Source organism: Salvelinus alpinus, chromosome 2, assembly GCF_045679555.1.
Source record: "Salvelinus alpinus chromosome 2, SLU_Salpinus.1, whole genome shotgun sequence".
NCBI classification, from domain to species: domain Eukaryota; kingdom Metazoa; phylum Chordata; class Actinopteri; order Salmoniformes; family Salmonidae; genus Salvelinus; species Salvelinus alpinus.
Genome location: NC_092087.1, coordinates 14708594 through 14780682, shown reverse-complemented (window position 1 = coordinate 14780682; position 72089 = coordinate 14708594). Strand labels below are relative to the sequence as shown.

Genomic DNA, 72089 nt, shown 5'->3' with positions numbered 1-72089 from the left:
GTATCTGACGATTGAAAGATCCATTGTGTCTTCTTCTAGAGGGTTGTTTGTAAAAGATCTTGTTGCTGTTTGGTCTATGGAAGGTTTCTCTTTGGAGCCTGCAGTGTGTTGACAGATGAGGTCACAAAAGACTAGACTGTGCTAATTATGATGACTACTGTTATCCAGACAAATGTATCCGCTTTGTAAATATTTATCATCATTTTTCCCTTATGTAAGCAGTGGTTGAAAACATAGGATATTATCTTGTTGGAAACCGTATTCCTTATATTGATATCACAATATATAATGTTGATGGAATTTATGTACAGTAATAAAAGCCAATGCATTAAGTATGATCCCATAGTCAAATGACGGAAATGCTCAACCATTCTTCGAAAACACTTAGTGATATGCCCGCCAAGGATTCACTGCTACAATACGGCATTGTAAGACAGAGTGACACACACTATGTCACTGGGGTTTGCCTGGACTCCCACTACCTCTTCCCTGAGTGGCTGAGTCTTTGCCAGGGTACTTCTCCAAGTGCTGGTGTGTGTTGAAGGAGTGATATTGAACCAATGGACAACACATCTTACAGTATATGCACAGTGAAGTGCTCAGGGATTTTTCTCTGTCATTGAGTTGGAATGCTCTTTTGCATTAAACGCCCCTCTCTCTGAACATTGACTCAATGGAGTTCCCTGTTCGCACTGACATGAGTAAGGACATTTCCCTGTGGCACCCCAACAAATGTCATCAAGTGCACAGCTTGGTATTTTATGTAACACTGATGTTCACTGGCTATGAGCTATGACCACGTGGACAGTAAAAAGGGGGCTCCACGACCACAGCCAAAGATCCCTGTAATATTGCCTGATGCCACTTTGTCCACATAAACAAGTTTTAAGGGCAGATGAACACTCAATCGAGCTGGTTGTGTCCTTGAGTGATCCAACTGTAACAGCTACTCAGAAGCCACATCCACTTTGCCCCAGCCTGACAAGACAGGATCAGTGTATTACAAACCAACATACCGTACCCATATCCATTTCAAACATCTGTCATCTACCAAATAAACTAAGCAGACATGGTATGTAGACGGATACGGTGTCAACCACACAATTCATAACCATTTGAAGGACCGCATAATACGCCTAATGATCGGGTTCAGTCAACACTGAACACATGGATGTAGTGAGTCTCACTAAGGTGTAACGACCACAACGTATACTACAACATTTATTACCGTTTACTACTGAAACACCATACAGTATACTAATACATTCATTACTGAAATACCATACAGTACACTAATGCATTAATTACTGTATACTACTGAAATACCATACAGTTTACTAAAGCATTTATTGCTGCATACTATTGAAATACCATACAGTATACTAATACATTCACTACTGTATACTGCTGAAATACCATACAGTATAGGCCTACTAATACATTCATTGCTGTATACTACTGAAATACCATACAGTATACAAATAAATGTATTGCTGTATGCTACAGAAATTCCATACAGTATACTAATACATGTATTGCTGTACACTAATGAAATACCATACAGTATACTAAAACATTTATTGCTGTATACTACTGAAATACTATACGGTAGACTAATACACTCACTACTGTATTCTACTGAAATAGCATAGAGTTAAGGCCTACTAATGCATTCAATACTGTATGCTACTGAAAAACCATACATATATTAATACATTAATTACTGTATACTACTGAAATAACATACTGTATACTAATATATCCATTACTGTATACTACTGAAATACCATACCATATACTAATACATTAAATACTGTATACTACTAAACTACCATAGAGTATACTTATACATGTTTTGCTGTATATTACTGAAAGACCGTGGAGTATAGGCCTGCTAATACATCCATTACTGTATACTACTGAAATACCATACCATATACTAATACATTCATTACTGTATACTACTGAAATACCATTCAGAATACTAATTCATGCGTTACTGTATACTATTGAAATACCAAATGTGTATACAAATAAATTCATTATCGTATATTCCTAAAGTACCATACGGTATACGAATACATTAATAACTGTATACTACTGAAATACTATACAGTATAATATTACACTCACTTCTGTATACTACTTAAGTACAATACACTATAGACCTACAAATACATTCATTACTGTGTACTACTGAAATACCATACCTGTATACAAATAAGTTAATTACTGTATACTACTGAAGTAACATATCATATACTAACACATTCATTACTGTATACTACTGAACTACTACACAGTATACTAATACATTCACTTCTGTGTACTTCTGAAATACCGTACAGTATATTAATACATTCACTGCTCTATACTACTGAAATACCACACAGTATAGGCCTAATACATTAATTACTGTATACTACTTAAAATACCATACAGTATACTAATACATTCATTAGTGTATACTACTGAAATACCATACAGTATACTAATACATTCACTTCTGTGTACTACTGAAATACCGTACAGTATATTAATACATTCACTGCTCTATACTACTGAAATACCACACAGTATAGGCCTAATACATTAATTACTGTATACTACTTAAAATACCATACAATATACTAATACATTCATTAGTGTATGCTACTGAAATACTACACAGTATACAGAAATACTACACAGTACACAGAAATACTACACAGTATACTATTACATTCACTACTGTGTACAGCTGAATTACCATACAGTATATTAATACACTCATTTACATTTTAGTCATTTTTTAGCAGACACCCTTATCAATTAGTGCATTCATCTTAAGACAACTACATATCACAGTCATAGGAAGTACATTTTTCCTCAATGAAGTAGCTATCAGCAAAGTCCGAGCTGGTAAGGTGGAAAAATGTCAAGTGCGAGTTAATTCACAAAGGCCTTTTTTCTAGGGGAGGTAGGGCGTGAGGAGGGAGTGCGGGGGGTACTGTGGGAATATGTAACATACTCTTTGAAGAGTTAGGGTTTCAGATGTTTTCAGAAGATGGGCAAGGACTCTGCTGTCCTAGCTTCAGGGGGAAGCTGGTTGCACCATTGGGGTGTCAGGGCAGGGGAGAGCTTGAATTGGGCTGATTAAGAACTGTCCGAACGGCGGGTTGGGGTGTAGGGTTTGAGCATAGTCTGAAGGTAGGGAGGGGCAGATCCTCTTGCTGCTCCGTAAGCAAGCACCATGGTCTTATAGTGGAAGCGAGCTTCAACTGGAAGCCAGTGGAGTGTGCAGACGAGCGGGGAAGTTTGAAGAGCAGGTGGCCTGCAACAATCTGGATGAATTGCATAAATTATTCTGGATACGTCTTTACTGTATACTACTGACGTACCATACATTATACTAATACATTCATTACTGTATACAAATCAAATCAAATGTATTTATATAGCCCTTCTTACATTAGCTGATATCTCAAAGTGCTATACAGAAACTCAGCCTAAAACCCCAAACAGCAAGCAATGCAGGTGTAGAAGCACGGTGGCTAGGAAAAACTCCCTAGAAAGGCCAAAACCTAGGAAGAAACCTAGAGAGGAACCAGGCTATGAGGGGTGGCCAGTCCTCTTCTGGCTGTGCCGGGTGGAGATTATAACAGAACATGGCCAAGATGTTCAAATGTTCATAAATGACCAGCAGGGTCAAATAATAATAATCACACTGGTTGTCGAGGGTGCAACAGGTCAGCACCTCAGGAGTAAATGTCAGTTGGCTTTTCATAGCCGATCATTAAGAGTATCTCTACTGCTCCTGCTGTCTCTAGAGCGTTGAAAACAGCAGGTCTGGGACAGGTAGCACGTCCGGTGAACAAGTCAGGGTTCCATAGCCGCAGGCAGAACAGTTGAAACTGGAGCAGCAGCACGGCCAGGTGTACTGGGGACAGCAAGGAGTCATCATGCCAAGTAGTCTTGAGGCATGGTCCTAGGGCTCATGTCCCCCGAGAGAGAGAAAGAAAGAGAGAAAGAGAGAATTCGAGAGAGCATACTTAAATTCACACAGGACACCGGATAAGACAGGAGAAGTACTCCAGATATAACAGACTGACCCTAGCCCCCCGACACATAAATACTGGAGGCTGAGACAGGAGAGGTCAGGAGACACTGTGGCCCCATCCGATGATACCCCCGGACAGGGCCAAACAAGCAGGATATAACCCCACCCACTTTGCCAAAGCACAGCCCCTACACCACTAGAGGGATATTTTCAACCACCAACTTACCATCCTAAGTCAAGGCCGAGTATAGCCCACAAAGATCTCCGCCACGGCACAACCCAAGGGGGGGCGCCAACCCAGACAGGAAGATCACGTCAGTGACTCAACCCACTCATGTGACGCACCCCTCCTAGGGACGGCATGGAAGAGCACAAGTAAGCCAGTGACTCAGCCCCTGTAATAGGGTTAGAGGCAGAGAATCCTAGTGGAGAGAGGGGAACCGGCCAGGCAGAGACAGGAAGGGCGGTTCGTTGCTCCAAAGCCTTTCGGTTCACCTTCACACTCCTGGGCCAGACTACACTCAATCATATGACCTACTGAAGAGATAAGTCTTCAGTAAAGACTTAAAGGTTGAGACCGAGTCTGCGTCTCTCACATGGGTAGGCAGACCATTCCATAAAAATGGAGCTCTATAGGAGAAATCCCTGCCTCCAGCTGTTTGTTTAGAAATTCGAGGGACAATTAGGAGGCCTGCGTCTTGTGACCGTAGCGTACGTGTAGGTACGTACGGCAGGACCAAATCGGAAATATACTACTGAAATACTATACATTATACGAATACATTCACTACTGTATACTACTGAAATACTATACATTATACTAATAGATTCATTACTGTATACTACTGAAATACTATTTATTATAGTAATACATGCAATACTGTATACTACTGAAATACCATAAAGTATACTAATACATTAATTTCTGTATACTACTGAAATAGCATACAGTAGACTAATACATTCACTACTGTATATTACTGAAATACACACCCCTCAAAGCTCACTTATGCCTAAACTAGCTTACCTCAGCTGTATTATCCTATCACAACCAAGCTGGAAACCATTCTAAACTAGCTTAACTCAGCTGTATTATCCTATCACAACCAAGCTGAAAACCATTCTAAACGTGCTTACTACAGCTGTATTATCCTATCACAACCAAGCTGAAAACCCTTCTAAACTAGCTTAACTTAGCTGTATTATCCTATCACAACCAAGCTGAAAACCATTCTAAACGTGCTTACTACAGCTGTATTATCCTATCACAACCAAGCTGGAAACCATTCTAAACTAGCTTAACTCAGCTGTATTATCCTATCACAACCAAGCTGAAAACCATTCTAAACGTGCTTACTACAGCTGTATTATCCTATCACAACCAAGCTGGAAACCATTCTAAACTAGCTTAACTCAGCTGTATTATCCTATCACAACCAAGCTGAAAACCATTCTTTACACGGAGGAGAGAGTTTGGGTGTAAGAGAAAGGGAAAGAGGCAGTCTAAAGGACACAGCCCAAGTCTTCTCTCTTCAAAGGGCTAAACTCCCTATCCTGCACCCATCAATCGATAAATTGGGCCTTGAAATGAGATCTGTGTGAAAGGCGAGACTGGCCACCCTGTCTAGGGGCCTGAGAGGGCTGGCCCCTGGGGTGGGTACCTATTGTACCCCCGGCATGGGGCATTGAGGCTCACGCAGCCCCCCCATCCCCCCTACCAAGAGGATCAGGTGACCCTCCAGCACCTTTGAAATCGGGTACGTGATCAAACACCCCGCCATCACAAACTCCACCACAGCCCCCTCCAGTGAAATCCAGGCCAGTTTACTGACATTGATGGTTTGGTTGCTTGGATTACTGGCTTTAGGAAAAGCATACTAAGTTTGAGTCCATTTGAAGAATTAAAAAAAGTTTTACTTGTAAAAAAAGTATTCAGGTAGCTGTGTTTTCCTGAAGTGGTTTAACTCCCATTACATAAAGAACAAAGTGTCATGGGGCGGTGGGAAAGAGATAAGTGTTTTCTCCTAACCATATGGATGGTATAGGTTCCTGATGTTATCTCTAGAGTACCGTCCTTTCTCTCTTTCTTTCTCTCTCTCTTGCTATCTGTCTTCTTACACCCCCACTAGTTTTCCGCTCCTCTTCTTGTTCATTGTTCTGTCGTATCTGTTGGGAGATTGGAAGGGAAAATTCTTCATTCCTCTGTAATTAGTCCTTTTCTTCCAATACTGCCAGGGGTCAGCAAGCTCCAAGCACAGGGACATAACTTTGTTTAGATATCTGAGCCAAAATATGGTCTCTCTCTCTCTCTCTCTCTCTCTCTCGCTCTCTCTCTCTCTCCCTCTCTCCCTCTCTCTCTCTCTCTCTCTCTCTCTCGCTCTCTCTCTCTCTCTCTCTCTCTCTCTCTCTCTCTCTCTCTCTCTCTCTCTCTCTCTCTCTCTCTCTCTCTCTCTCTCTCTCTCTCTCTCTCTCTCTCTCTCTCTCTCTCTCTCTCTCTCATCCAATCAACATGCTTCATTGAGCACTTCAGATTCACAGACAAGCCATTGCTTTTCCATTACCCGTTTACATTCCAACACTGTTTTCATCTTTATGCTCTGAGTGACAAATTGCGCAATTTATAAATCCAACAGTACTGAACATCTCAGTGTCTCAGGACTGCCCTGGGATACATACTGTATATGGTATCTAACTTCTAAGGAATGGCCACAGCTCAACCTGATCTTTGAAAGAGAACTCTGTTAAAACCAAAATTGCTTACTTTGCTTTCACTAATCCTGTTCATGTCAATGCCTTGCCAGGGCCCGTTCCTACGACCGTCATTGTATTTTGTGTTTCTAGGTTTCTAGGTGTTTTCAAATGAACACATTCCACAGATTATCATTATTTTGAAAGGTTTTGTGCTAGTTTGTGTAATTGTAGGTTATGGTGACACAATCTAAGATAATAAAATGGATGATAATTATGTATGGAATTGTCTTTCTGTAGCTTATTTACACGTATCAACATGATTAGAGAGGTTTCCTGCAGAGGAATTTGGAATTATAATATAATTTCAAGCTGTGTAAATCAGAAATAACTAAATAAAAACAAACAAGTGCAGTAGGTCTTTTCTCTACAGTAACTATGTATGAACAAACTAACACCATGGTCCTTATACAACATCTCCAACTGTGTGACATATAATTGTGCTTTATATATAACTCAACTTTAGTTTCATCTGTCCACAGAATATTTTGCCAGTAGCGTTGTGGAACATCTAGGTGCTCTTTTGCAAATTTCTGACGTGCAGAAATGTTTTTTTTTTGGACAGCAGTGGCTTCTTCCGTGGTGTCCTCCCGTGAACAACATTCTTGTTTAGTGTTTGACGTATCGTAGACTCGTCAACAGAGATGCTATCGTGCTCCAGAGATTTCTGTAAATCTTTAGCTGACGCTCTAGGATTCTTCTTAACCTCATTGAGCATTCTGCGCTGTGCTCTTGCAGTCATCTTTGCAGGATGGCCACTCCTAGGAAGAGTAGCAACAGTGCTGAACTTTCTCCATTTACAGACAATTTGTCTAACCGTGGACTGATGAACATCAAGGCTTTTAGAGATACTTTTGTAACCCTTTCCAACTTTATGCAAGTCAGCAATTCTTAATCGTAGGTCTTCTGAGATCTCTTTTGTTCGAGGCATGGTCCACATCAGGCAATGCTTCTTGTGAATAGTAAACTCAAATTTTCTGAGTGTTTTTCATAGGGCAGGAAAGCTCTAACCAACATCTCCAATTTCGTCTCATTGTTTGGACTCCAGGTTAGCTGACTCCTGACTCCAATTAGCTTTAGGAGAAGTCATTAGCCTAGATGTTCACATACTTTTCCCAACCAACACTGTGAATGTTTCAATGATGTATTCAATATAGACAAGAAAAATACACTAATTTGTGTGTTATTAGTTTACTTCTTTGGGATTGGTGTCCCTTCCACGGGACGGTTGAGCTAACGTAGGCTAATGCGAATAGCATAAGGTTGTAAGTAACAAGAAAATTTCCCAGGACATAGACATATCTGATATTGGCAGAAAGCTTAAATTCTTGTTAATCTAACTGCACTGTCCAATTTACAGTAGCTATTACAGTGAAAGATTGCCATCCTATTGTTTGAGGAGAGTGCACACTTTTGAACAAATTAGGCACATTTGGGCAGTCTGATACAACATTTTGAACATAAATGCAATGGTTCATTGGATCAGTCTAAGACTTTGCCCATACACTGATGCCATCTAGTGGCCAAAATCGAAATTGCTCCTGGGCTGGAATAATACATTATGGCCTTTCTCTTGCATTTCGAAGATGATGGTACAAAAAAATACAAAAGAACGGTTGGTTTTTTCTTTGTATTATCTTTAACCAGATCTATTGTGTTATATTCTCCTACATTCCTTTCACATTTCCACAAACTTCAAAGTGTTTCCTTTCAAATGGTACCAATAATATGCATATCCTTGCTTCAGGGCCTGAGCTACAGGCAGTTAGATTTGGATATGTCATTTTAGATGAACATTTAAAAAAGGGGCTAATCCTTAATTAAGCACAGTTTGTGTGTCTATTGTTAGATGAAGATCTGATCAAATTTTATGACCAATTTATGCAGAAATCCAGGTAATTCCAAAGTGTTCACATACTTTGTCTTGCCACTCTACATATAACTGTGTGACATACATTTCACTCTGAATGGGTAAAAGTAGACCCTCATAGATCACCCCTAACCTCACCTTTAGTTTAAAACTCTTACATGTGTCCTGTCGCCCAAGGCTAACTCCTCCGGCTGCTCAGTTCTAAGGTTACAGTGTTGACGTCCGTAATCTACGCACTAGTTGTTAGGGCAGCCTGAAAAAACTGTCAAATAAGCAATGATAACAAATCCAATATTAGTATGCTCTTAGCTGTCATATTCAATAAATCTCCATTTAAATATCTATTTCAGTCAAGCAGTGCTGCAATTGAATGTTTTTCGAATTGCCACAAGATGGTTTATTGTCAGGTTGTTCTTGGATTTGGATGACCCTGGATGGATGAGTTTGGTAACATATTGGCCCTGGATGGGTGAATACTTCCCTTTGCTGCCTCCTTGTGGTGTACACTGGAATAGACTTTGGAATAAGCCAAGCCAAGTCAAGTACAGGGAGGTTGCCATCATGTTTAGAATCTTCTCTAAACAGACTTTCCGTCAGATTTGGTCATGGGTTATCAAGTCATGATTTACATCAAACATGTCTGCCAAGAGCCACCCCTCTTCTAAAGTACCATGCATGTAAACTTTGATATCTACCATAACAAATTGAATGGAAAAGATCGGTATGTCATTGATTTGGAATTGATCATTTGTAGCCTAATAGTGAGTTTAAACTTGCCACATGGAGGCAGTAATTTCCCTCTGGCACAGCACATCATAAATACTGAACCGTAATGATTTCAGTTGAAGGGAAAATGACCACCGCTACTTCCTGGCAGTGTATTCCGTTTAGGTTATTATGTATTTGCTTACATACAGTAGAGTATACTATCAAGTCATGTTGCATCGCATCACAAGGATTAGGGTAGCAAAGCTACTGGTAATTTACTAAAGTTACCGGAATCTTCGGCAATCTATGGCAATTTATGGTAACATCAGTAACTTATACTTATATTGTCATAGTATACATTTTTTATATCTGTGTCCAAATGTTCCATGAGTTTCTAGTGATAGACAATATGGTTCATGAGAAAATAGCCTAATTAATGAAAAAACAGCCTCTAATTAACAATGGCATTATTTTCAATTAACTATGCAAATCTTATCCAATTATTTACTTTTTTTTTTACAACTGCCACCGATTTGGCACCAAAACATTTACAACAAAGACATTGACATAGTAAAATAGATTAAAGTGTGATTTTTTTAAATAAAATAGATTTATGGTATTCACTAAGTTGATGGTTTATATTTAGGATAATGTTTACAGATTTGTAATTCTATTTTAAATCATGTAATTAGAGGATTCTATATATTTTATTATTTTTTATATTTCACATGTGATTAGGCCAAACAGATGGACAGAGACAATTACAGGCACCTGTGATAATCTGAAGTACACCAAAAGGCCACTAGATGTCATTTGATTACAAAAAATATTACTTGAAAGTTACCAACATGTTAGCTTGCTTGTAAAATTCACAACTTTCCAGTAATATACCCTCTGCGCCAAAAGAGGATCGAGGGAATGTTAACGAAATATCTCGGACAAAAAGTGCTCATTGTTTTTTATTTATAGAAAAATAAGAACATTATTTCATGAAAAATATCAACAATGTATTCTCATTTAATGTATTTCTTATAAGGGGATTTGGATAATAACGTCCTGTTTTTGCTAAATATTCTCTAAGGGCAGTGAAAGGGCAGGTTGCCTTTCTGAAGGCTTGTTAAAGGGATACTTTGGGATTTTGGCAATGAGGCCCCTTATCTACTTCCCCAGAGTCAGACGAACTCGTGGATACCATTTTTATGTGTCTGTGTCCAGTATGAGGGAAGTTAGAGGTAGTTTTGTGAGCCAATGCTCGCCAAAACATTGACAAACAACTGACACAATGAAACAAATAGTTTGCACGAATTGGCGGGAGTCAGTGGTAATAGTGGAGAGAGACTTTCTTATAGCATGTCTTCACCACACACCCCTCCCCTTAATCTAGTCTCTACATTTTAAATGATGCTCGAGACACTGTCAGGAAGTAGCAGTGGTCATTTTCCCTTCAACTGAAATCGTTACGGTTCAGTATTTCTAACCACCCCCTTTAAGCGCACACACTACCCAAACTCAAGGACATGTGACAGCAAGGCAGAATGGCACATTCCAAATCAGCACTGATACATATTGACATGATACACATTGACCAACATGGTATGTCCATTTGGTGAATGTAGATTGGCGGAGAAAATAAAGGAACATCATAGCACTTGCTCCGAGGCAGATGAACACTTGCCCAGGCCCTAAACACTGTCCACTAACCTTTTGATGACACAGGGGCACAAACTTCCCCGCATGGGCCTTTGTTGAAGCAGGTAAGGGGACATTTTCTCCCGAACAGTGGACACTGTGGTTGTCTCCAGACCCCTAGTAGTGACACAACTTCCATGCCCCACTGAGGAACATTTTGCGGTGCAGCCCGGGGAACGGGTCAGAGCACACCCTCTCCTCTCCTGGCTCCATGGAGAGCTAGGTCATAATCAGTATCAGTCAATGTCGGGATGAAAACCTCACACACCGCATCATAGGGTGCCCCCCATAGGAACAGCAGAGGAGCAAGAAGGAGACAGTTTGGCCTCCAACACAGCATCCGCACCAGGGCCCGACTGGTAAACTTGAGTTTGAACACAAGTTTGAATCTAAACCAATCAGTGTTGATAACTACCGCTAGCCCCCTCGTGGAGCCGGGTATAGCTAGCGCTAGTTATCAACTTATTTCAAAATGCACGCAGAGACATAAAATTCAGTGGTGTCGGTGACGTTTAATTTAACATGTTTTTTTTTGTGAGCATGGCCTTGTTTTTATTACAGCATATTGAATGACAGCCATTCATATTCCATTCACCCAGTGTAACGTTGATAGGTTTAGGCTACTACATGATACTCACATTTTCCATATACCCATCATGAGGTTGCTACAACCTAGCCTATGAATGAAAGTTTTAACAATGTAGGTGCAAAGGTTGAGATAAATTTTAGTAATCAAGGTGACAGACATTGACACATTTAATACTGCCTTGCACAATCTTGCCTGCATCTAGCTGATCTAGGGTGTAATCATTAGTCTAACAGCAAATGATAGTTTCTATTGGACAAATTCAGGTATGTTTATCCCCGTTTTGTTCCGTTTGCTTCTGTTTAAGAAACGTTTTTCAACAGAATCGTCGGAATGAGTACACCCCAGATCACACGTAAACACAATTCACTTTCATAGCATCCATATACAAACAGCCTTTTGATCGTTGGATTATTCCTTCTCGCATCTGAACGCTCTCCTCCGCTCAACTTTTCCCTTCGCTTGTGGACTTCAGTGCACAACACATCAGCTGTCTGTGACCAGGCGAATAAACCCTATCCAAGCTAAACCTTCATATCATAACCGCTAAATGCTACACACAGCCTACATCATTGTCACCATATTAGCTAACGTCAAGTCAACATAGCTACTAGAACTAACGCTTTAGTTAAACCATTACAATCATGCAGTACAGTGTACAGTTAGCAAGCATTTTAGCAGTTACACCAGCAGGCCCGGGGGCAATAAATGTATTCAACCAAAAGCTTGCCTTGACTTGGAAGAGTTCCAGTTTTAGATAGCCATAGCCAGCTAGCTAACATAGCATCCATCTCTGTTTGAGCTGGGTGTTTGAGTAGGCTAAACTAGCTAGCTGCATTCGCTAGCTAAGTAAGTGAAAGTAAAAAAAAAAAAATTATAGCTATCTCTCTCTATCCTGCTTCTTATTCATTTTGAAGAAATGAATTTGTTCAAAACTGTTCAACTGTTGTCTTTGTCTCTCTTTGAGTCAACTACTCACCACATTTTTGCACTGCAGCGCCAGCTAGCTGTAGCTTATGCATTCCGTACTAGATAAATTCTCTGATCTTTTGAATGGGTGGACAACATGTCAGTTCTTGCTGCAAGAGCTCTGATAGGTTGGAGGACGTCCTCCGGAAGTTGTCATTATTACTGTGTAAGTCTATGGAAGGGGGTAAGAACCCTGATTCTCCTAGGTTTTGTATTGAAGTCAGTGTACCCAGAGGAGGACAGAAACTAGCTGTCCTCTGGCTACACCATGGTGCTACCCTACAGAGTGCTGTTTAGTTTAGTTTATTTGCACAAATAGAAACACAGTTTGTAACAGTAAAATAACAATATGTGCAGGAGGGGAAAAACTAACTATGTGCAGGAGGGGAAAAAAGCCCAAAAAGTCATAAATGGTCATACATCACACAGATTTGACAAACAAACAAAGGATCAAATAAAAACTAGACTCAAAAGGGATAGAGGAATAGAACATCTAATCAGAAAGTCAAGCTACTGGTGTAGAACTGTGATGGACAGTACGTGCCTCTCAAAAACTAAAATCAACAATGACGGGAATAGCTTCGCAAAACCAGGCGGGAATGATTTCCAGATCATAGGGCCTCTATAGGTCATTGAGAATTGAGAATAGGTTGTTCTGAGTATGGGTGACGAAGCTGTTTTCTGTTTCTTGTTGAGTAGTTATGGAATTTATATGTGGCTGTAAAATAGTTTTTGAAGAAAGAGGGTAATAACTGATTTAAAGTGCGGTAAACAAATTGAGCAACTTGAAAATAATGTGTTTGATAAATATTCAGGAGTCCTACTTTTTTGAAAAGTGGTGCTGAATGGTCTCTAAAAACGGCAGATGATATTGTTCTTACAGAGCCTTTCTGCAGATAGATTGATAGTAGTTTGGTATGGTGTGTGTGCTGGTCCATATAATGTTACAGTAACGGATGAATGGGAAGATCATTGTGTAACAGAGACAGAGAAAAGTACTTTTGTTTAAGGGATATCTAATTTTGTATCCCCGTATTTTTGGCGATCTTAGAGGTAGTCTTTATGTGTGGTTTCCATGACGATGCATCATCAATCAGAACACCAAGAAAGCGGGTTGTGATCAACAGGAACAGTGCATTCAGAAAGTATTCAGACCTTCACTTTTTCCACATTTGTTACATTACAGCCTTCTTCTAAAATGTATTAAATATATTTATTTTTTCATCAATCTACACACAATACCCCATAATGACAAAGTGAAAACAGGTTTTTAGAAATTAAAAATAAAGATCAGAAAAACTTTTTTAACGTAATTATTAGACCCTTTGCTATGAGACTCGAAAAGTTAGCTCAAGTGCATCCTGTTTCCATTGATCATCCTTGAGATGTTTCTTCAACTTGATTGGAGTCCACCTGTGGTAAATTCAATTGCTTGGACATGATTTGAAAAGGCACACATCTGTCTATATAAGGTCCCACAGTTGACAGTGCATGTCAGAGCAAAAACCAAGCCATGAGGTCGAAGGAATTGTCCGTATTTTGAAATTTGCTAGATTGGGACAGATTCATGAATTAGAGTGGACTTTCATCAGCCACAGGAATTTTGTCTGCTAAAGTAGGCACTATTTCTGTGAAAACAGATTAAACTTGTCCGCAATCTTTTTTGGTTCAGAAGTACGTGATACGTCAACTAGGAATTCATTGGGAAGGAATTTGGGTTTCATCCTTTTATTGAGGATTTCATTGATCGTGCCCCATAGTGCTCTCATATTGTTCTTATGATTTGAGAGTTCACTGCCAAAGTATACTTTTTTGGTTGTTTTAATAATTTGATTAAGTTTGTTTTTATATGTTTTGAAACTTACATGGTTCTATGAAATGAATGAAATGAAATAATTTTTGTATAATTAGTTCTTAAAAGAAATGGATTCAATAATACCAATATAATAATAATAATAATAATAATGTCGATGACATTAGGAATATGGGGAAAATTATCAGAAATATCCATGCAAAGGACACCAGAAAATAATTCCTTATCAAAAACATTTGTAGATATGTTATCAATCAAGGTTGCTGATTTTTCTGTAATTATAATTGGTTTTAAAAATTACACGATAAAAACGATGTGAATAAATGGTATCCAAGAATACTTTAGTAAGATCATGATTGGCAGAGTTTATAATATTAATATTGAAGTCTCCCATAATACAGCTGTAGACATGATTATAGTTTTCAGTATGGTAAAGCTCTACATTCTCTATGCAACCATGTCTCTGTAACTCCAAGAAAGTCTACTATAGACTGAAAGCAGTGTGTTTTAATCAAGTATTTGGTGATGTGAATATATTTAGTATAGTTTTATCTAAAAAGTTTAGCTTTTTAAATGTTTCACAATTTTTATGAAATTCACTGAGGGGGATGGTCCTTCCCTTCCTCCTCTGAGGAGTCTCCACTGATAAAAATGGCATCCACAAGTTGGCTCTGAGGAAATAGATAAAGCCTCATTGCAAAAATTCCGAAGTATCCCTTTAATGGGGAAGCTAGCTAACAAATCATCCCATGATCTTTACACTACTGGATGCCCACAACAACAACAGATGCACACACCGGCTGCTGGAAGCTCACATTAATTTGTTAACTATGATGAACTTTGTGATGGAGTGCTTGACCAAAAAAGGCATGATATGGCGGACTCCCACAATGCAGACAATTAATTTATGGTCTGTGTGCCAGTCTATTTCTGCTAGCTCTCTTGCCAACTCCTTGACTGGCAAACATGACTGGCACCCAGGCTAGTGAATATACAGTATACTGCAGAAGTACAGCAGCTGTAGCACACCATGCACTGAAAGCCCTGAGGTTGGACTATAATCATCTGTCGTTAACAGCTTGTTACAATTGAACATAAATTATGTCCTGTTAGAAAAGAAAGGAAGATGGGTTGGGAATCATGTTTGACAGACACTGAACTGTCAGAATCTGATGTTAGGATGGCAGAGAAATATATATATTTTTAAAGGGAACCAAATTGAAGATGTAATTAAAATGCACTGGTGAAAACACTGAGATGTGCAGGACATACTACCGACTACATTGCAGTTTATGTTTCATGCATAATCTCCCATGAGATACAGCTGCATGATACTCACTGTACAAAACATTAAGGACACCTTTCCCAATATTGAGTTGCACCACCTTTTCCCCTGAGAATTTGCCTCAATTCGTGGACTCTACAAGGTGTCGAAAGCGTTCCACAGGGATGCTGGCCAGTGTTGACTCCAATGCTTCTCACAGTTGTGTCAAGTTGGCTGGATGTCCTTTGGGTGGTGGGACAATTCTTGATACACACGGGAAACTGTTGAGCGTGAAAACCCCAGCAGCCATTCAGTTCTTGACACAAACCGGTGCGCCTTGCACCTACTACCATACCCCATTCAAAGGCACTTTTATATTTTGTCTTGCCCATTCACCCTCTGAATGCCACACATACACAATCCATGTCTCAATTGTCTCAAGGCTTAAAAATCCTCCATGCCTTCATTTCATTTATGTATAGTTACTTTACTCATGCGGCCATCTTTTTTAACCGCCTCATATATTCAACAATCACTCCATTCATCTTTATAGGACAGTGCAGGTAGGTAGTGAACTGATCTCTGTTTTTCTTAATGAGCGTGAGAAAAAACGTGTGTGAAGGCATCTGTACTAATGGAACTGTTTTCTCTGTCACGTGTCACGGAAGGTTTACTTTGGTCCTCCTGAGACACAGCTAAGTATCTGGAGTGTTTTTGCTAGGAACCAAACTGAACCAAATGGCGGAACCAGGGAGGGACTAACCTGAATTTGTCCAATAAGACACGCTTGTTTTTGTAGCAAAATATTTTCAGATGCAAAAACGTTTCGCTATGGTGTTCACCAATGAATACACCCATGTGCTGAATTCAGCTTAATAATATTAATCCAGAGTAACCACACGTGTTGCTCTAGTCACTCCAGTCTAAATTCGTATTTCATACTTTTACCTTCTAATTTAGTGACATTATTTGGGGATTGTGCCAATCTATACTATAAAGCCCACCAATGATGAATGATGAACAGTCAGGTATACTTCTTCACCATTTATTTAATTTACCCTTTTCTATGAACATCACTATTACATTATGGTAGAATTCAAACAGTGTCAGGGTATACATCTCCTTTGATTCTTTGCTTGTTTGGACATGGGATGCTAGCATCCTGTAATCTGGTCAGATGCTCTGATGTCCCTGTTCTGCCATATATCACTGCACATTCTGCAGCCCAGGAGCAAAATAATCATTTCCCAGTGATGGCCCAGAATATTTATACCCCTGTCCCCATCTGGGATGAGATTGTTCTCTTTTTCATAAATCATTGAGCTAAGGCAATTGCACACAGGCATACTGACCTGAATGAGATCTCTTCTCTTCATTGTGTTAGGTGCACTGACTGTGGACCAATCGCTTAGTATTTGTTTGTGTTTAGGGGGTTGGCACAGAGGGGGAATTCCGACCTGAGTTAAACACAGTAAATGGAACATAATTCCACTTTTTATGCACTTTTCTCTCGATGCGTATTCTGACCTTAAACTTAAACATGAGAATAGCATGCTATTCACCCATTATTCGTTTAGGGTGGAGATCAAATAAATGAAGGTGTGTCTACAGATACACCGTATTCTGACCTTGACTTCATTCCCTAATAATTCCACCACTTTCATGTGCTTCCTCTGTAAATGCTGTAATGTGGTTGTTGCTGAGAATCATAAGCAAATGTTGATCATATTTTAAAAAAGACATGTAGGCATATTAAATCGTTATGGAGCGAAGCGCAGACCAAGCCATAACAGTTTGAACCAAAGTCATGGCGCAATACTTGGCCATGTCATCACACGGTTCCATGGTTAGTGCAGGCAAAAGATGAGGGTATAGCCTACTATTGTACACTATTCTCCCTGTTATAATTCTATGTACACTAATCATCCAACATTACCATGGGATGAAGAACTGAATGTGGCAATTTTCAGAATGAATTAAACCACCGTTTTCTCTCTTTCGTGCGTAATGGCTCTCCAAACCTGTTTTTTTATGATTCATAAATACAGTTGAAGTCAGAAGTTTACATAGAACTAGTCATTAAAACTCGTTTTCAACACTCCACAAATTTCTTGATAACAAACTATAGTTTTGGCAAGTCGGTTAGGACATCTACTTTGTGCATGACACTAGTCATTATTCCTAAAATTGTTTACAGACAGATTATTTCACTTATAATTCACTATCACAATTCCAGTGTGTCAGAAGTTTACATACACTAAGTTGACTGTGCCTTTAAACATCTTGGAAAATTCCAGAAAATTATTTTACGGCTTTAGAAGCTTCTGATAGACTAACTGACATAATTTGTACCTGTGGATGTATTTCAAGGCCTGCCTTCAAACTCAGTGCCTCTTTGCTTGACATCATGGGAAAATCAAAAGAAATCAGCCAAGACCTCAGATTTTCTTTTTGGACCTCCACAAGTTGTGTTCATTTCCAAACACCTGAAGGTATCACATTACCCTGTACAAACAATAGTCTGCAAGTATACACACCATGGGACCACGCAGCTGTCATACCGCTCAGGATGGAGACACATTCTAGAGATTAACATACTTTGGTGCAAAAAGTGCAAATCAATCCCAGAACAACAGCAAAGGACCTTGTGAAGATTCTGGAGAGCACAGGTACAAAAGTATCTATATCCACAGTAAAAAAAAAAAATCCTATATCGCCAAGCATACTTCCAAAGTTGTGGCAAAATGGCTTAAGGACAACAAAGTCAAGGTATTGGAGTGGCCATCACAAAGCCCTGACCTTAATCCTATAGAAACTTTGTGGGCAGAACTGAAAAAGCATGTGAGAGCAAGAAGGCCTACAAACCTGACTCAGTTACACCAGCTCTGTCAGGAGGAATGGGCCAAAAATTCACCCAACTTATTGTGGGAAGCTTGTGGAAGGCTACCCAAAACGTTTGACTCAAGTTATACAATTTAAAGGCAATGCTACCAAATACTAATTGAGTGTATGTAAACTTCTGACCCACTGGGAATGTGATGAAAGAAATAAAAGCTGAAATAAATCATTCTCTCTGCTATTATTCTGACATTTCACATTCTTAAATTAAAGTGGTAATCCTAACTGACCTAAGACAGGGTATTTTTGTCAAGAATATTCAAAAACTGAGTCTACAAGCTCAGAATATTTTAAAATCTACCAATTGGTGTAAGGGCTGTCTCTCTCCTCATCCTCGGACGAGGAGAGGAGAGAGACAGCCCTTACAGAATCACCCACCACGCTAAGACCAAGCGGCAAGGGAATGCTCAACAGAGCAACAAGGACTCCTGGACTTGGGAGGAGATCCTGGACGGCAAAGGACCCTGGACTCAGCCAGGGGAATATCGCCGTCCCAAGGCGGAGCTGGAGGCAGCGAAGGCAGAGAGGCGCTGGTATGAGGAGGCAGCGCGGCGACGCGGTTGGGAGCCCGTGAGTCAGACCCAAAAATTTATTGGGGGGGGCACACGAGGAGTGTGGCAAAGCCGGGTAGGATACCTGAGCCAACTCCCCGTGCTTACCGTGGAGGAAGAAGGCGTCGTACTGGTAAGACACCGTGTTATGCGGTAAAGCGCACGGTGTCCCCAGTACGCGTGCTTAGCCCAGTGCGGGCTATTCCACCTTGCCGCACTGGGAGGGCTAGGTTGGGCATCGAGCCGAGTGCCATGAAGCCGGCCCAACGTATCTGGTCTCCAGTACGTCTCCTCGGGCCGGCGTACATGGCACCAGCCTTACAGGTGGTGTCCCCGGTTCGCCTGCATAGCCCAGTGCGGGCTATTCCACCTCGCCGCACTGGCAGGGCTACGGGCACCATTCAGCCTGGTAAGGTTGGGCAGGCTCGGTGCTCAAGAGCACGTGTCCTCCTTCACGGTCCGGTATACCCGGTGCCACCTCCATGTACCAGTCCTCCGGTGGCAGCCCCCCGTACCAGGCTGTCTCTCCGGGTTCTCTCTCCAGCTGTTTCCTCCTCTCCAGCGCAGCCAGTGCCTAGACCACGCACCAGGCTGTCTCTCCTTCTCCTCCCTACAGAGCCGTCCTGCCATGACCAGCCAGAGCTGTCCTGCCATGACCAGCCAGAGCCGTCCTGCCATGACCAGCCAGAGCCGTCCTGCTATGACCTGCCAGAGCCGTCCTGCTATGACCTGCCAGAGCCGTCCTGCTATGACCTGCCAGAGCCGTCCTGCTATGACCTGCCAGAGCCGTCCAGCCAGGACCTGCCGGAGCCGTCCAGCCAGGACCTGCCGGAGCCGTCCAGCCAGGACCTGCCGGAGCCGTCCAGCCAGGACCTGCCGGAGCCGTCCAGCCAGGACCTGCCGGAGCCGTCCAGCCAGGACCTGCCGGAGCCGTCCAGCCAGGACCTGCCGGAGCCGTCCAGCCAGGGCCTGCCGGAGCCGTCCAGCCAGGGCCTGCCAGAGCCGTCCAGCCAGGGCCTGCCAGAGCCGTCCAGCCAGGGCCTGCCAGAGCCGTCCAGCCAGGACCTGCCAGAGCCGTCCAGCCAGGACCTGCCAGAGCCGTCCAGCCAGGACCTGCCAGAGCCGTCCAGCCAGGACCTGCCAGAGTCCCTCAGCCAGGACCTGCCAGAGTCCCTCAGCCAGGACCTGCCAGAGTCCCTCAGCCAGGACCTGCCAGAGTCCCTCAGCCAGGATCTGCCAGAGTCCCTCAGCCAGGATCTGCCAGAGTATCTTAGCCGGGACCTGCCCCTTGTCCCGGTGCTGCTCCTTATCCCGGTGCTGCCCCTTATCCCGGTGCTGCCCCTTGTCCCGGTGCTGCCCCTTGTCCCGGTGCTACCCCTTGTCCCGGTGCTGCCCCTTGTCCCGGTGCTGCCCCTTCTCCCGGTGCTGGCCGTTCATTTAGGGGAAGTTAGTTTTAGGGTGGTCATTGGAAGGGGAAGACAGAAGCGGGGAGTGACTATGGTGGTGTGGGGGCAGCGTCCAGAGCCTGAGCCACCACCGTGGTCAACTGCCCACCCAGACCCTCCCCTGGACTTTGTGCTGGTGCGCCCGGCGTTCGCACCTTGAGGGGGGGGGTTCTGTAACGGTCCTGACCTGTTTTATGTTGTTTTTGTATGTGTTTAGGTCAGGGCATGTGTTTTGGGTGGGCAGTCTATGTTATCTGTTTCTATGTTGGTTGTGGTTGCCTGGTATGGCTCTTAATTAGAGGCAGGTGTTTTGCGTTCTCCTCTAATTAAGAGTCATATTTAGGTAGGGTGTTCTCACTGTTTGTTTGTGGGTGATTGTCTTCCGTATCTGTGTTATGTCTTGCACCATACGGGACTGTTCGGTTGTTCGTGTCGTTTCGATGTAGTCTGTTCCTGTCCGTAAGTGTTACGTTTAATTATGTAAGTTTATGTTCAGGTTTCGTCTACTTCGTTTTCTTGTTTTGTATTTTTGAAGGTGTTTTGTTTTTCCGTGTTGCCATCATCGTATTGAAATAAAGAGATGGCCTATTTCCCTACTGCTGCATTTTGGTCTGATGATCCTTCTCTCCTCTCCTCGTCCGAGGATGAGGAGAGAGACAGCCGTTACAATTGGTGCTGAAACTGAGACGAATATGTTGATATTTAGATGGCTTTCTTACATTGATCCCTAATATTCTGAACCTGTTCTCTCAAAATATTCTACTTCAGGGCTCTCCAACCCTGTTCCTGGAGAGCTACCCTCCTGTAGGTTTTCAATCCAACCCTGTTCCTGGAGAGCTACCCTCCTGTATGTTTTCAATCCAACCCTGTTCCTGGAGAGCTACCCTCCTGTAGGTTTTCAATCCAACCCTGTTCCTGGAGAGCTACCCTCCTGTAGGTTTTCAATCCAACCCTGTTCCTGGAGAGCTACCCTCCTGTAGGTTTTCAATCCAACCCCAGTTGTAACGAACCTGATACAGCTTTTTAACCAGCTAATTATTAGAATCAGGTGCGGTAGATTAGGGTTGGAGCGAAAACCTACAGGACGGTATCTCTCCAGGAACAGGGTTGGAGAGTCCTGTTCTAGTACTGTAAGTCTGCCGACACAATTCAAAGTAAAAGGTACAATGTATTTAAGGGGATGGCTTAAGATAAATGTACCGAAAACGCAACTAAATGAAAACCCCACAAGAAACTCTGTTGGCCAGCAAGTGGGAGGGTTTTCATTAAATATATTTAGTGTGCAAGGTAGCCACACCTGCAGAGCGCGTTACACAACTGAATAAGGTAAGTCTGAATACCAAATAATGAGAAGTGAGTAGGAAAGGCGTAAATTCCTAAGTCTGAATCGGCCCCATAGAGAACAATTTTGAAAATGACGTGTGGCATATTTTACCTGGTTAGTTAATTATATTTCAGCGTTTGTGACTGTGAATTAGATTTTATGTTTGTTTTATATTTTTGTTCCATTTCTCCCTAAAATAAGCCAAGAAAGACCATGTGAGGCATGACTGAGGTCTAGGGCACTGAGTGTTTCCTAATCAGGCCACCAGCAGTACCCATGGGGCGATGACTCTGCATGTTTAATCTCACAGGCCTTGGTTGAATGACTTGGCCAGTCCCCATGCAGGAAAGCCAGGATTCCCCCATCACTGTCAACAAAATCTGCCTCCCTACCGCCATCTGAAGGGCTTATCCGCTCCTCGCTCCCAAATCAGAGCACTAAGTATCTTTTTTTGACAACATGGAGTCTCCTCCAGTCATCAACATCTGCCAGTGATGCTGAAGTTCACCCCCACGCAAGTGTTCCCGCACTGCCAAAAGTGTTCCCGCACTGCCAAAAGTGTTCCCGCACTGCCAAAAGCTGAAAGCAGTTCACACTTCCCAGTCACAAACAGCTGGTCAACTGTACTCATTCTGCCATGGAAAATATCCTGTTTACCAATGAGTGTTTTATGTTATAGTGCTTTCAGATGTATTCCTTATCTTATAAAACAATGACATGATTTAATTCAATACTTTGTTTAGCCAGTTTAGGTATTGAGAATATGATGGATAGACATGATCTAAATCCAACGATGTGTTCTCTGCTGGGAAACTGGTGCTAATTCCAAAATGGCACTCTATTCCCTTTATAGTGCACTTCTTTTGACTAGGGCTCTTATCCTAAGTTGTGCACTATATAGGGAATATGGTTCCATATGGGACGCACCCTCTGAATCTAACATTCTCTCACTGTAAATATGAAGGGGTTAAAGTATAAATAATGAATGTCCTCACTTCACTGACTCCCCTGATATTGTTATTAGATTCAGATCATATAATATCCCTGTTAAATGTACAGTAGTATGTTATTGGGTGTCATTTTTACAACCAGAATGCAGCCATGATTTGAAATTATTTATTTAGAGCACTATTTATTTCCTCATTTCGCACAGTAATCTTAAGTGTATGTGGAGTTCTCCCTGTTGGCGCCATGTTCATTTCTGAACATGGCGCCAATGTAAACTGAGGTTTTTGGATATAAATATGAACTTAATCGAACAAAACATATATGTATTGTGTAACATGACGTCCTATGAGTGTCATCTGATGAAGATCATCAAAGGTTAGTATTCATTTTATCTCTATTTGTGCTTTTTGTGACTCCTCTCTTTGGCTGGAAAAATGGCAGAATTTTTCTGTGAGTTGGTGGTGACCTAACATAATCGTTTGTGGTGCTTTCGCTGAAAAGCCTATTTGAAATCAGACACATTGGTGGGAAAACTCAGCAAAAAAAGAAAACGTCCTCTCACTGTCAACTGCGTTAATTTTCAGCGAACTTAACGTATAAATATTTGTATGAACGTAACAAGACTCAACAACTGAGACATAAACTGAACAAGTTCCACAGACATGTGACTAACATAAATTGAATAATGTGTCCCTGAACAAAGGGGTAGTCAAAATCAAAAGTAACAGTCAGTATCTGGTGTGGCCACCAGCTGCATCAAGTACTGCAGTACATCTCTTCCTCATGGACTGCACCAGATTTGCCAGTTCATGCTGTGAGATGTTGCCCCACTCTTCCACCAAGGCACCTGCAAGTTCCCGGACATTTCTGGGGGTAATGGCCCTAGCCCTCACCTTCCGATCCAACAGGTCCCAAACGTGCTCAATGGGATTGAGATACGGGCTCTTCGATGGCCATGGCAGAACACTGATATTCCTGTCTTGCAGGAAATCACGCACAGAACGAGCAGTATGGCTGGTGGCATTGTAATGCTGGAGGGTCATGTCAGGATGAGCCTGCAGGAAGGGTACCACATGAGGGAGGAGGATGTCTTCCCTGTAACGCACAGCGTTGAGATTGCCTGCAATGACAACAAGCTCAGTCCGATGATGCTGTGACACAATGCCCTAGACCATGACGGACCCTCCACCTCCAAATCGATCCCGCTCCAGAGTACAGGCCTCGATGTAACGCTCATTCCTTCGACAATAAACGCAAATTCGACCATCACGCCTGGTGAGACAAAACCGCGACTCGTCAGTGAAGAGCACTTTTTGCCATCCTGTCTGGTTCAGCGACTATCAAGGCACAAGGCGAGACCCAAATGCAGACACAGGAGGCAGATGGTTGGAGTCTTACAATGTTTATTAATCCAAAGGGGTAGGCAAGAGAATGGTCGTGGACAGACAAAAAGGTCAAAACCAGATCAGAGTCCAGAAGGTACAAAGTGGCAGACAGGCTCGTCGTCAAGGCAGGCAGAATAGTCAGGCAGGCGGGTACAAAGTCCAGAAACAGGCAAGGGTCAAAACCGTCAGGACTAGAAAAAGGAGAATGCAAAAAGCAGGAGAATGGGAAAAACGCTGGTTGACTTGGAAACATACGAGACGAATTGGCACAGAGAGACAGGAAATACAGGGTAAATACACTGGTACAGAGAGACAGGAAACACAGGGATAAATACACCGGGGAAAATAAGCGACACATGGAGGGAGTGGAGACAATAACAGGAACAGGTCAAACAGATCAGGGCGTGACATCAACGGTGGGTTTGTGGCCATAGGTGATTTTGTTGCTGGTGATGTCTGGTGAGGACCTGCCTTACAACAGGCCTACAAGCCCTCAGTCCAGCCTCTCTCAGCCTATTGTGGACAGTCTGAGCACTGATGGAGGGATTGTGGTGTAACTGGGGTAACTCGGGCAGTTGTTGTTGCCATCCTGTACCTGTCCCTCAGGTGTGATGTTCGGATGTACCGATCCTGTGCAGGTGTTGTTACACGTGGTCTGACACTGAGAGGACAATCAGCTGTCTGTCCTGTCTCCCTGTAGCGCTGTCTTAGGCGTCTCACAGTATGGACATTGCAATTTATTGCCCTGGCCACATCTGCAGTCCTCATGCCTCCTCGCAGCATGCCTAAGGCATGTTCACGCAGATGAGCAGGAACCCTGAGCATCTTTCTTCTGGTGTTTTTCAGAGTCAGTAGAAAGGCCTCTTTAGTATCCTAAGTTTTCATAACTGTGACCTTAATTGCCTACCGTCGGTAAGCTGTTAGTGTCTTAACGACCATTCCACAGGTGCATGTTCATTAATTGTTTATGGTTCATTGAACAAGCATGGGAAACAGTGTTTAAACCCTTTACAATGTAGATGTGTTAAGTTATTTGGATTTTTACGAATGATCTTCGATTTGAACTGATGTCCTCTCTCAATTACTTACAGATTTTTGCCATCTTGCCATTATCCTGTTTGAACTCATCGAGCTGACCCTGGGAGAACCACAAACTGTTCTTCACGTCCTGGATGGGTCGTCCATTCATTTATAGGTTGACTCCATTAGTATTTGAACACAACACTTGAAGCTATTTTCTTGTTGTTCAACTCTTTTTATTTGTTTAAAAGATCCTTCACCTGTGATAGAGACACCACTGTCCTCAACCGTACTCCCGCCGGCTTTGGTCTTTGTCATGGTAGCAATGTAGGTTTCGCTGTTACTCCCCGCAGTTCCAGACAAGGAAGGTTGCAGGGAAGATAGGAAACAACAACAACAAACAGCAGGGATCTAGACGGCCACAAGCCAGGGACAATCCACGGTCCCATCCACAATGGCTAACTGCGTTGTGGGTTGCATTGAAGCACTCAAGAAAACCCTGCTAGGCTAGCTGCTACGCCAAGCAGCTACTCTGACCCGGCCTTGGTCGGCAGGATAACTGGATAGATAGTAGCGGTCCCTGCAACTGACGCCAGCGGAATCCAAACTCTAAAGGCAGCTAGCTAGTAAACAAACTTTTCAAATAGTCTTTTAAATCTTTCCAAAACAACAAAAATTCCAAAACACCAAATCAAGCTCTCCCTCGTTCCACGTTCAACAGGAAGTCACGTGTTTTTCAAACTGATAATATTCTTCCCAAACAATGTACTCAGAGTTTGGCAGACTCAGAAACAGAATAGAATGAGCCAAGAACAATACATTTAGATAACATGTTGCTGTAATTAATGGTAATAGCGATGTAACAAATACATTCTTGGATAAATTGGTCATCAGTGGTGTTGCTCTGAGGAGCTGCGTGGTTCAGTTTCTTCAACGATGAACAGATCAGAAGACTTAATGTGGAATAGTACTTTGAAGTCTGTTCTAATCAGATGTTCATGTAACGGTCGTCGTCGTAAGGAAGAGTGGACCAAAGCGCAGCGTGGAAAGTGTTCATGATATTTATTTTCAGGAAACACTCAAACAAAAATAACAAATTCAAAAACGAAAGCGAACAGTTCCGTCAGGCACAGACACTAAACAGAAAATAACTACCCACCAAACACAGCTGGAAAAGGCTACCTAAGTATGATTCCCAATCAGAGACAACGATAGACAGCTGCCTCTGATTGGGAACCACACTCGGCCAAAAACAAAGAAATAGAAAACATAGAAATAAAGAAACTAGAATGGCCACCCTAGTCACACCCTGGCCTAAACAAAATAGAGAATAAAAGCCTCTCTATGGCGTGACAGTTCAACTTTGTTTGCTTCTGGGATTCTAAATAGGATTTCCTGCTCTGCCTGACACTCACAGTAAAATTCACAGTGAGACATTTGAGGGGAATGATGCTGGCTGGTGTTATACTGCCTGGTGGTAATGTAGGACAAAACTATCCTTTTTTGTGTCAACGTACAAAACAGTTCCACAAAAATAGTAAAGGTGTGATGATGCACAGTTCAAACAACTTTGATTTATGTTTGTACAAGCGTACATTTGAATAATTATGCAGACAATCTCTTACGTATATAATGATACCTTACATTGAATTAGTTAATTAATTTACATTAATTTCCAGAGGACTTTCAGAAACCCTGTCCAGTTCTTCTGGTGGCTGCCTGATTATACAGCTCACATGATTTGCCAGTGGCAGGAAATGGGCTAGATTACATTGTCATTGGCATGTCCTGCACATTGTCACACTGTCATCACACAATAACAAGTCAACAGATGTCGGGTCTGTATTTCTAGCTTGCATCATGATGAAGTGTGGGCTCCTGAGTGGTGCAGCGGTCTAAGGCAATGCATCTCAGTGCTAGAGGCGTCACTACAGACCCTGGTCTGAATCCAGGCTGGGAGTCCCATAGGGTGGCGCACAATTGGCCCAGTGTCGTCTGGGTTTGCCAGAGTAGGCGGTTAATGTAAATAAGAATTTGCCTAGTTAAATAATGGTTAAATAATAATAATACAAAAAAATTGTATGCTATCATCTTACTGTATGTGAGCCTCATCTTCAGCAGAGAGTGGCATAAGGGCATTGAATGACCATATAGGGAGGATTCTGGGATTAACGTCTTGGGACCCCAAGACATTTCACAATTTAGTTGTAGCTCTGTTCTAGCTCACCTGATTCATTTAGTCAAGGTCTTCATGATTAGTTGTTGACAGGTTGAATCAGGTGTGCTAGCTGTTGAATAGATCAAACCCATGGAATTGTTGTGAGTCCCCAATAGAGGAATGAGAACCACTGGTCTAGTTAGTAGGTTAGTGTGACATCCACTTCAGTACCCACTCTGAGCAGAGACCATGTAGCAGAATCACCATGCATCATAATGGGGATAGATATATTCATAGTGTTGCAGTGACTCTCCCCAAATGTACCTTCAACAGGATGAGCCAATGGGCCATGTAGAGTGACCCCTCCATTTCAATGGACCGTATGTGGTGTCCCCTCCATTTCAATGGGCCATGTGCGGTGTCCTCTCCATTTCAATGGGCCATGTGCGGTGTCCTCTCCATTTCAATGTTCCATGTGCGGTGTCCCCTCCATTTCAATGGGCCATGTGCGGTGTCCTCTCCATTTCAATGGGCCATGTGCGGTGTCCTCTCCATTTCAATGGGCCATGTGCGGTGTCCTCTCCATTTCAATGGGCCATGTGCGGTGTCCCCTCCATTTCAATGGGCCATGTGCGGTGTCCTCTCCATTTCAATGGGCCATGTGCGGTGTCCTCTCCATTTCAATGTTCCATGTGCGGTGTCCTCTCCATTTCAATGGGCCATGTGCGGTTTCCTCTCCATTTCAATGGGCCATTTGCGCTGTCCCCTCCATTTCAATGGGCCATTTGTGCTGTCCCCTCCATTTCAATGGGCCATGTGCGGTTTCCTCTCCATTTCAATGGGCCATGTGCGGTTTCCTCTCCATTTCAATGGACCGTATGTGGTGTCCCCTCCATTTCAATGGGCCGTGTGCGGTATCCCCTCCATTTCAATATTCCATGTGCAGTGTCCTCTCCATTTCAATGGACCATATGTGGTGTCCCCTCCATTTCAATGGGCCGTATGTGGTGTCCCCTCCATTTCAATGGACCGTATGTGCTGTCCCCTCCATTTCAATGGGCCATTTGCGCTGTCCCCTCCATTTCAATGGGCCATGTGCGGTGTACTCTCCATTTCAATGGACCATATGTGGTGTCCCCTCCATTTCAATGGGCCGTGTGCTGTGTCCCCTCCATTTCAATGGACCGTATGTGGTGTCCCCTCCATTTCAATGGGCCGTGTGCTGTGTCTCCTCCATTTCAATATTCCATGTGCAGTGTCCTCTCCATTTCAATGGGCTGTGTGTGATGTCCCGTCCATTTCAATGGGCATGCATGCCTTTGCTGTTCAGGAAGGTATTTTCCCATAGACCCCTCTAGAGCAGGCTGTTTGATCATAATTTCAGTTAACCACCATTGCAGTCTGCTCTATTGGTAAATATTCCAATGTCCCAATACCACTCTAAGTGGGGCGAGTAAACTCAATATAAAGGGTGAGTCATCTTCGAAGGGTAGTGAAATCTAAATGTCAATAGCTTGTCCAAGATGTCCATATACTGTATAGGTCGTTATCAATAAAACGTCACAAAGTGCAGAGTGTTCGATTTGTCTCCTGGGGAGCAAGGAGACCCTCAGCTCCACAAAAACCATTAGAAACTGCAAGCCGTTTAAGGGATTGTTAAAGAAATGTTATAACTATTTGGTTTTAATATATTCACCTCTTGAATAGCGTAGTCAGAACTACACGTTTCAGATTATTTCACATTTACAGTGCATTCAGAAAGTATTCACACCCATTACTTTTTCCACATTTTGTTTAGTTACAAAGTGGGATTAAAATTGATTTCATTTTCATTTTTTTGTCAACAATCTACATAAAATACTCTGTAATGTCAAAGTCTAAGATTTTTTTTTACAAATATTTATAATTTTTCTGAAACATTTAGCACTAATATATCTTGATTAGATAAGTAGTCAACCCCCTGAGTCAATGCATGTTAGAATCACCTTCGGCCGTGATTACAGCTGTGAGTTGCTAAGAGATTTCCATACCTGGATTGTGCAACATATTCCCATTATTCTTTTCAAAGTTCTTCAAGCTCTGTCAAATTGGTTGTTGGTTAATGCTAGACAACCAATTTCAGGTGTTACCAAAGATTTAAGCAGATTTTAAAAAAGCAGAACGAAGCTGGTTTTCCTCTAGGATTTTGGCTGTGTTTAGCTCCATTTAGTTTCTTTTCTATCCTGAAAAACTCCCCAGTCCTTAACGATTACAAGCATACCAACATGATGCAGCCACCACTATGCTTGAAATTATGTAGAGTGGCACTCAGTCATGTGTTGTATTGGATTTGCCCCAAACATAATACTTTTTATGGACGGAAAGTGAATTTCTTTACCACATTTTTTGCTGTATTACTTTAGTGCCTTATTGCAAACAGGATGCATGTTTTGGAATATTTCTATTCTGTACAGGCTTCCTTCTTTTCACTCTATAAATTAGGTTAGTATTGTGGAGTAACTACAATGCTGTTGATCAATCCTTAGCCATTAAACTCGGTAATGTCACGATCGTCTTGCTGAGAGAAAGTGGACCAAGGCGCAGCGTGTGCAAAATACATTCTCTTTTATTGTAGAGAAAGGGAAAAAACACGCAACAAACATTATAACAAACTGAAACAAAACAACAAACGAATCGTGAAGCTAATAACGTAAGTGCACATACATGCTACAAACGTACAACATAAACAATTACCCACATTAACCTAGTGCCTATGGCTGCCTTACATATGGCTCCCATTCAGAGACAATTAATGACATCTGTCTCTGATTGAGAACCATTCAGGCAACCATAGACACAGCTAGACACCTATATTAAACACAAACCCATCTACTCTATTTAACCCCCTAAACCATACAACCACCCTAGACACTACAAAAACACATACATTCCCCATGTCACACCCTGACCTAACTAAAATAATAAAGAAAACAAAGAATACTAAGGGCAGGGTGTGACAGGCAACTTAGGCATTAATAAACTCTGTAACAGTTTTAAAGTCACCATTGGCCTCATGGTGAAATCCCTGAGGGGATTCCTTTCTATCCAGCTAATGAGTTAGGAAGGACGCCTCTATCTTTGTAGTGACTGGGTGTATTGATGCACCATCCAAAGTGTAATTAATAACTTCACCATGCTCAAAGGAATATTCAACATGTGCATTTTTTTACCCTTATACCAATACGTGCCCTTCTTTTCAAGACATTGGAAAACCTCCCTGGTCTATGTTGTTGAACCTGTGTTTGAAATTCACTGCTCGACTGCGGGACGTTATGGATTATTGTATGTGTGGGGTACAGAGATGAGGTAGTCATTCAAAAGTCATGTTAAACACTGTTATTGCACACAGAGTGAGTCCATGCAACTTATTGTGTGACTTGTAAAGCAAGTGTTTACTACTGAACTTATTTAGGCTTACCGTAACAAAGGGGTTGAATACTTATTGATTCTAGATGTTTCAGCTTTTAAATTTTTCTTAATTAGTAAAAATATTTAAAACATAAATCCACTTTGACATTATGTGGTATTGTTTGCAGCTAAACATCAATTGATCATGTATTTAAGCTAGCAAATCAAACAACCTGTCATTTAACTTGCTTCATCAGAGAAGAACAGTAGGCTTTTGGAAAAAGCTTGACATTGGCAAGTCCTCTTCCTTGTAAAGTTGTTAGTCGGCCTACTGTCATCACCGCTATAGATGGAAAGCAAATCAAACATTATTTGTATGTAGCCATCTAGTTTATCCCCTGAAAGTTAGCTTGTTAACTAGACACACTGACTTTAATGGTGGCCAATTAATGGTGGCCAATATTGAGCGATATCATGGGTCTCCCCTTACACATCTGAACTTACATGATCAATTGACATTTATTGATCATTAAAAGCATGCAGTTACTTGCTGTATAACTCTGATTCAAGATAAATGTGCACTATTTTTTTGCATGGAATAATCAAGAAATGTGTAGTTCTAACTACGCTCTTCAAGGGGTGACATGACAACAAAATATGTATAGTTTATTTAACAATCCCTTGAAAACAGCACGCGGTTGTCAATGGTTTTAGCAGAGCTGTGGTCCCCTTGCCCCCCAGCAGGCAAATCAAATGCTTTGCACCTTATTGTGACGTTTAACAGCAAGATGAACAACTATATGAACAGAAGGATGAACAGTAGGATTGACAGCAAGATGAACAACTATATGAACAGAAGGATGAACAACAAGATGAACAGTAGGATGAACAGTAGGATTAACAGCAATATGAACAACTATATGAACAGAAAGATGAACAGCAAGATGAACAACAAGATGAACAGTAGGATGAACAGTAAGATGAACAACAAGATGAACAGAAGGATGAACAGCAAGATGAACAACAAGATGAACAGAAGGATTAACAGTAGGATGAACAGTAAGATGAACAACTATACGAACAGAAGGATGAACAGCAAGATGAACAACAAGATGAACAGACGAGGAACAGTAGGATGAACAGAAGGATGAACAGTAGGATGAACAGTAGGATGAACAGAAGGATGAACAGCAAGATGAACAGTAAGACGAACAACAAGTTTAACAGTAGGATGAAACGTAGGATGAACAGTAGGATGAACATCTTGCTGTTCATGAACTGCAAGATGAACAGACGGATTAACAGCAAGATGAACAACAAGATGAACCACAAGATGAACAACTATATGAACAGTAGGATTAACAGCAAGATGAACAACTATATGAACAGTAGGATTAACAGCAAGATGAATAACAAGATGAACAGTAAGACAAACAACAAGTTTAACAGTAGGATGAAACGTAGGATGAACAGTAGGATGAACATCTTGCTGTTCATGAACTGCAAGATGAACAGACGGATTAACAGCAAGATGAACAACAAGATGAACCACAAGATGAACAACTATATGAACAGTAGGATTAACAGCAAGATGAACAACTATATGAACAGTAGGATGAACAGCAAGATGAACAACTATATGAACAGTAGGATTAACAGCAAGATGAATAACAAGATGAACAGTAAGACAAACAACAAGTTTAACAGTAGGATGAAACGTAGGATGAACAGTAGGATGAACATCTTGCTGTTCATGAACCACAAGATGAACAGTAGGATGAACAGCAAGATGAACAGAAGGATGAACAGCAAGATGAAGAACAAGATGAACAGAAGGATGAACATAAGGATGAACAGCAAGATGAACAACAAGATGAACAACATGATGAACCACAAGATGAACAGAAGGATGAACAAGAAGATTAACAAGAAGATGAACAGAATGATGAACAGCAAGATGAACAACAAGATGAACAGTAAGATGAACGGTAGGATGAACAACAAGGTGAACAGCAAGGTGAACAGTAGGTTGAACAAGAAAATGAACAACAAGATGAACAGAAGGATGAACAGCAAGATGAACAACAAGATGAACAGAAGGATTAACAGCAAGATGAACAACTATATGAACAGTAGGATTAACAGCAAGATGAACAACAAGATGAACAGTAGGATTAACAGCAAGATGAACAACTATATGAACAGAAGGATGAACAGCAAGATGAACAACTATATGAATAGTAGGATGAACAACAAGATGAACAACAAGATGAACAGTAGGATTAACAGCAAGATGAACAACTATATGAACAGTAGGATTAACAGCAAGATGAACAACAAGATGAACAGTAGGATGAACAGCAAGATGAACAACTATATGAACAGTAGGATTAACAGCAAGATGAACAACAAGATGAACAGTAGGATGAACAGCAAGATGAACAACTATATGAACAGAAGGATGAACAACAAGATGAACAACAAGATGAACAGTAGGATTAACAGCAAGATGAATAACTATATGAACAGTAGGATTAACAGCAAGATGAACAACAAGATGAACAGTAGGATGAACAGCAAGATGAACAACTATATGAACAGAAGGATGAACAACAAGATGAACAGTAGGATTAACAGCAAGATGAATAACTATATGAACAGTAGGATTAACAGCAAGATGAACAACAAGATGAACAACAAAATGAACAGTAGGATGAACAGCAAGATGAACAACAAGATGAACAGTTGGATGAACAGCAAGATGAACAGAAGGATGAACAAGAAAATTAACAAGAAGATTAACAAGAAGATGAACAGATGGATGAACAGCAAGCTGAACAGCAAGATGAACAACATGATGAACCACAAGATGAACAACAAGATGAACAGTAGGATGAACAAGAAAATTAACAAGAAGATGAACAAAAGATGAACAAGAAAATTAACAAGAAGATGAACAAAAGATGAACAACAAGATGAACAGTAGGTTGAGCAAGAAGATTAACAAGAAGATTAACAAGAAGATGAACAGCAAGATGAACAACAAGATGAACAGTAGGTTGAACAAGAAGATTAACAAGAAGATGAACAGAAGGATGAACAAGAAAATTAACAAGAAGATGAACAAAAGATGAACAAGAAAATTAACAAGAAGATGAACAAAAGATGAACAACAAGATGAACAGTAGGTTGTACAAGAAGATTAACAAGAAGATGAACAACAAGATGAACAGAATGATGAACAGCAAGATGAACAACAAGATGAACAGTAGGATGAACGGTAGGATGAACAACAAGATGAACAGCAAGGTGAACAGTAGGTTGAACAAGAAGATTAACAAGAAAATGAACAACAAGATGAACAGAAGGATGAACAGCAAGATGAACAACAAGATGAACAGTAGGATTAACAGCAAGATGAACAACTATATGAACAGTAGGATTAACAGCAAGATGAACAACAAGATGAACAGTAGGATTAACAGCAAGATGAACAACTATATGAACAGAAGGATGAACAGCAAGATGAACAACTATATGAATAGTAGGATGAACAACAAGATGAACAACAAGATGAACAGTAGGATTAACAGCAAGATGAATAACTATATGAACAGAAGGATGAACAACAAGATGAACAACAAGATGAACAGTAGGATTAACAGCAAGATGAATAACTATATGAACAGAAGGATGAACAACAAGATGAACAACAAGATGAACAGTAGGATTAACAGCAAGATGAACAACTATATGAACAGAAGGATGAACAGCAAGATGAACAACTATATGAATAGTAGGATGAACAACAAGATGAACAACAAGATGAACAGTAGGATTAACAGCAAGATGAATAACTATATGAACAGTAGGATTAACAGCAAGATGAACAACAAGATGAACAGTAGGACTAACAGCAAGATGAATAACTATATGAACAGTAGGATTAACAGCAAGATGAACAACAAGATGAACAGTAGGATTAACAGCAAGATGAATAACTATATGAACAGTAGGATTAACAGCAAGATGAACAACAAGATGAACAGTAGGATGAACATCAAGATGAACAACTATATAAACAGAAGGATGAACAACAAGATGAACAACAAGATGAACAGTAGGATTAACAGCAAGATGAATAACTATATGAACAGTAGGATTAACAGCAAGATGAACAACAAGATGAACAGTAGGATGAACAACTATATGAACAGAAGGATGAACAACAAGATGAACAGTAGGATTAACAGCAAGATGAATAACTATATGAACAGTAGGATTAACAGCAAGATGAACAACAAGATGAACAACAAAATGAACAGTAGGATGAACAGCAAGATGAACAACAAGATGAACAGTTGGATGAACAGCAAGATGAAAAACTATATGAACAACAAGATGAACAGTGGGATTAACAGCAAGATGAACAACAAGATGAACAGTAGGATGAACAACAAGATGAACAACAAGATGAACAACAAGATGAACAGAAGGATTAACAACAAGATGAACAACAAGATGAACAGTAGGATGAACAACAAGATGAACAACAAGATGAACAACTATATGAACAGTAGGATGAACAGCAAGATGAACAACAAGATGAACAGTGGGATTAACAGCAAGATGAACAACAAGATGAACAGAAGGATGAACAAGAAGATTAACAAGAAGATGAACAATTTCGTTCGCTTTTATCCTCAGTATTTTCCCATCCAAGTTGTCAGACCCAGGTGGCTTGTCATTGTTGATAGACAACAATATTTTTTTTTACCTCTTCCACACTAACTTTACAGATTGTAAAATTACAATGCTTGTCTTTCATAATTTGGTCCGTTTTTCTTGGATGTGTAGTGTCAGCAGTTGTTGCTGCCATGTTATGCCTAAATTTGCTAATCTTGCCATTTAAAAAATCATTAAAGTAGATGGCAATATCAGTTGGTTTTGTGATGAATGAGCCATCTGACTCAATGAATGATGGAGCTGAGTTTGCCTTTTTTCCCAGAATTTCATTTAAGGTGCTCCACAGCTTTTTACTGTCATTCTTTATTTCATTTATCTTGCTTTCATAGTGTAGTTTATTTTTATTCAGTTTAGTCACAGTTTGCAATACGTTTGCCAATCGGTTGTGCAGCCAGACTTATTTGCCATTCCTTTTGCCTCATCCCTCTTAACCATAAAATGTTTCAATTCCTCATCAAACCACAGGAATTTAACAGTTTTTACAGTCATTTTCTTAATGGCTGCATGTTTATTAGCAACTGGAATAAGTAATTTCCTAAATATGTCAAGTGCAATCACTACAAAACTTATTGTATGACCTTTTATACACTATATTAGGCCCAGCCTTTGGAACAGTGGTTTTCCTAGATTTGGCTACCATATTGTGATCACTACTTCCCATGGATCTGGTTACTGCTTTCAAGCAAATGTCTGCAGCATTAGTAAAGATGTGATCAATACATGTTGATGTTTTAATTCCTGTGCTGTTTGTAACTTCACTGGTAGGTTGACTGATAACCTGAACCAGGATGCAGACACTGGTTACAGTTTGATGCTTTTTATTAAGTGGGCAGCTTGATGAAAGCCAGTCAATATTTAAATCACCCAGAAAATATAGTTCTCTGTTGATATCACATACATTATCAAGAATTTCACAAATGTTATCCAGACACTGACTGTTAGCACTTGGTGGTCTGAAGCAGATTCCCAGTTTCAGAATATGAGTTTCAGAATATGAGTTTCAGAATATGTATGTCATCTGTTACTAGCAAATTCTTGATTTCATGAACCTTGTTTCTTAAGCTACATATATTAACGTGGGCTGTTTTGAGCACTTTTCTTCTGGGATGCTTACTTGTTTTCTTTGCTTTACTGGGAAGCATAGCAGAAGTAGATGTGCTCATGTTATTTATGTTAGTGTAGGGTGAGCTGCTCACAGTGGACTTCCTCCTAGGGCACACCGGCTTCATAGGCACATGATTACTGCATACAATAGCTGTAGGACCAGTAGAGGCATTCAGGGCAGTTAAAGGGACATACATTAGGTTACTTACATTGTGTCCACTGATGCCCCTGGTGTTAGGGAGGGGGGGGGGGGCTTTCTGCTCAGCCCTTCCAATCCATTACCTTGTCAGGATGTCATATGGGGGATAAGGGAACACCTGCCCTGCATGCCACCTCTACTGCAGAATGGGGAGAAGTAATTCAGGAGGTTGGATCACCTACCCCCTGCATGCCACCTCTACTGCAGAATGGGGAGAAGTAATTCATGAGGTTGGATCACCTACCCCCTGCATGCCACCTCTACTGCAGAATGGGGAGAAGTAATTCATGAGGTTGGATCACCTACCCCCTGCACGCCTCCTCTACTGCAGGTTACCTTTGCTTGGGTATCATTTGTAATAGCGTCGTAAGATGTGATATGTCATCTCTGGGGTTGTAAGTCTTAGTTTGTATCCTGTCACTCCTCTGGAGGTCGGGTTACAGTATATCTCACAAAATATTAAACTTTCTGGTCCTTATGGGTCGGAAATTATCTTAGTAAAATGGGGTTTCAGCTTCTATTCATGACCTTCTGAGTCAAATGATCACAATAGCAGCCATTTGCAATTATGTATTACACAATAACTGTTTGGTTGGAAATGTGTATCTCTGTATGTATGACCTATGTGTGACCTTCACAGAGGAGGCTGATTGTGGAAGCAGAGAAGTTTGTCTGCAGCATTTTAAATGCACAGACTCTGAGCTGTGTGTGTGTGTCTGTGTGTGTGTGTGTGTGTGTGTGTGTGTGTGTGTGTGTGTGTGTGTGTGTGTGTGTGTGTGTGTGTGTGTGTGTGTGTGTGTGTGTGTGTGTGTGTGTGTGTGTGTGTGTGTGTGTGTGTGTGTGTGTGTGTGTGTATTTACCCATGATATTAGAGTATATAGGTTGATAAGAAGCTTCAGTATATCCCCCTGCTGTTTGTTATGTGTGTCTTGCTTGATTTGCACGTTGCCGTGGCAGCAGTTGCTCTTCACATTTCCATGGTGGCAAGGACTAATTAATGAAGAAGAACATTTCACTGAGGATGACAGACCTATAACCAATTTAAAATAAACATACAGGTTTCCTATTGTTCGACTTAAGTTAACACTTCACTGTACAACCTCCAACACACTGTATTCACTTGTTGAATTATCATGTATAGGTTGTTTATATACATTTACTTACTCTTCTGTATCTATTCTCAACATGTTCCTTCAAGACAATATCATATGAGTATAGTATTAGGTTTCTCAAATTAGTTAAGGTAATTACTTAAGGTAATTAGTTAGCCAATAGTGGTTGAGCAACTGCTGCATGGATCTAATTTGACTAAACTACCCCTAGTGGCTCTCTCTCACTGCCAAATGGTAGTCTGGTAAAATTAGCATTGTTATGCTATGTTTATCATGACCTTGACCCAACAATACTGTATACAGTAGATGGACAGTGTGAAAGTGGCTGCATATACACACAGCCAATTGATTACTAATCAATGTTCCCTGGGCTCTCTCTGGCTCTGTTAATTCCACTGTGTGCTCACGAGCTGCAGCAGACGGAGACCAAATATGTTTCTCATTAATCAAAGAGGCCCCTAAGAACATGAACTGTGTTGCAGAGACGTCGTCTGGCCTGGTGTTCTGCAGTAGAAGTATGATTATCTGAAGTGGAGTATTCTCTTTATTCCCCAGTGCAGATAAGAGTGTTTTGTTTCCGAGTAGATTATCATAATTCCTAGTGTGCTTTGCCTTGCCCGACCGTGAGGCAATCACACAAAGCAATTTGGAATGTCTTTTTATATTTCAGCATTACCAAAGATACAAATTCATTACCAACATTTATTTGTAGCACATTTTAAAGTGCTTTTGACTCCTGAGAGTTGAATGCAGAACAGGTCTCCTAGGTTATGTTAGAATGGGGTAAATGCATCTAAGCGACTTTATATGGAAGTCCATTAACTATTATTGTACATATGTAATATTTATTGAGCATTGGTATGACTGAAAATGTTGTCCATATCCATTCACAACTCTGGCCTGTTCTAGATGGGAGAATTGAATACTTGTGGTGGTGTTTGTGACTGGGACAATTTAAAGAACCAACTTGATTTGCAGCCTGACTCTCTAGCCAACATGGAAAAACTTCTAAAAACAGGAAAGGCAAATGAAAACATTTGACCCACTAATGCCTTTCGAATTTAGACCAGATAGACAAAACAATGTTTATACAACTGGGAAATTCAAGTGAGACTGATTATCCCCTCCAGGGGTTTTGACCCTCCAATTGGAAAATGCTGCATTATAGTAGCTGTTCTTTGATCCTCAGTTGGCACCAAATGCCGACAAAACTGAAAGCCTGAAACAGCCGCTCCAGAAAATCACAATTTACTGCACTCTGAGAATGCAACCTTTCATTAAAATGTAGATTATGCTATGTTTCACCCGTAGGTCTAATGCTGCGGTTTTCTGTGCGCAGGTGCAGGAGTAATGTGATTTTTCAGCAATGAGGGTTTCTCTCGTGAAGGAACAGTTCAAATAACCAACTTGATTTGCAGCCTGACTGACTCTCATATTGGTTGTACTCGTTGGGGAAATCCAGCCTATAAAAGAGGTTGGAGTGTGAACGGTTTCTCTCTCTTTCTCTCTGCTCTCTCTCTCTCTTGAGCACACTCACACAAAACACGTGGAAAGCATGTGTGAAGATACATATTATGCACACACCATCACCAAAATGACATTAGGCAGGTGTAACTAATGCTGTCTAAATATAAAGTAGGCCTATCAAACGCTCTCGGAGCTTCTGAATAAATGAATCTTCTTCCCCTTTAATTTGCCCTTCTAATCTCTCCAGCCAACATGGAACCACTTCCAAAAACAGGAAAGGAAAATGAAAACATGATGTTTGTCAAAGTGTGAGATCAGATCCCGGGTATGTAGTGATGTGTATTCATAGATATCAAGGGAAGCCAGGCTTCCCCCCCAAAATATTGACCAAGAAAAAACATACAAAATAATGTATGTTTTGTCTCTCTGTGTTTCATAAATGTCCTTCAATTCGCAGGAGGCTGAATGTATCTCACCGCAGAAAGCATCCAAGTGAACGAAACGGCGGATCTCTTTCTCAGTATGTGTAGCGTATCTATCTGATGATGTCTGGTCAAAAAGAGTATGCCATTATTGTCGCCTGTAGCACTGAACGCAAGGGAAGCCAGCGAGCATTTGGCCTTTTTCCTAAACTCAGTGAGCTCAGCTGTGAATGGTCCTGGCACATCAAAAAAAAAGTGTCAAAGGAAGCGAGTTTGGATTTGCCTTCAGCCCATTCACATCACATCAGAAGCCAAACGGCATTGACAGACAAAATCTTGAATTTTTGCATCTCTTTGTGTCATTGTCCTCCGGTGGCTATTTAGCGAACTAAAATGGTCCCTTTCCCATGAAAGGAAGTTAGGCTAGCGAGCATGCATTTAGCCAGGTAGCCTAGGACAACAAAAACTAAAAGTGTGTAAGGATGACAGTCATATACCATTAAGGCAACATGAAATATGAGAAGGGTGTAGGGTGAGTCAACATGTTTTTTGTACTTGCACACACGAACACAAACACAGATATCAGAACCATGGACAACCACATATTTAGCTTACGTTGATTGGATTAAATAGTTTTTGGTATATTTTAGTTGTCACTGTACTAGGCTAAGCATAGGTGATTAGATGATGTTGAAATGTTGAAGTTGAAACGGTGCTGGAATAGTGAAGGCAGCTCTTGTTTTATTTGCTACTTGCAGTAACTCTTCGTGGTTCTAAATCAATAGTTGTTTAGTAGTCCAAATGTCAGAAACATTAACTTGCTTGACCATTCTGTAGGTCATGTAACTGTTTGTTACATGCAATATGTTTTGTGGACTGCTCTCCGGTTTTGTGATGAAACAGGTGTGGTTGAAATGATTCTGCTTATGTGTCTTCTTACTGTCTGGGACTTAGGCCTATATATCAAAGTGTCAAGGCATATGAACTAACAGGTTATAGAGCAAACAACGTAATTATCACAACACATAGGTTGTAAGATGGCTTTTTCTTCTGAAATAGCTTCCCTGGTGATTTTACCCACGGTTACTACTGCGGGTGGGTCAGACATGGTTCAGGACAGTGACTTCCTTAATGTTTACAGGGAGATCAGATCCCGGGTGGGTCAGACATGGTTCAGGACAGTGACTTCCTTAATGTTTACAGGGAGATCAGATCCCGGGTGGGTCAGACATGGTTCTATCAGGTTTCAGGTAAGACCCAAGTGCAGACTGTGTTGTAGTAACAATGTTTATTGTAACAATAGGGGCAGGCAAACGACAGGTCAAGGCAGGCAGGGGTCGATAATCCAGAGTAGTGGGAAAAAAGTACAGGACGGCAGGCAGGCCCAGGGTCAGGTCAGGCAGAGGTCAAAACCAGGAGGGCGAGAAAAAGAGAGACTGGGGAAAAGCAGGAGCTGTGACAAAAAGCTGGTTGACTTGAACAAACAAGACGAACTGGCATGGAGAGACAGAAAACACAGGTAAAAATACCCAGGGGATAAGTGGGGAAGATGGGCGACACCTGAAGGGGGGGGAGACAACCACAAGGACAGGTGAAACAGATCAGGGCATGACAGGTTCAGGACAGTGACTACCACAATGTTTACAGGGCGATTAGATCACAGGCAGGTCAGACATGGTTCAGGACAGTGACTCCCTCAATGTCTATAGGGATACATACACACTGATTAGTGCTTACACAAATGCCCCTGGGAAATTACAGATTTAAATTCAATTTACTCTGAGCTGAAGATGTGAAATTCAATTCGAAGAGAGAGTAGGGGGAGAACGGGGGGAGAGAGAGACTGTATCACAGTTACCATGGTAATCTATTCAGAAGAGAAAGTCCCTGATAAAATTATAAGGGTATATTTTCTGTATCTGTCACTTTGTTGATCCAACACTAAAGTGATTGAAAAGCGCCCTCGCATTCAACACAAAGAGCATATTACTTCTTTGAAAGATTTGAAAATTGCTATTCACTATTTGTGACCCGATTCAGGAAACTAGGCGTATGTCGCAAGTCACGACTTCACAGGAGAGCTGTTTGAACGTAAAAAATATTTATTTTATCAAAATGCGTTTTTTGGCAGAAATGCCTTCTCGAACATTTGAACTTCCATGTGCCTTAATATCAAACTTGCATGCCATCTGTAAATATTAATACAATTGTTAAATTATGAGCCTAGTTGGTTTAGCCACAGAAAAAGTGAACAACCTTCCCGCCAGCCATGATTGGCTGAGATAATGAGTGGGCTGGACATGCCGAGAGTTGAGTTTGTATTGGTCTGCCATATAGCACGCATCTGTCTATTTGAGCTGGTCAATATGTCTGGGTCATCGTGTCAAACGCTGCTTTTTTTTTAATGTATCGTGTAGTAAAACTGCATAAACCTAATGTCAAGTTAAAGTGTACTGTTAGCTAGCTAACATTAGCTGGCTGGCTTGCTAGTTAACGTTAGGTGTATGTTCTCTACTTTCTGTAACGGCAGCCTTCCTCCTCTTCGTCTGAAGAGGAGGTGTAGCAGGGATCGGACCAAGACGCAGCGTAGTTCGTGTTCAACATGTTTAATAACGACAAACGTGAACACTACACAAATACAAAATAACAAACGTGCCTCTGATTGAGAACCATATCAGGCCATACATAGAAACGGACAAACTAGACACACAACATAGAATGCCCACCCAGCTCACGTCCTGACCAACACTAAAACAAAGAAAACACAAAAGAACTATGGTCAGAACGTGACACTTTCTGGAGGACCGAGTTTTGAAAACAGTGGAATGCCAGTATGATAGCTAAGGAGATGGAGAAATCACCAGTCTGGACTACATCGTCAATCTAAGTGCAACCATGTATGGCATCAGACAGGAGACGTTAGCTGGCTGGGTCGCTAGCTAACGTTGTGTATGATATTATTCCTCATATCTCAGATACATTTGATTTACTAGTTATAGCTATAGAACCTGGTTGGTTAGCTACCTGCAGATTCATGCAGGGTAGTAACGTCATGAGTTGTGATTATGCTCCATTATTTAGTTAGCTACCTAGCTACATGTCTTAACAGGAGACTCCACTCAAATTTTGACAAAGTATTTTAATTTCAAGTTAGTGTACTGCTAGCTAGCTAACATTAGCTGGCTGGCTCGCTACTAATGTTATGTCATGCGTTGGGATTCATTGTTTACCTAGCTAGCTATCTAGCTAAATTTCTTTAAAAAAGACTCTTGTCTTAGTGTGCCAAAGCGCAGAATAACTGATTCATTTTTGAACGTTTAACACTGGTGTCAGTAAATGTCGGCAACAAAGCGTATTCAATTGTTGCCAGCAGCACTGTTACAGTCACCAATGCTCTGGATAACATGGAAACTGCCTAACCAGCTCTGCTAGGGGGAGTAAAATGGTCAGGGTGGGGTGTTCTCTCATTATGGGTCTGGAAGTAGCTAACCAATGTTAGCCAGTTAGCTTGGGTGCTTGACTGTAGTTGTAAGGTCAGAGCATTCGGAACAACCCTACTTATTGGCCAGAGCGTCCAGTGTGCGCTCTGAACACGAAACGCTCTGAATTTACAAATAGACAATCCGACAGCACAGTTGCAGTCACCAATGCTCTGGATAACATAACAGCCTAACCAGCTCTGCTAGGGCAAGTAATGTTCAGTGAGCTGTTCTCTCTCTTTCTCTCTTAGATGTTTGGAAGTAGCTGGCAAGTTAGTGCAGAACGCACGGATTGACCCTTAACCCCCCCCCCCCCCCCCCATCTCTTTAAGGTTTAAGAGGCTGTGAACATTGCTGAATAGTTATAGACCAAGAAGGGCTCTCCAATAGTAGTACCAAAACATTGAAATACTTTTTCTCAAAAGTGAGTTTATGAGTTGATCAACTTTCAAAGCATAATTTCTTTCCCATTGTTTCCTCAAATGCAGTGCATGATATACCATGTTGTGGCTCAGAGTCTCTACTGTTATCCCATGTAAAAAACAGAAGTTCAAATGTTGCTACATAAGACCGAATCCAGGTGATGAGTCACATTTTTCCTTTAAGAATAATTTGGTATAACTGCCTCAGCCAAAATGTTACATGTCACCAACTCAACACTTTTCATCTTACAGAGGCTTATGATGTGTTGTTGCCATTGAGGCCAAAGGGGCAATAAACAGGATCCCAGGAAGGGAGGTGGTGATCAGCAGGATAACTGCTCTAGTTATTTGGATTTAGTCCTTTTACTAAGTCTTTCTCTGTTAAAGCCTTAAACTGGTGTAAAATAAATGATGTCATGGTTTAGTATTACAGTTATACTGTACATGCACAAAGTCCTAATGCAGTGTTTCAATTTAGACCAGATACACAAAACAATGTTTATACAACTGGGAAATTCAAGTGAGACTGATTATCCCCTCCAGGGGTTTTGACCCTCCAATTGGAAAATGCTGCGTTATAGTAGCTGTTCTTTGATCCTCAGCTGGCACCAAATGCAGACAACTCTGAAAGCCGGAAACACCCGCTCCAGAAAATCACTATTTACTGCACTCTGAGAATGCAAGCTTTCATTAAAATGTAGATTATGCTATGTTTCAACCATTATATAATCACATTTGTGAATCAATTATTAGTAGGCCTAATGTTGATGTTTTCTATGTGGAGGTACAAGAGTAATGCAATTTCAGCAGTGAGGGTTTCTTTAAATTGCAGGTTTGATGGAATTCCATCCTACCATCTCTCGTGAAGGATTTGTTTGTCTGGACAGATCAATGTGTTGCAGCTGATCATAAAAGCATGCCTGTGATGAGCCCTGTCATCATTACTAAGAAATGCAGGTATTGAGATTGAATACTGATTTTGCATTTTCCTCATCAATCCCATGCTGCTACAGAGGTTGACACTTCAGTTCAGACACTTACATTACATTTTATTTGAGGCCATTTTATATCATACAGAATACTAGTGCTGCTCTTGGGATATACTGTGGGGTTATTATTGACACCTTTGATAAAAATTTGCAAAAATTACCTTATAAAATAAATAATTCAAATATTGTATGCTCCAAAATAATTGAGACATTATGTCATTTTATACTAATACAATTGCTCAGAGAAAGAGATTTGTCAAGTAGTACTTTTTTTCTCACAAAGGTAGGGGCCAAAATTATTGACACCCCTAAAGATTCTCATTAAAAAAATTGTCAAAAGTGTAGTATCCTACGTGGTCCCATATTCCAAACAATGACTACATCAAGCTTGTGACTACACATTTCTTGAATGCATTTGCAGTTTTTGGCCATCGAAGAGCCAAGCATGTGCTTGTGTTTCACATTATTCTGTGCCCAATAGAAATGGATGGTAAATAATGTATTGTGTCATTTTGGAATCACTTTTATTGTAAATAAGAATATAATATGTTTCATGTTTCAACACTTCTACGTTAATGTGGAGGCTAACATGATAATCCTGACTGAATCGTGAATAATGATGAGTGAGAAAGTTGCAGAGGGTCAAAGATCATACCCCCCAAGACATGCTAACCTCCCCTGTTATTGGTAATGGTGAGGTTAACATTTTAAGTTAGGGCAATTTTTTAAAGTTATAAATTACAAACTTTATAAGCTCTTTTAAACCTCAAATAGCCTACAGTTGGAAATGTCCTGCAACAACAGGGTGATCAAATTAAGATCTAACATTTGTATGCCTGCTGTGTTCTGATAAAATGGGAACATTGACAATACACCTTATATTGGCAGCATCTTTAGGCTACATCTTAGAAATGGCTTCATTTGAAGCAATATTATTACTGCATACGGTAGTCTGGACAATAGGCCGACATATTACTGACACATTTTATACAGAAACAGAAGGCAAAATTCAGTGTAGCCTACTGTTAGTGACATTTGGTGAAGCGGGCCCAATTAGAATATGTAACATGCAATCATGTATTACTTATTTTCATTAGGACTAAATGTAGGCCTAAAAAAGCAGTGATTGTGGTATAATGCGTATGTGGTATGAGTACGAGATCGATCTGATTATTCTTCATGAATCATTATGAGCTAAGATGCCAATGAGATAAATTGTGTGTCCATGCGCTTAATATTTGTATAATCCGTCGATTGAACGGAGTACGCTTTTTTCAGCACCATGGAGAGCAAAAAATGTTATGGCTGAATGGTAGGCTATTTTCAAAAACAAGTACATCTAATGTAGAAATGACTTCTAACCCCTTGCAATAGACAGTTCTGTCATTTAATTGAAATTGTCATCATATTAGACAGTAGAAATGCACAAGAAAACGTTTTTTTTCCCCTCTTTGTACTAGCCTACATTTTGATAGTAGGGAGTAGACAGTGGGTTTTGTGATAGTGAATCCGTTTTGTGATAATGTTTTCAATCAGGGAAATATCAAATGGGATAAGCATAGGAACCCGATATATTTTGTGGATTTGCAGTTATCCCTTCATCATATTTGTTGTTTCTGTTTCATTTACAAGGTGGTACCCAAGCGGTTAAGAGCGTTGGGCCAGTAACGGAAAGGTTGTTGTTTCGAATCCTAGGTGAATATGTGAATAATCTGTCGATAGGCCCTTTAGCAAGGCACTTCAATCTAATTGCTCCTGTAAGTCTGATAAATGACTAAAATGGAAACAAATTGAGATGTCGTGCGCCTGCTGGTGTCTATGTGTTTAAGTTCCAACTGGGTGGAAGTGTGTCAGACATGCGCGCCGTGGGCGGGAATAGACCTGTGTTTATTAACCCCAGTGTGTGCTTCGTGGGGCGGAAACACTTCACAGTGGCAACGAGCGGAGATGATGAGAGGGGAGGGAAGTCGCGTCGCCTGAGCGTCGCTCTGCGTGTATGGGGGGTTTGGCTAGAGGAGGCGCGGCGCACTCTGCCCTCTCCATACCACCTGTATGGATGACCACTTTAAACTAATCGACTCACCACGCTCGGTGAGACACAGAGGCAACAACGTTGAGAACCACGGTTACTTCGAGACGGAGAAGGGCGTCATGACTGTCGAGAACATGTTGGAGGAGTCAGTGGCACTTTCGAGCCACCTGTCCGTGGATCGATATGAGCGAGAGCGTGGACGCGATTGCTGCGAGAGGGTGGTTATCAACATTTCAGGTTTACGCTTCGAAACTCAACTCAAAACTTTCAACCAGTTTCCGAAAACGTTGCTCGGGGACCCTAGAAAGAGAGTGCGTTACTTTGACCCACTGAGGAACGAGTACTTCTTCGACAGAAACCGACCCAGCTTTGATGCCATTCTCTATTATTACCAGTCAGGAGGGCGCATACGTAGACCTGTTAACGTGCCTATTGACATATTTTCTGAGGAGATCAATTTCTATCAACTCGGGGAAGAGGCTATGGAAAAATTCCGAGAGGACGAAGGATTCATAAAAGAAGAGGAACGTATTTTACCCAATAATGAATTCCAAAAGCAGGTTTGGCTTTTGTTTGAATACCCTGAAAGCTCTGGGCCAGCTAGGGGAATAGCTATCGTCTCAGTGCTTGTCATTTTAATATCAATTGTTATATTCTGTTTAGAGACCTTGCCTGAGTTTCGGGATGACCAGGAACCTATCCCGTTAGCACTTACAGTCAATGGGACGGCCTCCTACCACGCAAATCCATTCACCGACCCTTTCTTTGTGATAGAAACACTTTGCATAATCTGGTTCTCTTTTGAGTTGCTGGTCAGGTTCTTCGCGTGCCCTAGCAAATCCACGTTCTCAAAAAATATAATGAACATCATCGACATTGTTGCCATATTTCCCTACTTCATCACTTTGGGGACAGAACTGGCTGAGAAGCAGGGTAACGGTCAGCAAGCCATGTCCCTGGCCATTCTCAGAGTGATAAGGCTCGTGAGAGTCTTTCGCATCTTCAAGCTCTCCAGGCATTCTAAGGGCCTACAGATCTTAGGGCAGACGCTAAAGGCAAGCATGAGGGAGCTTGGACTGCTGATATTTTTTCTTTTCATTGGAGTTATCCTTTTCTCCAGTGCTGTTTATTTTGCCGAAGCCGATGACCCATCCTCCAGTTTCACAAGCATCCCAGATGCGTTCTGGTGGGCTGTGGTCACCATGACTACTGTCGGATATGGAGACATGCACCCTGTGACAATTGGTGGCAAAATTGTTGGGTCATTGTGTGCTATTGCCGGAGTGTTGACTATTGCTCTCCCTGTGCCAGTTATTGTCTCCAACTTCAATTACTTTTACCATAGGGAGACTGATGGAGAAGAGCACGCACAGTACTTGCACGTCAGCAGCTGCGAGCACCTACCCTCAGCCACAGAGGAGCTGAAAAGGACTCGTAGCACGTCATCTCTGAGCAAGTCAGAATATATGGTTATAGAGGAGGGCATCAACAGTGGGTATAAACAGCCCAACTTCACCAATGAGAATAACCAAAACTGCGTGAACATCAAAAAGATATTCACGGACGTGTAAATGCTTTCATTTTATATGATGGAGATATAGAGTTGACTACTATTTTTTTCTATGATATCTAAACTAATCGTGATGTGTCGGTACATATCTGTCAGGTGGAGTGTGCTAGTGTGTCACACAGGTTGCAAAAAGTACTGTGATCTTACAATTCGTCCTTGGAGTCCAAAACAGGTGTTGATGTTCGGTAGTTCGGTAGGTTGTAAGTGTTGCATATTTATTCCCGAATCGAAACAGTGTTGTCGTTGTGTTTTTTGAGGGGAAACGTTCGTTGGCTTATCAGTGTTCAGTCTTGTCATGAATAGCAATACAATATAATATACAATGTCTGTAGGATGTTGCTTACATCGGATGATGACAAACATAGGCTATGCCTGAATGGGCAACATATGCGTAATGGAAATATCATGGACATACAGTATCATACCCTACGGGAGCAGGCTTTTAGCATTACAGCCAATACCAAATAAACAAGAAAATGAAAGTACCAAGACTCGGGAATGTCTTTGATAAAATATCTCCATGTAATTTGAATGTATCATTACCCATTAAATGGGCTAAAATAATTGTATAGCCTACAATTGATAGTGGTATAAATTATTGGTAATAATTGGATCTGGTCATAATTCCATCCAAAGACATCGTCAGAACTACATGGAATTTATTTTCCTACAAAACATGACTTCCAAGACTATTTCCATCATGGAGGATAGTGTGAGCACAATGATGAAGACATGAACACATTGCATATAATGCGCGCGGATGGAAGAAAGAAGAACAGCGAAGTCCCGCCTCCTGCATGCCACTGAGCCTTATGATGCAGTCTCCATGACGACTACAGTTTCCTGGGTAACCCCGTTAATGTTACCATGGTATCACTCTGCGTTTTCACAGAAACCCTCCAGATGGATCAGCAGCCCGCCTTGAAAGAGAGAGCAGAGCCCTCCGCGAGTCTTAATATGATAAACATGTAGACCTAATGAAACAACGTTTAAAAAATCTGCAAAAAAAGAAATGTCCACTCACTGACAACTGCGTTTATTTTCAACGAACTTATCATGTGTAAATATTTGTATGAACATAACAAGATTAAACAACTGAGACATAAACTGAACAAGTACCACAGACGTGACTAACATAAATGTAATAATGTGTCCCTGAACAAAGGGGGGGGGGGGGGGGGGGGGGGTCAAAATCAAAAGTAACAGTCAGTATCTGGTGTGGCCACCAGCTGCATTAAGTACTGCATTGCATTTACTCCTCATGGACTGCACCATATTTGCCAGTTCTTGCTGTGAGATGTTACCCCACTCTTCCAACAAGGCACCTGAAAGTTCTCGGATATTTATGAGGGGAATGGCCCTGGCCCTCACCCTCTGATCCAACAGGTCCCAAACGTGATCAATGGGATTGAGATCCGGGCTCTTCGATGGCCATGGCAGAACACTGATATTCCTGTCTTGCAGGAAATCACGCACAGAACGAGCAGTATGGCTGGTGGCATTGTCATGCTGGAGGGTCAAGTCAGGATGAGCCTGCAGAAAGGGTACCACATGAGGGAGGAGGATGTCTTACCTGTAACGCACAGCATTGAGATTGCCTGCAATGACAACAAGCTCAGTCCGGTGATGCTGTGACACACCGCCACAGACCATGACAGAACCTCCACCTCCAAAGCGATCCCGCTCCAGAGTACAGACCTCGGTGTAACGCTCATTCCTTCGACGATAAACGCGAATCCGACCATCACCCCTGGTGAGACAAAACCGTGACTCGTCAGTGAAGAGCTCTTTTTGCCAGTCCTGTCTGGTCCAGCAACGGTGGGTTTGTGCCCATAGGCGACGTTGTTGCCGGTGATATCTGGTGAGGACCTGCCTTACAACAGGCCTACAAGCCTACAAGCCCGCAGTCCAGCCTCTCTCAGCCTATTGGGGACAGTCTGAGCACTGATGAAGGGATTGTGCATTCCTGGTGTAACTCGGGCAGTTGTTGTTGCCATCCTGTGCCTGTCCCGCAGGTGTGATGTTCGGATGTACCGATCCTGTGCAGGTGTTGTTACACGTAGTCTGCCACTGCGAGGACGATCAGCTGTCTGTCCTGTCTCCCTGTAGCGCTATCTTAGGCGTCTCACAGTACGGACATTGCAATTCATTCCCCTTGCCACATCTGCAGTCCTCATGCATCCTTGCAGCATGCCTTAGGCATGTTCACGCAGATGAGGACCTGGGGCATCTTTCTTTTGGTGTTTTTCAGAGTCAGTAGAAAGGCCTCTTTAGTGTCCAAAGTTTTCATAATTCTGACCGTAATTGCCTACCGTACGCTGTTACCGTCTTAATGACCGTTCCACAGGTGCATGTTCATTAATTGATTATGGTTTAATGAACAAACATGGGAAACAGTGTTTAAACCCTTTACAATGAAGATCTGTAAAGATATTTTGATTTTTACAAATTATCTTTGAAAGACAGGGTCCTGTAAAAAGGGATGTTTCTTTTTTTGCTGAGTTTATATGTGTGTGTGTGTGTGTGTGTGTGTATGTATTTGTATACACACACACACAGTATGTATATATATATATACTGTATATACTGTGTGTGTGTATGTGTGTGACACACACACACACACACATACACAAAGTGTATATATGTATGTATATATGTATATATATATATATGTATGTGTATATATACTGAGTGTGTATATATATACTGTGTGTGTGACACAAAGTGTATGTATGTATGTATGTATGTATGTATGTATGTATGTATGTATGTATGTATGTATGTATGTATGTATGTATGTATGTATGTATGTATGTATGTATGCATGTGTATATATATATAAAGTGTGTGTGTGTGTGTGTGTGTGTGTGTGTGTGTGTGTGTGTGTGTGTGTGTGTGTGTGTGTGTGTGTGTGTGTGTGTGTGTGTGTGTGTGTGTGTGTGTGTGTGTGTGTGTGTATATATACATACTGACACAGTATATATATATATACAGTACCAGTCAAAAGTTTGAACACACCTACTCATTCAAGGGTTTTTCTTTATTTTTACTAAATCAAATCAAATCAAATGTATTTATAAAGCCCTTCTTACATCAGCTGATGTCACAAAGTGCTGTACAGAAACCCAGCCTAAACCCCAAACAGCAAGCAATGCAGGTGTAGAAGCATGGTGGCTAGGAAACTCCCTAGAAAGGCCAGAACCTAGGAAGAAACATAGAGAGGAACCAGGCTATGAGGGGTGGCCAGTCCTCTTCTGGCTGTGCCGGGTGAAGATTATAACAGAACATGGCCAAGATGTTCAAATGTTCATAGATGACCAGCAGGGTCAAATAATAATAATCACACTGGTTGTCGAGGGTGCAACAGGTCAGCACCTCAGGAGTAAATGTCGGTTGGCTTTTCATAGCTGATCATTCAGAGTATCTCTACCGCTCCTGCTGTCTCTAGAGAGTTGAAAACAGCAGGTCTGGGACAGGTAGCACGTCCGGTGAACAGGTCAGGGTTCCATAGCCACAGGCAGAGCAGTTGGAACTGGAGCAGCAGCACGGCCAGGTGGACTGGGGACAGCAAGGAGTCATCAGGCCAGGTAGTCCCGAGGCATGGTCCTAGGGCGCAGGTCCTCCGAGAGAGAGGAAGATAGAAAGAAAGAAAGAAAGAAAGAAAGAAAGAAAGAAAGAAAGAGAGAAAAAGAGAAAAAGAGAGTGAGAATTAGAGAGAGCATACTTAAATTCACACAGGACACCGGATAAGACAGGAGAAATACTGCAGATATAACAGACTGACCTTAGCCCCCCGACACATAAGCTACTGCAGCATAAATACTGGAGGCTGAGACAGGAGGGGTCGGGAGACACTGTGGCCCCATCCGACAATTCTCCCGGACAGGGCCAAACAGGCAGGATATAACCCCACCCACTTTGCCAAAGCACAGCCCCCACACCACGATATCTTCAACCACCAACTTACCATCCTGAGACAAGGCAGAGTATAGCCCACAAAGATCTCCGCTATGGCACAATCCGAGGGGGGGGGGAAACCCGGACAGGAAGATCACGTCAGTGACTCAACCCAATCAAGTGACGCACCCATCCTAGGGACGGCATGGAAGAGCACCAGTAAGCCAGTGACTCAGCCCCTGTAATAGGGTTAGAGGCAGAGAATCCCAGTGGAGTGAGGGGAACCGGCCAGGCAGAGACAGCAAGGGCGGTTCGTTGCTCCAGTGCCTTTCCGTTCAACTTCACACTCCTGTGCCAGACTACACTCAATCATATGACCTACTGAAGAGATGAGTCTTCAATAAAGACTTAAAAGTTGAGACCGAGTCTGCGTCTCTCACATGGGTAGGCAGACCATTCCATAAAAATTGAGCTCTTTAGGAGAAAGCCCTGCCTCCAGCTGTTTGCTTAGAAATTAGGGACAGTAAGGAGGCCTGCGTCTTGTGACCGTAGCGTACGTGTCTGGAAATGTACGGCAGGACCAAATGGAAAGATAGGTAGGAGCAAGCCCATGTAGTGTTTTGTAGGTTAGCAGTAAAACCTTTTCTACATTGTAGAATAATAGTGAAGACATCAACGCTATGGAATAACACAAATGGAATCATGTAGTAACCAAAAAATTGTTAAACATCAAAATATAGTTTATATTTGAGATTCTTCAAAGTAGCCACCCTTTGCCTTGATGACAGCTTTCACACTGGGCATTCTCTCAACAAGCTTCATGAGGAAGTCACCTGGAATGTATTTCACATAACAGGTGTGCCTTATTAAAAGTACATTTGTGGATTTTTTTTCCTTCTTAATGCGTTTGAGCCAATCAGTTGTGTTGTGACAAGGTAAGGGAGGTATACAGAAGATAGTCCTATTTTGTAAAAGACCAAGTCCATATTACGACAAGAACAGCTCAAGTAAACAATGAAAAATGACAGTCCATCATTTTGACATGAAGATCAGTCAATCCGGAAAATTTCAAGAACTTTGAAGTTCCTTCAAGTGCAGTCGCAAAAACGATTAAGCACTATGATGAAACTGGCTCTCATGAGGAACGCCACAGGAAAGGAAGACCCAGTGTTACACTGCTGCAGAGGATAAGTTCATTAGAGTTAACTGCACCTCAAATTGTAGCCCAAATAAATGGTATGCATACGGGGGAACTCCTTCAAGACTGTTGGAAAAGCATTCCTCATGAATCTGGTTGAGAGAATGCCAAGAGTGTGCAAAGCTGTCATCAATGCAAAGGGTGACTACTTTGAAGAATCTCAAATATAAAATGTATTTTGATTTGTTTAACACTTTTTTGCATAATACATGATTCCATATGTGTTATTTCATAGTTTTGATGTCTTCACTATTATTCTACAATGTAGAAAATAGTACAATAAAGAAAAACCTTGAATGAGTAGGTGTGTCCAAACTTTTGACTGGTATTATTCAACTTTACAGAATGGAGGCAGTTTTTCCTGTAGCCTATATCCAAGACATCAAATCAATGATAGCCACAATAAATTAATAAATACATCACTTAACATGTTTTGGGTTGTGTTAAATCAAAAATGGGATCAACATAACATCAAAACGCAGTAATATATCAATATTTCAACAGCCCGTTCTAAATCTTAGCTATTTATTATACACCTATATTTTATTATCTGAAGAAAATGCAATCGCTCATCACAATTCCTTGTCATTACTAGAGGCTTATGCTCGATATCTCTCTGAGTTGGCATGCCAACTGGGGTTGACGTCAAGCCAAACTATTGTCCCTTGTTCTCCTCACACGGCTGTGAACTGTCCCTCTCAAAACAAACACAAAGGCTATGCCAAAAATAAGAGACGGCATTGGACATAGACAACCCATGCGAGCAAGACAACAACATGCATATAATGTATGGCCAATAAATAATAAACGAAAACATAGCAAATGTAAATAATACATTTATATATATACATAAACACGTAAATACAATTAATAAGAATAGCATTTATTAATATTCGTATAATTATTAATGTTATTTTATTTTTTAGTACGATTATTATCCATGTCTGACAATGAATCACTTAAAACAACAATGAAGATGAGTAGCCTGATTATTCTGATTAATAAATCATCTTTAAAATACTATTATGGAGGTCTTTGGGAGTATTTTGGAAGTTAAAATGTGGGAAGGACAGTGCTTGCACGCTGTAATGTCAACGAAATATTGATTTGTTTTTCACCCGCGCAGGGCTGGGAGCTGTATTGCTGGTCACTTCCACAGTACTAGCGCTACCTCCCGCAGGGTGGTGTCCCAGCGCTGTTCTGCTTTTCCGTCTCTGTTAGGATTAATCATAGCCACGCTGCACCGTTCCCTTCCATCAAGGCTAATCAGACCCAATTCACCTACATTAAATCAGTTACGCATAATTTAGATTTAGTTCAAATGTAAATGGACATGTTAGGGTCTAACTATCTCTGAAAAAATACATTATCCTAGTTGAAAAACCATTTGTCATTTGAAAGTGATAGTGCTGAATGTGGGAGAAAATCGTAGTAGTCTAATTAATTGGTAGTTAAATGGGCTAGGGCAGAATTAGCTTCACAGATCTCCTTGAAAATTTACCCACCACTACTCTGAAAAGTCTATGCACAAAACAAAGTTCAGTGCTGCCCTCAAGTGAGATAACATATGTAGGACAGGGAGGATACAAGCTTGTTATGTTCAGCATTATGATATGTCTAGACTTTTTTATTGTATAAAGTGCACGTTATGATATCAAACATGCATAGTGTAATCAAATATGAATGAACTAATAATGGCAGAATATGAAATTATTTTTGACAATCCTAAATCACATGTAATTTCCCCCTAGTCGGATGGATATTTTCACTTGGCTAGATCAAATAACCTCATCTCAACCAGCCAACAAGCATTGCCCAACCAACACTGCTGCAGCAGAACACATGCCCCTGAAAGGTAGTGTACATCTCTCTCTTATTCTTCCTTTTGTTATGTGATGGATTATGTCTGCATGTCATTGAAATATGTAAAAGCATGAGAGCTTCTGGTCATGTACATATTACATAGTCATACAAACTGCCTGATTTTCACTAAAATAAAATAAAACATGTAGTACATTAATCTCTTACCTCCACAGGCCTAGAGGAGAATTACCCTGACACATACCAATGGACTCAAGCTCCAGCAGCTCAACGCCCCACCAACTGAAATACATCAAGATATAGAGGATCTCTATGGCTCCACCATCTCCCACACATACTGTACTGGCCTAGAGAGAGAGACCCCAGAGGCAAGGTGTCATGGACACAGTGCCTTCAGCTAAGACCTCACCACACCTCCCATGGACTGTCTATCAGAGAAAAAGATGATGTGTTGTACTCTGTGCTGATCTCTCACTCTCTCTCGCTCTCTTTCTAGTGTCTTAGATCTGGAATACAATCCCAGAGATGCCAGTACAAGAAGTCACACTGTGTATGTCGCCCATCATAACTCCCCAGTCCCCATCAGGCCTGTGGTTGGTCCATGGCCATCCCCAGTCCCCATCAGGCCTGTGGTTGGTCCATGGCCATCCCCAGTCCCCATCAGGCCTGTGGTTGGTCCATGGCCGTCCCCAGTCCCCATCAGGCCTGTGGTTGGTCCATGGCCGTCCCCATCAGGCCTGTGGTTGGTCCATGGGCGTCCCCAGTCCCCATCAGGCCTGTGGTTGGTCCATGGCCATCCCCAGTCCTCATCAGAACTGTGGTTGGTCCATGGCCGTCACTAGTCCACATCAGGCCTGCGGTTGGTCCATGGCCGTCCCCAGTGGAGTAGAGGACTGAGATCATGTTTTTCAGCCTCACAATGTATTCATGGTGTGTTGTCGTTTTCCCAGGACAAATGTAAGCACATAAATGTGTCATCAACACAGTAAGCTTTTGCCTGTTGAGTGAAAATATTGCAGTGTAACAAGTTTGGATTGTTTATCTGAAGAATTAATGTAATTGAGGAAATGTATTTATCACACACACAAGCACACACACACACACACACACACACACACACACACACACACACACACACACACACACACACAAGCACACACACACAATTGCGTCGTCCTCTTTCCCTTCCTCCTCCACTCTCTTCTCTCCTCTTTCCCTTCCTCCTCCACTCTCTTCTCTCCTCTTTCCCTTCCTCCTCCACTCTCTTCTCTCCTCTTTCCCTTCCTCCTCCACTCTCTTCTCTCCTCTTTCCCTTCCTCCTCCACTCTCTTCTCTCCTCTTTCCTCTGTCATCCTCTTTTCCCAATACAATATAATACCATGACGTCACAGCTGCAGGTGGCTTATCAGAAGTGCTGAGTGGCTTTGTTCTCTCTGGAAATAGGGTCCACTCTTAATTTCTCCCCACTTCAGTATTTCTATGTTTGGGGAAATGAAAACATGTCTGTGAGTTACCCTGAGCTATAAATCACTTGTCAGTGGAGCTCAATTTGAATGATTATGTGGAACACCTCAAGCTGCAGTTCAGTGCACCTCAGGAAATAAAATGTCATTTTTTTCAATTGTATGTTTAATACATAAGGTGAGGCATGTGATTCCATTTCTATTTAGTCAACTGCACATAATTACTGTACATACTGTACATTACGTGTGTGTGTGTGTGTGTGTGTGTGTGTGTGTGTGTGTGTGTGTGTGTGTGTGTGTGTGTGTGTGTGTGTGTGTGTGTGTGTGTGTGTGTGTGTGTGTGAATGTGAATATTAGTACAGACAGTATATATGTACATTTGAGCGATGCCCAGCTGTAAAATGTAGATCGTCTCAGCTGGTACAGTACGCCTGACTGACTGCACTCTGGAACCCTCGGCATCAGTGTGCTGAGAGACCCTTCTCAGGAGAGGCACTCTCTCTGTTGCCACTGTGCTGGAGGAAGAACACACACACACACACACACACACACACACACACACACACACACACACACACACACACACACACACACACACACACACACACACACACACACACACACACACACACACACACACACACACACACACACACACACACACACACACACACACAGTCCATATCATGGATTAGCTGCACTTAAGGAAGCCAAGCCCCTCTGTGTTGTCAGCCTCTCACAGCGGGCTGGTCTTCTCTGTGGCTCGGTAGGGGCTCTCGTTGTAAGCAGACGTGTGTGTGTGTGTGTGTGTGTTTGTCATGCTCATCCAGAAGAGGCAAGGAGACCCCAGGCATCCCCCTCTACTCTCAGGCAGACATCCGCCACATGAAAGGAGTGAATCAGTAGCAGCAAGCTATAATGATACAGGGGATGCAGCTGACATGCAGTGCATTCTGGGGAGAGAGAGAGTTCATTTATAGTACTACTAACTTTACCAACTGTACTGATGATTGTGTATATCTGTAACACTTCCTGTCTTAGCCTTAAAAAGTTTTTCAAAAGCTATAGGGCTGCGGACAGAAAAATAGTATGCTTCAGACATATTGCTATTATTACTCGATACAAATGGAAAACCATCCATCTACTCTTCAGAGGACGTCTAATGGCAGGCTGGGGGATATTTATAAAATTCACTCTTCTGGATCATGACTCTGCGTTTGTTCAACATTTTGAGTCAAGACTAAGGAAGGCCCACAAACCATATCATGGGTATTGTACACATATCCTTTTCTCCCAAGGGATATAAATACCAAGCCAGTTATTAAAGAAAGGGTTTTACTCTAAAGTGTTTCATTTCTATTGTGCTGCTCTTTGGCCGTATGTGTAAAGATGATCCACTATCCGATCAGTCTAGGAAGCGCGAATGAGACCAAGGATACCAGAGATATTCACAGAAAATGTATTAATACATTAATTGGTTATTTAGAGGGGAAAAAGACTCATATAACTTTCATTAACAAGTACAAATTACACAGTTGCAGAACTGTGTTGTCATCTTGACCTTTCTGAATGTGTTGTAATTTCTACCTATCAATAAAGTCTAGCAAAGCAATAAGGTATTACAAGGCCTTTTTCATTGTACTGAATGTTTTAGTACTTTAGAGGACACTGTAGAATGCATCGACCTCTAGAAGGACATGCAAAGTCCTGTGTCACTGTGCTTTGACTTTACCTCTAATATCCCAGAGGAGAGGAGAGAGAGACTCTCCAGGAGGGATCACAGAGCCTCCTACTTCTGCTTGATGAAACCCTAGGGGCAGTCACCATAGCAACAATATAAGACTAAGCACAACACTGTCCAATGGCAGAGGCATTTCAGGTTTGGATGTAACAACAATAGTGTTATTAAACACACTGGCTGTACAGTATATAATCATGTTACTAAAACCGTTATAATTTAACAGTCATAATTTAATCTGGTGTGAAACACCTGATTCAGTTACTCAAGGTGTGAAAGATCAATTGGTTATTTAGTGAATCAGGTATGATGGCACTAAATTGGGACAAAAACCTGCAGTACTGCAGAAACAACCCCACAGAGAATAACTATTCACATCCAAATAATCCCAAGGGGTCAAGGGTTGGGGGCTAAGAGGTAAGGGATAGCCAGTTGTTTCTGGCCCAGGCCCCAGCAACACACATTTAAGTTCCCTCATGGCACACAGGGAATCCCCTGTACAAATGTAGGATCTTAATTTGATCACTCTTTTGTTGCTGAGAAATCTTTCTGCACAGCAGGAAATGCAGAGGTGCTTTGTGATTTACATAAATTCACTGAAAACCCGCACTAACGCACAGGCTTACCATATATTAACAGTATTCCACTTTTCAAGGAGCCTCACTTTGACCAGCTAATAGACCTAACCATCGATCAAGCAACAGTATGGACTAAATGTTCAAATCCAGGATTATTTTGCTGAGACAATACGGGTCAAATTAAGATCCTACATCTTATCAGTAGCACTGAATCAACCCTGCCTCTCACTGACTGGAGGAAGCAGACAGTCTGAAGGGCCTGAGTCATGCAGTGCAGCAGAGCCAAACTAAACTCACATGAGCTCATAGATAATGGTTCCCTGCAACAAAAGGTTAGTATACTGGTTGGTGTCTTAATTTGTTTACTGTTTGCGTGGTTGTCAGAAATGCTAATGTTTTGGATTTGGCCTTTCAGTCAAATGTCACATTGGAATGGACTGTAACCTTTGATCTTTCCAACTTCTGCTGGATAAAATACATATTTGTTAATACAACCGGTCCGTACTGGGAGCGTGTTGGTCTATAGTGGTGTATGTGTGCCCCTCGGTCTATCTGAGGTGAACTAGTCAGGCCGCGAGGGAGGCTGCTGCTGCAGTGATATGAATGCCCTTGTGCTTCTTTCTCCTGGTGTCCTGGCTCTGCTCCAGCGTCTGCTCCGTGCTCTCTCTCTTCATGCTGTCCGCACTGCTGTGGCTATACGTGGTCCAGGCTGCAGTATGACTGGCTCGCTCTGGATCTCCCCCTCCTGTCCTCGCACCCTACACCAAATCAAAGTTTATTGGTCACGTACACACATTTGCAGATATTATCACAGGTGCAGCAGAGTGCTTGTGTTTCTAGCTCCAACATTGCAGTAATACCTAGCAACACAAAACAATGCACACATAATGCACCCCCCCCCCCCCCAAAAAAAAAAAGAAATTAAGAAATATCAAAAAGAGCAATGTCAGAGGCCAGAATATAAATATTTCTAGATTAGTGTGTATAGAAAGTATGGACAGTCTATGAATAGAAAAGGTGCATACCACACAGGGACACCACACAAGGACACAGAGAAGGACAGACCAGAGGGTATTTCTAAAATGTCTGACTATTACAGTACTTAACCTTGGGTCTTTTTGAGGAGTCTGTTCACCTAGGATGTCTACATTACCAGCGCCGCATGTCTAGTAGCACTCTACAGTATGCATAGGCTCAGGCTACCTTGCTTTCCTTCAGTATCCTGTATGGTATGTATAGCACGTCCCCTAGCTGTACTCCTCATGGGACCACAAGATACTGCCCAGTAATAGTCTCTCTCTGTCCAACACAATAATGTTGAAATTACTGATATCCCAAGGGGAGGAAGATGAATTCAGTCTCATTGAAAATGTATTGTAAAAACGTTCTGCTTTGGGGTGCACAATCGCTAGCTGTCCTAAGGAAAAGGATGTTGATCTTATCTGTTGAGGGTATACCGGAAGGTCATTTCAGTCCCAGTCCATCAGACAAATGAAGATTTACAAGATGGACGGACACTAATGAGGGTATTGTAACTCTAATGAGGGTATTGTAACACTAATGAGGGTATTGTAACTCTAATGAGAGTATTGTAACACTAATGAGGGTATTGTAACACTAATGAGGGTATTGTAACACTAATGAGGGTAGTGTAACACTAATGATGGTAGTGTACGTCTAATGAGGGCATTGCATCTCTAATGAGGGTATTGTAACAAAATATTAGCATATTGTAACTATAATGAGGGTATTGTAACACTAATGAGGGTATTGTAACACTAATGAGGGTATTGTAACACTAATAAGGGTATTGTAACACTAATGAGGGTATTGTAACTATAATGAGGGTAGTGTAACACTAATGAGGGTAGTGTACGTCTATTGAGGGCATTGCATCTCTAATGAGGGTATTGTAACACTAATGAGGGTATTGTAACTCTAATGAGGGTAGTGTAACACTAATGAGGGTAGTGTACGTCTATTGAGGGGATTGCATCTCTAATGAGGGTGTTGTAACACTAAGGAGGGTATTGTAACTCTAATGAGGGTAGTGTAACACTAATGAGGGTAGTGTACGTCTATTGAGGGCATTGCATCTCTAATGAGGGTATTGTAACACTAATGAGGGTATTGTAACACTAATGAGGGTAGTGTACGTCTATTGAGGGGATTGCATCTCTAATGAGGGTGTTGTAACACTAAGGAGGGTATTGTAACTCTAATGAGGGTAGTGTAACACTAATGAGGGTAGTGTACGTCTATTGAGGGCATTGCATCTCTAATGAGGGTATTGTAACACTAATGAGGGTATTGTAACTCTAATGAGGGTAGTGTAACACTAATGAGGGTAGTGTACGTCTATTGAGGGCATTGCATCTCTAATGAGGGTATTGTAACACTAATGAGGGTATTGTAACTCTAATGAGGGTAGTGTAACACTAATGAGGGTAGTGTACGTCTAATGAGGGCATTGCATCTCTAATGAGGGTATTGTACCTGTCACGGCTGTTGAAGGAGGAGGACCAAGGTGCAGCGTGGTGAGCGTAAATGTTCTTTTATTTAGAAAAGTCGCCAAACAAATCAACACACACTACAAAACAAACCGTGAAGCTTAAGCCTAAGTGCCATAAAGAAAGTCACCTCCCACAAAGACAGGTGGAAAAAAGGCCTACCTAAGTATGGTTCTCAATCAGAGACAACGATAGACAGCTGCCTCTGATTGAGAACCACACCCGGCCAAACACAATGAAATATAAAACATAGAAATATAGAAACTAGAATGCCCACCCTCGTCACACCCTGGCCTAACCAAAATAGAGAATAAAAACCTCTCTATGGCCAGGGCGTGACAGTACCAAATATTAACGTATTGTAACTCTAATGAGGGTATTGTAACTCTAATGAGGGTATTTTAACTCTAATGAGGGTATTGTAACTCTAATGTAGTTATCGTTCACAGGAGGAAATTACATAATCTTATCCAGCAGCAAGAAAATGCATTTTCATGCAACATTTAACAAATGCAGGGAAGTGCATAATATCTAGATATAATCTGCCCCTCTCCACTGGTGTCACGACTTCCGCCGAGGTTGGTCCCTCTCCTTGTTCAGGCGGCGTTCGGCGGTCGACATCACCGGTCTTCTAGTCATTGCTGATCCATCTTTCATTTTCCATTGGTTTTGTCTTTATTTTCTACACCTGGTTTTCATTATCCAATTACATGTTCATGTATTTGTTTGTTGTGCGTGATTATTTCTATGTTCAGTTCGGTTATGATGGCTGGTTTTTCAACGGGTGCTGTGTTCACCCGTGCGTAATATTTACCGTTGGTTATTGGTCAAGTGTATTTGTTGACCTTGTGCCTTTATTTTTTGAGTAAAGTACGTGGCTCACTCATTTTGCTCTCCTGCGCCTGACTTCATGCACCAGCTACACTCACCTTCTGACAACTGGGTCCTTACTGAATGCTCTACCTGATCTTGGCTGAAAAGCTATTTATGTCATAGAAGTTGATATTTCTTTGAATGAAGGTGTCCTTGAATCTCTCTTTGAATCATCATTGTCCTTGTATCATTGTAAATGTAAGCATTTTAAAGTATGTATTTAGTACTTCATTAACCAGTCACTTTGAATTATGGACAGTAATGTTCGTTGATTATTTATACAGGCCAAAATGGTGATATGACATGTGTGTGTGTAAGCATGTATAGCGTGTGTTGTGTAAGTGTGTTTAAGCGTGTATAGATTGTGTGTGTGTGCTGTTAAGCTGCTCAGAGTGGGCAGTGATGAGGCGCCGTCTTATAACAAGAGGCTATCAAGCGTGCGATGGTGCATTGCAGTGTCAATAGTCCTCTGCCTGGAACACACAGCTCCCTGCTCTCTGCTACCCTCCACACAAATAGACAGCCCTCCAGAGAATTGCAACGCTACTCATGGTGAAAGAGACAAACTTGTACTGCATTTTCAATAAGTCTAATTATGCTAACACAAGCTGTATGTAAATGACAGGGAACAGATGCATCAAGAACAAACACGAGTTGATACTGAACCAAAGCCACTAACTGCACCATATACTGTACTGCCGTACCACAGCACTATATGTCAATGGAACAAAGGTCTGAAAAATGGGTTGAGCTACCAGACATTATCTAAGTAAAGGAGCCCATAAGATACAAAGCCTTAGTTTCACCACTCATCAAGGTGCTTTTCTCAGCTCTCCTTCATATGGCCTGGTGGTATTGACTGATCAGGAGAAGTGGACGGGTGAGGAGTGACACACAATCCATACCCCTCAGATGCCATTCATTGTCGTCACCCCTTAGCCTTCTCCCCCACCACCACCTGATTGAAACTCACACCAAACTAATTTTGCCCGGGGGTTGCATTAATTCTTCAACGTGGCCCGGAGGGCCGCACTGAAAAGGTGTTATATTTCCTTGCTGTCAAAATTAGCAAAAAATAGTCCCCTACCCATTATGCTCCCTGCGAGTTGGACACAGTCAAGAAAGCAGGCAGGTCACCCATGATACAATTCAGTGTTCGATGTCCATCCATGTCTGAGGGCGAGAACACTGTTACCTTCAACTAGGTTTCAGTGTTGCTAGGGCATTGTGGATGGAGCTGTCGGATCAGACTGAGCATCTGCATCTGGTTCAAAAGCTTGCATGTTCAATTCCAGTGACAGAAAGTTGTTTTGATATTTTTGTTTTAAGCCTATCCCAAACATTTACCCTTATCTTAACCATTCGGAGTTAATGCTTAACCTTAAGAATTTGGTGTTAATGCCTAAACTTAATCCTAGCCTTAAAAATGCTGAGTTAATGCCTAAACTTACCAAGAAACTGTCACGCCCTGATCTGTTTCACCTGTCCTTGTGCTTGTCTCCACCCCCCTCCAGGTGCTGCTCATCTTCCCAATTATTCCCCTGTGTATTTATACCTGTGTTCTCTGTATGTTTGTTGCCAGTTCGTGGCAAGAAAGAAAATTGAAGACAAACTCTCTGCACTCTCTCAAAGAAAACTAAAGACAAACTCTCTGCGCTCTCTCAAAGACAACTAGCTAGTTAGCGGTGGTGCGCGCTAATAGCGTTTCAATCGGTGACTTCACTCGCTCTGAGACCTGAAGTAGTTGTTCCCCTTGCTATGCAAGGGCCGTGGCTTTTGTGGAGAGATGGGTAACGATTCTTCGTGGGTGTCAGTTGTTCATGTGTGCAGAGGGTCCCTGGTTCAAGCCCAGGTAGGGGCGAGGAGAGGGAAGGAAGCTAAACTGTTACATAAAGACAAACTCTGAACTCTCAAAGAAAACTAAAGACAAATTCTCTGCACTCTTTCTAAAGGAAATCTAAAGACATGTAGAGTGACAAAACCATTTCCAAACATCTGCCATGTAACTCATAATTTCATAAGAAATCGTATTAAAGGTATCTAGAAGTCCCTGATTAAATCCTTGCACAGTGAGTCAAAGTATAGTGTCCTGTTAGTGGGAGTCCTTCACAGTGGCTGGGTCTGTGAGTGATGCAATGTTGTGACTGGTGAGACGAGGGGTGTCTGTGTTGTTTTCTGCCTGTTTAAGCTTTGGCCATACATGATAACTGCCTTCTGATGACTGGAGAATCACCCCAGATGAGAATGATTTTTTCTTTTGTATTATTTCATTGAATCGATATGATGTATCTCATATCACATGTACAGTAGCAGTCTTTCCTTAAATTAGTAAAACTGTATGTCTTTTAAAATGTAAGAAATATATTTTGGATGCCCCTATTGATGACAATATGAGGATGCAGAACCGAACAAAACTCTAAGTTGCTGTGTCATTGGCATTTACAAATCGTCCAACAATTATGAAACCACTCCCCTAGTTATCTCCCTCATGTCTGGAAAGTGTCACAGTTTCATATGACATAATAATTTTTGGGGATCACTTTAATAACCGAAGCACTTTGAAGTTATGCATGACATTATGACATTAGGCCTATGTCAGATAGCAAAATAGCACCCTACAGTGTTACTGCATAATTAAAGTTGTAAGTTACACATTTACATAGTTACATAGTTAACACTGTTAACTGGGTCGTGCATAGTGAATGATAGCTTACATTTCACATGAATATATAATTATTAGCTATTAATAAAGGCCAAGACTGGGCGGCAGGTAGCCTAGTGGTTAGAGCGTTGCGCCAGTAACTGAAAGGTTAGGTTGCTGGATCAAATCCCCGAGCTGATAAGGTAAAAATATGTCGTTCTGCCCCTAAACAAGACAGTTAACCCACTGTTCCCCGGTAGGCCATCATTGTAAATAAGAATTTGTTCTTAACTGACTTGCCTAGTTAAATAAAAAGATGCGTTCACTTTAAATATCCTACGCTGCAGATAAGGTGAGTAGTGGTAGGCTACACAGCGCGGGTGGAGAGAGCGCGTTTTCTCGCCCATTCTCCATCCCCTGTCTCTTTGTATGCATAGCAGTGCCCGACTGCAGGTTTGACTAAGCTTTGTAGATACGGCTACACCAGGCTAATGGCTGTACTGATCATTAGAAGGACTGAGACCTAGGGTAATTAAAGCATGCCTTACACCCAACTAAGCAGAGAACAGAGAAAGTGATGCAGATGCCAATGATTCTCCATCTGACACTGAGGAATTGCATAATCTGTCTCTCAGTCCAGGGTGATTCTTCATGCATGTCATTTCAAGTCAATGTCGGAAGATTCTGTTCTCTTTACAATGTATAAGGAGGCTGCATGGCTTGAATCCTCTCTATTCACTAAACTGCAGACAACCACAGGCATATCCCCTTGCATGAGCATTTCTGTCAGCATTCTGCGTTTTACAAACTGTTGTATTCTATATACTGTAATAAATTATGGAGAAAATAATGTGATTTTTTTATTGAGCATTTGTCAATTAGACTTTTAATTTATTTGCCAGGATTACTTTTTAATACGACTCATGTAGTTGACTAGAGTTATTGTGACGAGCCATGATTGCAGCATATAATTTTTTTCCTGCCTGGTAACTTAAACGTTATCCATCAGCACAATGTTAACCCGTTAGTCTAACCCACTACCCATCTCTGTGTTCGTCTGCATTTTGTGGGCCTACTAATTTACTTTTTTTTTGTAATATCACACGTTGTAATACGCCTCCCCGCCACCTCCCCTGCTTGCTTTTATTTTTGCAGATGTTGCCACTGAGCACCGTATGAGGACAGTTACCTTTGCGGCTGTCTGGTGCGGGCAACGTCATAGCGGCTAAGGACACTGGATGCATAGAATTCTGCCGCTCTTAGCACCTTTGGCTATTACCAGAAGTACCATTCCTCCAGGTCGGAACCCTATCCCCTCCTTTTTTTGTGTCAATCGCCATCCTACGACAACCTGAGCGAGGAACGAAGACGGGGGGGGGGAGGCGAGGACACACCCGCATTCTGTACCTCTCCAACGCCGGTGCGCGCGAGTGGTGATGCTGCAGACAACATGATGATCGTATTAACGGTCCCGAATAGGAAATAGATTCGTTTCTTCTTCTCAGGATCTAAATCACCGGAGGGATTAGAACCGGAGGGATTGTTGGCCACTGGCTATTTACTCCCTGATACCAAGTGACCAATGGGAACAGCAACTAACACCCCGTTTTCAACAAGGTGAATGCTGGTATGTAGCCTATGGTGTTGAAAACGTCTGCTATAACCTACACGACTTTCATTCTGAACAGTCTACTCGACCTCTGCAGTGAAGGGGAGAAAGTAGATGACCATTGAACAAAATAGCCCATATTATTATTAACTTCTGAGTATTTATCAACTGAATAGCGCTTAACAAAACTATGCCTCTTTGATGGAAGATGCAAGAGATGGTGTAGAGGGCAGACAGAATATTTTTCTCTTGAAACGTTTTTCCTACTGCCGGTTAATAATTTATGGATGTTTTTGAATATTTCAGAGATAGTCACCATTTGAGACCAGTCTAAAATGCTGCAACAAAACTACCTTAAAGTGAATGATGAAAAAGTGACATCGAGGGCTTCTTGGAACAGAAAAAAAGAGTGCATACTTTTTTCACTATTCAGTTATTGGTTTTATATTATAAGCTAGAGAAGGGGCAGTATATATTTGGTTCCTATATCGCAAAGGTACGTTCATGCATGATTTCACTGCAGAAGGTGAATGGATATTATCCATTGCAGCAGAATATAAGGAGCTCATGCCCCGATTCATAAACTATATCTATGCTAGTTGGAAACTAGTTGGATCATTGAGCTCTAGGCATACACTACGTTTCTCCACATTTATAGTAGTTCATGTATGTTTTAGAAAGCTGAGTACTTTGGTTGTAGCCTACAGAAGTACATTTTCGTAACTTTTATGCCATTGTTCCATTACAGTATAATATATGGCTTGAGAGGACAGACAGACAGAATAACACAAATGCTATCAAATGAATTGCTTATGTTATATTATTTAAATTCTCTCTGGTCTCTGTCCCTTCCAGACAGATCCATCCATGAGGTGAGCCAACCGGTCTTTACGGCATTGAACCCCCTCCCTCTCCTCCATCCCCCTCCCTACAGTTTCCAGGCTGCAGGGCCCAGCCCCACTGAAAAGTGCAGGCGCCTGCTCCCCCCGCAGAATGACTGTAGCCACTGGCGACCCCTCTGATGAGGCGGCAGCGCACCCGGGGAACCCGGCTGAGTACGACCCTGACGCTGACCATGAGTGCTGCGAGAGAGTGGTCATCAACATCTCTGGGCTACGTTTTGAGACACAGCTCAAAACTCTCTCCCAGTTCCCCGATACTCTGCTGGGGGACCCCAAAAAGAGGATGCGCTACTTCGACCCACTGAGGAACGAGTATTTCTTCGACCGCAGCCGAACCAGCTTTGATGCCATTCTCTATTTTTACCAGTCAGGAGGGAGGCTACGGCGGCCGGCCAATGTGACCCTTGATATTTTCTCAGAGGAGATACGTTTCTATGAGTTGGGGGATGAAGCCATTGAGCTGTTCAGAGAGGATGAGGGTTTCGTCAAGGAGGAAGAGAGGCCACTTCCTGACAATGAGTTTCAGAGACAAGTGTGGCTGCTGTTTGAGTACCCAGAGAGCTCAGGACCCGCTAGGATTATCGCTATCATCTCCGTCATGGTCATCCTTATCTCTATCGTAAGCTTCTGTCTGGAAACCCTGCCCATCTTCCGCAACGACGATGACGAACCGCACAGTGTCTTTGACACCAACACCAACACCACAATCTACTTCACGTCCACCTACTTCACCGACCCATTCTTCATCCTGGAGACGCTCTGCATCATCTGGTTCTCATTTGAGTTCCTGGTGCGCCTCTTTGCCTGCCCCAGCAAATCAGGCTTCTTTGGTAACGTCATGAACATCATTGACGTTGTTGCCATTATCCCCTACTTCATCACATTGGCCACAGAGCTGGCTGAGAAACCAGAGGATGGCCAGGCCGGTCAGCAAGCCATGTCCCTGGCTATTCTCAGGGTCATCCGTTTAGTGCGAGTCTTCCGAATCTTCAAGCTGTCGCGACACTCCAAGGGACTTCAGATCCTGGGCCAGACCCTGAAGGCTAGTATGAGGGAGCTGGGTCTGCTGATCTTCTTCCTCTTTATTGGAGTCATACTGTTCTCCAGTGCCGTCTACTTTGCGGAAGCTGATGAGCCCGAGTCACAGTTTGAAAGCATCCCTGACGCCTTCTGGTGGGCTGTTGTCTCCATGACGACAGTAGGTTATGGTGACATGGTCCCGACCACCATTGGTGGCAAGATTGTGGGCTCCCTCTGCGCCATTGCAGGTGTGCTGACAATTGCCTTGCCCGTGCCTGTCATCGTTTCCAACTTCAACTACTTCTACCACCGTGAGACGGAGGGCGAGGAGCAGGCTCAGTGCCTAGGCCCAGTCGCCAAAGAGGATTCGAATGAAGAGCTGAAGAAGAGCCGGAGCGGCTCCACCATCAGTAAATCAGACTACATGGAGATCCAGGAAGGGGTGAACAACAGTATTGAGGACCTCCCAGAAGAGAACCTCAAGACTCAGGCCAACTGCACTACGCTGGCCAACACAAACTATGTCAACATCACCAAAATGCTCACAGATGTGTAGCCAGCTGGCATTGTCCTCTCAGTAAGGTTGAGAGGTCAAAGGATGGGGCAGGTGTGTAGCCTCCCATTTCACATGTGCTGCTGGAATCTCAAGGCAATAGATTCAGGACGTATAACTGTACTCATCATTTCTTTATTATGAAAAACACCAGAAACTATGTGCTCAATCCTCCCCTAACTCCCACTACTAACTCCCACTGTTAGCGCCTCACACCTTGCCCTCAAACTGACCTTCTGTCAGACTTAAAATCTTATAATCAAAATTCTGCGTGTTGATGTCTGCATGGAGTTGGCTTTGTCAGTGTGACTATTCCAATAGTTAAATTACCTGCTCACAACGGTAGTACAAAAAAGAGGAGAAATGTAGCTAAAAAGGTGATTTATCGCTTCCAGAATAACCCCACCACCAATCCTGCTTCAGCCCCCCTGCGCCTGCCGCTACCCTGGTCTCCCTCCATCGTCAAAGGTACACTTTGCTTCCTGTTTGCGTGCTACAAAATGCTGCTTCCTGGAGCAAACTAAACAAACCCGTCCTGTGGTGAACTACTTGGAGATTACAGAACGTGTGAACATAAGGCGGGCATGCTCCGTTTCTGCCCACTGGGCATAGACATCAGTTCAAAGTCTATTTTTGATTTACATTTCGTTGAGTTGTCAGCTAACGTGAATTCAACTTGAAATCAACAAAACATGTCACCATGTCATTGGATTTAGGTTCAAATTTGGGTGAAAAAAATATGAAATTCCATTACATTGAAGACGTCATTACATTGAATATTTGGGTTGAAGTGATGTGGAAACAACGTTGATTCAACCTGTTTTTGCCCAGTGGCTGAGGCCTGTCACGGCCTGAGCCCGAGACACACGACGAGTGTGGTACTGTAGTAGTAATTCACAATATTTAAGGGATGTAGGACATCCATCAGCTCCATAAGCTTATGATGGTTTCACATCTTTTCTTCAGGAACATCAGTATCTGATGAATGACTGACAAAAGGCCTTGACTTTTCACTGCTCTAGTCTTACATCGTTTATGTGTTTACTGTACATGGCAATGCAAGCTTCCCTCCTCCACTCACCTGAACCTGTCTTACTGCAGCTCTGAGGACAAAGTGAATGTCTCTTCCTCTTTCATTTGTACTTATTTAACACTTAACTCATATAGATAGGTAAGTAGTTGTGACTGTAACCGTTACTGTAGCTAGATAGGTACTGTAGGTAGTAACTGTAGCCAGTTGATTGTTGCATGGAGTTCTTATCTGAATGAGTATTCTCACTCACACAACTAGCATTGCTCCAAAGACACTGTTTATTGTCTTGCCCTCTATAACCTTCTATCATACATATGAAGGGATGTCGAGAGGTTATTATCGAACATATGTAGGTTACAATGGTGTCTGAAAGGATACCATGCCCCAAACCAGCCCTATAGCTTGGAGGATATTGTATTCCTGACATTTGACCTAAATGTAACATTCCCTGTAGAGTTCATTGTCATAGTCTTGTTGCTACACCGCTGAGCTGAAAACATAGAGAGGTGTTTACATACCACCGACATTGCAGCTGTGCTGTAATTTGAGGTAAAATGCATTAGTTAATTAATTACAGCACCCATACAGTGTAGTTGCAGCATTAATCTCAGTTACAGACAGACTCGACTCACGGCTGCCTTGTTCAACTGGGTCCATTGTGTCTTCATGATGAACCATTGGGACGACTAAAGGGACATGTATAAAAGTATGTTTCCTCCCTAAACTGCCTTTAAAACAAGTAGGCTTACTGAATGCTGCTTTCCTAGTGTTGCATGACCTCAATACATTCCTAGAAGCATGAATTGAAGATCAAAGATGCCTATGAAAACTATTTAATACGATACCTATATTTATCTCAATATCTACTTACATACTTTAATCTGTGATAACAAAGCAATCTGGGACGTATAAGAAGGGGAATTTACATTCAGCTGACGATTTAGAGATGAGGATGACCATGATGGAGATGATAGCGTTAATCCGATAATCCTTGATGATATGCAGATCGTTGCTATGTTTGTTTTACGATATGAACAATGACACTTGTTTATTTTCAGCACTGATGGTGTAGCCCCATTTCAGGGACTGTCTGTTGGACAGAGTGCCAAAGACATGCATGCCTAATACACTAGCGAGTTCACAGGAGAAGTGGAGGTACAGTAATATATCTATGGTAGTTGCATCCCTCAATAAGAAAATATGAGCATTATCTAAATATTATCATGCTCAAAGGAGAGATGGTTTATATTGCCAACGGCTGAAGTATGTAGCCGTGTAGCAACTCTGAACTACAGAGGTCTAGGTCTCTCACGACATTGCTGAGTCTCCTGTCTTTCTACATCTTTTCATAGTGAACTTCAGGACACAGGAGAGTACTAGCAAAGCTGAGGATGTTTAGCCAGCGCTAACAAAATGGTGAAATGGATTGCGTCTAATTTACCTTTTGGTCAATATTGGTTGGCATAGCCACAAGGACGTTAGCTTTGACTCAAATGTGTCTGGTCTGTCTTCTCATTTACGTTTTAGGCCTAAATGTCTGCCACCATTGCTGCAGTGTTTATTCACGCTATATGGACAGAGGTGAGGTTCTTAGCTCCCGGTCCCTCCCTCTGTCCTCACCATGTTCCTTTCCTCTCTTGTGTCTTCAATTGGCAGTACCTTGTTTAACTGCAATCGCTACTTATTTTGTAGCTACTTATTTTGGAGAGATGAAATGTGTTGAAAAATAATCTGGGTCTGGAACCCTGCTTATTGATGCTTCCGTTTGCATTACTATAATATGATGTTATTATGTTCACCCTTATTCTAGCAGTAACACTTCTCATCTAATACCAATGCACCACGCTGTCCAAAACACACATCATATACATCAACAGTGCATGATGTGGATAGGTACACCATTACGTGG

At 41.8% G+C, this 72089-nt stretch overlaps 4 protein-coding genes and 1 long non-coding RNA gene across 6 annotated transcripts in view; all 5 read left to right on the top strand.

The window, feature by feature from the left end:
- The first annotated feature begins 31985 nt into the window (after window positions 1-31985).
- LOC139540506 (GATA zinc finger domain-containing protein 14-like) lies at window positions 31986-33734 on the top strand. Its single transcript, XM_071344395.1, has one exon. The coding sequence runs from the start codon at window positions 31986-31988 to the stop codon at window positions 33732-33734; it is 1749 nt and encodes a 582-aa protein (XP_071200496.1).
- Window positions 33735-33967: 233 nt separating this feature from the next.
- LOC139540500 (GATA zinc finger domain-containing protein 14-like) lies at window positions 33968-37501 on the top strand. The gene is made up of 2 exons (XM_071344388.1): window positions 33968-35508; window positions 37492-37501. The coding sequence occupies exons 1-2, from the start codon at window positions 33968-33970 to the stop codon at window positions 37499-37501; spliced, it is 1551 nt and encodes a 516-aa protein (XP_071200489.1).
- A 9182-nt stretch (window positions 37502-46683) lies between these two features.
- LOC139554610 (potassium voltage-gated channel subfamily A member 3-like) lies at window positions 46684-49495 on the top strand. Its single transcript, XM_071367556.1, has one exon. The coding sequence runs from the start codon at window positions 46795-46797 to the stop codon at window positions 48343-48345; it is 1551 nt and encodes a 516-aa protein (XP_071223657.1). The 5' UTR covers window positions 46684-46794; the 3' UTR covers window positions 48346-49495.
- Window positions 49496-53734: 4239 nt separating this feature from the next.
- On the top strand, window positions 53735-56881 carry LOC139550689 (uncharacterized). Its single transcript, XR_011670111.1, has 2 exons — window positions 53735-55294; window positions 55476-56881. It is a non-coding gene; the product is annotated as an uncharacterized lncRNA (long non-coding RNA).
- An 8611-nt stretch (window positions 56882-65492) lies between these two features.
- The window catches only part of LOC139554600 (potassium voltage-gated channel subfamily A member 2), an 8314-nt gene continuing 1717 nt past the window's right edge, over window positions 65493-72089 (top strand). Inside the window, exons 1-2 of one of the 2 annotated variants that reach the window (XM_071367544.1) lie at window positions 65493-66680; window positions 67528-72089. The exon at window positions 67528-72089 is cut by the window's right edge and continues 1717 nt beyond it. In XM_071367544.1, the coding sequence (XP_071223645.1) occupies window positions 67666-69150 (1485 nt within the window). In that variant the 5' untranslated portion in view covers window positions 65493-66680; window positions 67528-67665 and the 3' untranslated portion in view covers window positions 69151-72089. Of the gene's footprint in view, window positions 66691-67527 lie in introns of both variants that reach the window. The other variant, XM_071367534.1, reaches the window with a different exon arrangement.

Coding starts and splice junctions, on each gene's coding strand:
- LOC139540506 (XM_071344395.1), top strand. CDS start 31,986: ATGAACAGCAAGATGAACAGTAAGACGAACAACAAGTTTAACAGTAGG.
- LOC139540500 (XM_071344388.1), top strand. CDS start 33,968: ATGAACAACAAGATGAACAGTAGGTTGTACAAGAAGATTAACAAGAAG.
- LOC139554610 (XM_071367556.1), top strand. CDS start 46,795: ATGGATGACCACTTTAAACTAATCGACTCACCACGCTCGGTGAGACAC.